Source organism: Pantherophis guttatus, chromosome 5 (assembly GCF_059756535.1).
Source record: "Pantherophis guttatus breed Tessera chromosome 5, ASM5975653v1, whole genome shotgun sequence".
Lineage (NCBI taxonomy): Eukaryota > Metazoa > Chordata > Lepidosauria > Squamata > Colubridae > Pantherophis > Pantherophis guttatus.
In genome coordinates this window covers 72,943,394-73,015,482 of record NC_142067.1, presented here as the reverse complement: position 1 = coordinate 73,015,482, position 72,089 = coordinate 72,943,394, and the positions used below count along the sequence as shown (strand labels likewise).

Here is a 72,089-nt window from a genome sequence, read left to right as displayed (position 1 = left end):
CCATACGGCTTCGGGGAATTCGAGAGGAGGAGAGACAGGATTTGAGACAGGTTTGCTCTGAAGCCTTGGCTAAGATTTTACAAGCTAATCCTGATTTGGTATTTCATAAAATAGATAAAATTTACAGAGTGAACTCTTGGGTGGCCAGACAAAGACAATTGCCTAGAGATGTGGTCATATACTTTACTGAGAGAGAAATTAGAAATGATATCCTGCAAAAATCTTTTCACACTTCTGTACAAGTGGGGGGCTCACGACTTGAAATTTTTAAAGAATTACCTCCTAAAATGCTGAAAGCTAGAAAAGAATTTGGTTTTCTTGTTAAGGAATTGAGAAATTTACAGATACCCTTCCGGTGGGACGCACCAGCTGGGATAATTTTTAGATATAAGGGAGAAGGATATCGGTTGAATACCGTGGAGAAGGCACAACACTTTTACAGTACTATTCTTAAGGAAAGAACACCATCTCCACGTACATCTACAGTTTTGGAGATTAAGGAGAGTGAAGAGAGGCAATTGAAAGAACAGTCTAAACAGGAATTAGAAAATGTGCAAGGTGCAGAAGGAGGCTTTCTGAGTGAGCCCTTGTTGGATTCTTCTCCAATTTTGGATTTGATTCAGTTGACAGAAGTTAAAGATCAACGTATAACTAGAGCCCAATCCAAGCTACTTAAACAAAAGCAACAACAACAACAGGAAAGACAAGACAAGAAGGCAGTTAAGAGTACCGTACAAGAGAGTGGAGCTATGGGAGGAGCGAGATCGAAGCTCTTGGATGAACTTCAAATATTTTGCTCTGTGCTCCAGAAAGAGGCTGATGACCTTTAAGTGTCTATCTTGGAATGTCAATGGGTTGAATTCAGCACAGAAAAGGAAGAAATTATTTACATATTTGAAACAATTTAATAATGATATAATATGTTTACAAGAAACGCATATCACAACTCAAGATCAAAAATATTTGATAAACTCAAAACTAGGAGCACATTATATATCTTCAACTTCGCAGAAAAAGAATGGTGTGGTTATTTATGTAAATAAAAAATTAACAGCGAAAGTTATAGAAGCAGATCAAGATGGTAGGTTTGTAGCAATTGAATTGCTCACAGCAAATGGTCAAATTCTTTTGATTGGAATTTATGCTCCCAACCAACAACAGAAGAAGCTTTTGTGGATTATTATACTAAACTATATGCCAAAGAAGAGGTGCAGAATGGACTTATAGAAAAATATTTAAAGGATAAGAGAGTTACAAAAATTACTGATCAACAAAAGGAAAGAATGAATTATCCTATAACAGAGGAGGAGATAACAGCAGCAATTAAACAGTTAAAAACAGCCAAAGCTCCTGGCACGGATGGTTTGACCGCAGTGTATTACAAAACTTTACAAGCTGAAATGGTGGGACAACTTAGAGACTTATTTTGCAATATTCAACAAGGGGGCAAAATACCCCCATCTTGGACAACTGCTTATATATCTTTGATACCAAAAGAACAAGTTGGTCCTAAAAAACCAGAGAACTACAGACCAATATCTCTTTTGAACACAGACTATAAAATTTATGCGAAGGTATTAGCCAACAGGTTGATGCCAGTAATGCAAAAGGTGATTCATGCGGACCAAGCGGGATTTATTGAGGGCAGATATATGAAGGACAATGTAAGGCAAGTAATAGACTTATTGGAATATCTTGACAAGAATAAACAGATTTCTGCAGTGCTGGTTTTTTTGGATGCGGAGAAGGCCTTTGATAGAGTGGATTGGAATTTTCTACTAAAGACTTTAAAAAAGATGGGCTTTGGGGACCAATTTATACAGGCGATCTCAGCAATTTATCAAGAGCAAAAAGCACAGATTATTATTAATGGAAGTTTGACGACAGAGTTTAAAATTGAAAAAGGAACAAGACAGGGATGTCCGTTGTCCCCACTTTTATTTATTTTAACATTGGAAGTCTTGCTAAATACAATACGGGACTCAAAAATTTTGAAAGGCATAATGATAAGGCAAGAGGATTATAGAATAAAGGCATTTGCAGATGATCTGGTGGTTACCCTATCACAACCAATGGAATCAACAATCCTGATGAACGACATTATACAAGACTATGGTAGAGTTTCAGGTTTTAGAGTGAATTCAAAAAAGACTAAAATGATAGTCAAAAATATGACACAAGATCGCAAACATGAGCTTGAAAGGAGGGCAGGTTTTGAAATTGTACCTAAGGTAAAATATCTTGGAGTTCAGGTTGCAGAATCAAACATGAAATTGTTTCAAAATAACTATGAGGTGTTGTGGCGAGAGGTTCAGAAAGACATGGAGACTTGGAAAAAGCTGCAACTGTCTTTACTTGGAAGAATAGCAGCAGTTAAGATGAACATTTTGCCAAGATTTCTGTTTTTGTTTCAAATGATTCCGGTGCTTAAAAGTGATAAACAACTGAAAGTTTGGCAAACTGGACTTAATAAGTTTGTCTGGAACGACAAAAAGCCGAGAGTGAAATTGAAAATTATGCAAGATGTTCCAGAAAGAGGAGGCCTTAAACTTCCAAACCTACAGTTATATTATGATGCAGCAGCTTTAACTTTAACAAGTGATTGGTTTGGAAGTAAAAAGGCTGGAATATTGAATGCAGAAAGTTTTGATCTTGAATTTGGATGGCATGCTTACCTATTTTATGATGACAAAGTTGATAAAGTATTTAAAAGTCATATACTTAGAGACTTTTTGATGAGAGTTTGGAAGAAGCACCGACTCAAATGGGATTATAAAATACCGCTATGGCTGGATCTTGGTCATACCTTGTGGAATACAAATATAATGTCACTCGGGGGGTTTTTATACAAAGAGGTTCTTTTTACAGATGCGGGCAGATGGCAGCTGAAGACATTGCAGACACTGTTGGACGAAGGGATTAATTTAACCTGGTTACAATATAATCAATTACAATTGAGATGGAAAGAGGACCAAAAAACTGGTATTATGTTGCATGAGGAAGAATTGGTTAGACATATAAGAGAGAAAGGTCCAATGCATATTAAAAGGCTTTACAATGTTTTGCTAGAAAGGGATTCAGAAACGGAATTAGTTAAAGATTGTATGATTAAGTGGGCACAAAATTTTGAAGAACCAGTGATGTTGGAAACATGGGAAAAAATTTGGGTTCAGAATGTTAAATTTACACAGTCGCAGAATTTGAGGGAAAATTTTTATAAAATGTTTTATAGATGGCATTTAGATCCTAAAAAGTTGTCATGTATGTACCCTAATGTTCAGCCAAAATGTTGGAGATGCGAATGTTTGGATGCTACGTATTATCATGTTTGGTGGACCTGTAGGAAAGTTAAGGCTTTTTGGATAAAAATATGGTGGGTCATGCAGAATGTTTTGAAGAAAAAAATTCATTTTTCTCCACAATTGTTTTTATTGGGTATAGTTAAGGGTTTCACACGGGGTGAAATAAAATTAATATTGTATATGATAACAGCAGCAAGATTGTTGATAGGTAAATATTGGAAGAATGAAGCTTTGCCTACTATCGAGGAATGGACTTTGAAGATGGCCAGTTTTGCAGAGATGGCGAAGATTTCAGCATATTTAAAAGATTGTTCACAAGAGACTTATGAATGGGAATGGAAAAGGTGGATAGAATATGTTCAGAACAAATACCAAACTAGAAAGTACCAAATAGCTTTTATTTGAAAACAATGTATTAGAAATATCTTAATGTAAAGAGATAAAGAGGGAAAATTATATAGGGGGAGGGATGGGTTCAGGTATATATATCAGTGTTATTAGTTATGAGTACATAATAGGGAAGTCTGGGGGGGAGGGTTAGGGAGGGTTAGGGAGGACGGGAAGTTTGGGGAGGGAGGTGGGGGGGTGAAAAAAGGGGTGAAAATGTAATTGTAAAACTTTTGCAATAAAAAAAAAAAAAAAGAGGATAGATTATCTAGGCTATAGAATATCAGAGAGCGGGGTAGAGATGGATCCCAGAAAAGTCCAGGCAGTGCTTGAATGGCAGGCCCCTAGAACCAGAAAGCAATTGCAGAGCTTTCTAGGCTTTGCAAACTTCTATCGGCAGTTCATTCCCAGATTTGCTGAAATAGCCCTACCACTAACGGATCTGTTATGGACCAAACTGGCCACGGCTAAACCAAAGCCGGGACAAGCGTTGACGTGGTCGTCAGTGTGTCAAATGGCTTTCGAGCAGTTAAAAACACTCTTTGCTCAAGAACCAGTACTCAAGCATCCAGACCCAATGCAGGCATTCGTAGTCCAGGCAGATGCTAGCGACGTGGCTGTAGGAGCAGTACTCCTACAAAGAACACAGCAGGGAGGGTTACAACCTTGTGCCTATACGTCTAAAAAGTTAACCACGACAGAGCGGGCATGGGCGATCTGGGGAAAAGAGGCATTCGCGGTCTGTTGGGCGTTGATGACATGGCGACATCTCTTGGAGGGGGCGTCTCATCCTTTTGAGGTATGGACGGACCATAAAAACTTAGAAGCCTTGCAAACGCCCAGGCGACTATCTCCCAAACAGATAAGGTGGGCACAATATTTTCAGCGTTTCTCTTTCCGGTTGCGGTATGTTCCTGCTGGGAAAAACTTCCTGGCTGATGCGCTGTCGCGGATGCCACAGTATAATAGCAAGCGAGAGGAAGTGATAGAACCTCTAATTGCACCTTCCCAAATCCTATTAAGACTTACAGAAGTAGATGGTCACTTACGTACCGAGTTTAAAACAGCTTTACAACAGGATCAATGGGTAATCCAAAACCCCTCTATGGTTAGCTATAATGATGGAATAGCGTGGAGGGAGAATAGAATATATGTTCCAGAACGTTTACAGAACGTAGTGTTATGCAGGTGCCATGATGCCAAGTCAGCAGGCCATTTTGGGTATTTAAAAACTCTACACCTTGTGAGGAGGCAATTCTGGTGGCCACGAATGCGTAAGGACATAGAAACATACGTAAAAGGTTGCACAACCTGTGCAACCGCCAAACCCTGGTCTGGACGACCGTTAGGACTATTACAGACAGTCGCGAATCCTAGCAGGCCTTGGGAAGCGATCGCTATGGATTTCATAGTCGATCTCCCCCCTAGCCATGGCCACACTGTAATTTGGACGGTGGTAGATCTGTTTTCGAAACAGGCCCACTTTGTGCCATGTAAAAGCATACCATCCGCGCGACAATTAACCGAACTCTTTTTACAACATATCTATCGTCTCCATGGAGCACCTAAGAGGATTATATCCGACCGCGGTGTTCAATTCACCTCTAAGTTTTGGAGACGATTTGTCCGTTTAATTGGGTCCTCTCAAGGGTTAAGTTCAGCATTCCACCCGAGCACTAATGGGGCGGCTGAACGGGCCAATGCCATGGTCAAAAGATATATCAGATGCTACGTTTCTTACCAGCAGACGAATTGGTCAGGACTCCTGCCTTTCGCCGAAGTGGCATATAACAACATAGCTCACCGCAGTACTGGGTTCTCCCCTTTCCAAGTAATATATGGTCGAGAGTTTTCAGCCATTCCAGAGTTAGATCCCCCTATGACAGACGGTGAAACGCCACGCGGTTGGGCCGATAAAATTAATCATGTATGGCCAAGTGTAAAAACAGCATTACAAAAGGCAGCAGACGAGTACAAAAAATATGCAGACAAGAAAAGAGCTGATCCAAAACCATTCCGGATAGGAGACAAAGTATACTTATCTACGAAATACCTTAAACTCCGACTGCCCAGTAAAAAATTAGGACCTAAATATATAGGACCATTTCCCATAACACAAGTCATCAATCCCGTAACCGTAGCTCTTAAACTTCCCCCTCTGTTTAGTAGGATACATCCCGTATTCCATAGCAGTTTGGTGAAACCGGTGACGATAGAAAGGCCAGGTACCTCGACTACTCCACCGGGTCCCGTGCATACCAACCAATATGAGATAGATAGAATATTGGACTCCAGGGTTCGTAGGGGGATGTTACAATATCTTGTGCGGTGGAAAGGATACCCTGTAACACAGGCCTCATGGGTGGCAGCACCCGATGTTCACGCTGCCCGATTGATACAACGGTTCCATCGGAAATACCCAGACAAACCTAATGTAGGATCGTAACAGTGACTAACATTTGTATGCTTTCTATTTATAGGTGAGCTCCTGGTAGGGGGGGCCGCCTGTCGAGTCCTACCGGAGCTCGCCATCAATGGGGTTGTGGGAGAAAAAGGAGTGGAGATAAGCAGCCGCAGCGAACACATAAACAGTTCCTGGATAGCAGCATTCAGGGCGATGATTGATGACGTTGCCGGGCCTCTCCGATTCTGCTGTCCTCGCTGCTCTGGTGCTCGCAGCTGTTACTGTTAAGGGAGTGGGGGGTGCTTGATTGATAATCACTGGATGTATGTTTAAGGGGCTGAGTTTTTGTTAAATAGCACTGTGGTGTGATTACACCCAGCGCTGACTTTGAACCAAAACACCGACTTGTACTTTACTTTTGACTGCAAGCTTATCATTGCCAAAGTAAACCCTGATTCTCTGTGCGTTACTGGTGATTATTTCCTATCGCAGTTCTGAACGAACGACAAGCCGAGAATAAAATACAATCATTTGAGATACAATTTAAATATGATTAAAATTATATTATAATGTCACCCCTGCATCTACCCAATCAGTCTTAAAACTACTATTAAAATTACATTATTAGATCAAATGGTCTTTCCTACAATCTACCACATTCTGCTGCACCAACTTTGTCCTTTTTTCCATCAACTTTACCACAAATTTGGCAATCCATTTCACCAACTGCAAATTAGAACCTAACAGACAATGTTGCAAGAAGTGCTCTTTAGACTTAGGGGTGCTGGTATAAAAGATTCTGCCCAGTTGATGTTCCCTCAAATCTGAGTATAGGGGGCAATCAAAAATTACATGGGACGTTGTTTCAACTTCCCCCGTCCCACATAAACAGACTCTTTCTCTTACAGGGATACCTACCTACCCCAAAGCATGTTTGTTTGAAGTTGGTCTAATCTCAATTTGGTAAAAAATCTCCTTATGACGGGAAATAAAGGCACAGTTAAATATTTTTCTATTTTAAAAATTTGTTTATTGGCTGATAACCAGGGGCAAACTTTTACCTGTGCAATATCCGATTGGGCACTTATGTCCTTAAATCTCTGTGCAATCCAATTTCGGATCTGCCTATGATCGTACTGCTGCCAATTTAAAGGAATACCAGAGCTAGATACCTGCTTCAGAACTCTTGATAACCAATTATTTTTATTACTTGAGATAATCTGCTCCATTAGTGCTAATTTTGGTAACCTCCCTTCCTCCATCTCCATTATTCTTAGCCAATAATAAACAGTCTTCAACAAGGCCCTAGTGCCAATCGCATGGACTCCCGTTTCTGCCCTTACTACACATGCTGGGATTCCAGGGGACACTGCCAAAATTCTCCTCAGAAACTTATTTTGAGGAGTTTCCAGCCCAGGCAACTTAACCGACCCCCATATTTCTGCCCCATAGGTAAATACTGGTTCGATTTTTGCCTGGAAGACCTTTAGCACTGGGATTAATGAAGATGGAGTTTTCTCTAAAATAAGTTTGTTTAATTGAGCCATCCGAGCCATGGCCTTCTGAGCTCCGGCTTTTACCTGCTTATTCCATTTGCCATTTGTCTGAAATACTAGCCCTAAATAGGTAAATGACTGAACTTGTTCTATTCTTCTGTCATTTAAAACCCATCTCCTCATATTTTGTTGCCTGCTAAATATCATTACCTTTGATTTCTCTATGTTAATTGTCAAGCAATTTTTTATACAATATGCTGACAACCTCCTGAGTGACCTTCATAGCCCCACCTGCGAGGCTGACAGCAAAATTATATAATCGGCATATAACAAGCAATTGACCTGTCTTGTTCCTATACTAGGCCCATGGAGTGATGTATCTTCCAAACATTTTGGAAGGTCATTTAAATATAAATTGAAAAGTGTTGGGGCTAAGATGCAACCTTGTCTGACACCCTTCTTTATTGGGATTGCATTTGTTACCGATCCTGTCCTATTCACTCGAACTCTTACTTGGGTTTCCGTGTATAACAATCTAATTAGATATAACAATTTCTTTTCAATTCCTATGGCCTCTAATTTATCCCATAAAATTTGTCTATCAATTGTGTCGAAGGCTGCCTTCAAGTCTATGAATGCCATATACAGTGTTTTTTTCCAAAATTTAAACTTTGTTATTAGATGGTCCAGCACAAAACAATTATCCATAGTAGATCTTGCGCTCCTGAAACCTGACTGTTCTTCAGCTAGAATGTTATTTCTCATTATCCAGTTCTCTAATTTATGAAGCAAATGCTTAGCATAAATTTTTGCTCAAATATCGATTAGACTAATTAATTGGAAATTATCTGGGTTATCTCTAGAGCCTTTTTTATGTAAGGGGATAATTATTGATGAACGCCAACTGGCAGGAATTTGCCCTGTTCTATTGATAAAAGTAAAGAGACCCGCCAGGACAGGCGCCCACCAGGCTATGTTATCTTTAAATAATGATGCCGGGAGTGCATCCTGTCCTAGAGCTTTGTTTGTCTTCAGGGAGGAGATTAAACTCCTCATCTCCATGATTGACACTTCTTCCCACTGGGGTAAGGCTTCATATTCCGGTATCAAGCTCAGAGAGGATATAGCCTCATCAGAGCTTTCTGTTACTGCTGGAGTGGCCAAATGCTTCTCCCAACTTTCTGCACTAATGTTTGGGTCACTTATTGGTTTTCTATCTCTAATAATTTTTGAGACCTCCAACCAGAATAGTGTGGGTGAAGCCAGCTTTGCTGCCTGTTCTAGGCCAGCCCATAAGTTGTCAATATAGGAAGCCTTTTTTCTCTTCAATAGCTGCTTATATTTCTGCCTTATGGTAATATACTCCTTCTGTAATTCCATGTTTGGGCTGATTAAGTATCTCCTAAGTGATTTCCTAAGCTGTTTTTTTCTTTTCCTTACAGTCGTTATCAAACCATGTTGAGTAACTAGAATCAGACTGGCCCATTGGCTTGGTAGTCATGGAAAAATGCTTCAATTTATAGCATATTTCCGCAAAATATACTATAAGCTCTTGTTCACCCGTGCTGTTTGAGCATATATGCACTAAGGCTTCCATACATGGTGAATTCATGAATTCAGTCACTGCTTTGCTATCAACCCTCTTCCATGTTAGTCTTCTCTCATGGGCTATTTCTAAATTGAAGCCTATTTGTTGAATTGTTTGATTCCTCTTCCTTAAGTCGGAAGGGATTGCCAGGGATGTCTCAATCGGAAGATGATCACTTTCTGGCCTTGGTAACATCAAGACCGAAGTTGCCCCGATACTAAGCTGTGAGAAACACAAAAATAATCAATAGAACTACATGCCTTAGGGCCAAAAAAAGTTATGGGGTACCTTCTAACCTCCGAATACTGGCCTACAATTTGAAGGTTACAGTTGTATACCATTGTTATAAATTTCCCCCCATCTTTGTTCTTTTTCCTATCTTGGGAGACCCATGATTGTTGGTTATGTAAATATCCATCTGGAATTGTACCATTTTCAATAAAAGGTTCCAACGAGGGACCCACATGCGCGTTAAAGTCTCCTGCCAAACTTAGAGGTGTTTTTATAAATTTTTTATGTATATCTAATATTTTTACCTCTAGAGCCTCCCACAAATCGCCCATTGCTGGATTAACATACACATTTACAAATACCATTGACTTCCCTTCATATGCCAAATGGATTGCTTGAAAAAATAAAGGGCCGGAATCTGAGCATATCTCATTTCCCTTCCATCCTAGTTCGGCTTTTACCAAGATGCCCAATCCTCCTGAGGCTCTTCCCTTTTTAGCTACTCTCTTTGCTGGCAGCTGCCAAATATTAAACCCAGGGAGCTCAATGGGGGTCTCATCGCTGCTAACCCAAGTCTCCTGCAAGGCAATTACATGGTACCTGTTTAACAATTTAATACAGTCGTCTGTGCACCAACTTCCTCTCCATCCTGCCACATTCCAAGAGAGGAAATGTACTCTTGAAGGAAGTGATTGCTCGCTATTTCCTAGTCAGGCTTCTTGAATAATCTCTCCCACCCATCCTCCCTCATTTACACACACATCCATTTAATCGCCTGAGGTCCATAGAAGTCTGTTTGGGCATCATTGCACTGCCTGTTACTTTCGGGCTTGCAGGTCCATGGGCTCTATTAATCTCTGCCTCCACGATAAATGATTTTACATGAGGCACCGCATTTATGTCGTTTCTTGGTATCATCTTTGCCACTAAGGGGGACTGGGGGATTCCTTCCTGGGTGCCTTCCATCTCCAATGTTTGTCCCACAACCCTTTGCATTATCAAATCTGCTGTCTCTGGGCATCAGGCTTCCTGGGCTTATAGGCTGCTGACTCTCCGGAATTGCGTCATGCCTTGAAGGGGGTAGAACAATCGACGCCAAAGGAGCGGCAGAGGAAATGGTCTGCTTCAGCAGCTTCCTCGTCTCTTTAAGTTTTTTAAGTACTTCTTGCTGTTTCGTTAGTGAAAGTGAGGAAAAAGTTTCCAAACAGGCAGAATCAAATGTCTTATCTTGCACCAAGCCAATTGAAGGAAGTTTCACATCAGCTGGATCCAAAACCCTAACCGACATTTCCTCTGTAACACTAAATCTCCTCCCTGCCTCGGCCAGCCTGCTTTCCCTATTCAGTCTACTTTCCCAATCAGCTGTCACATGCACTGCCACGCTCTCCCTAGGGGCTCTCTGGATCAGCGGGCTGACCTCACTAGAAAAAACTCAGGTAGGTAAAATTGCCAAGGAAATAATATATAATAATGATCAATAATAATGATAAAAAGCCAAGAATCCTCTCATTCTCATAAGCAGGCTTGGAAAGAGCTGTTGTTTGAACTTAAAAAGAATTCTGAAATAATTATCACGTTGTGGAAGATATTCATATGCTGCCAAATCTATTGCCCCCTTGTCACTCCAAGTAAACTGAGACAAAGAGGTCACTATCCGTCTTTTTGAAGACCATCTACCCGCATTTATCTCAGAATTATATATACTCAATACAATCTGCTCCTTCAACAATCGCCTGTTTCCCCCCACCACCACTCCTGTACCCTGGGATTTCAGGCCCAACCAGCTCACCATCTCTTTTTTTTCCTCCACGCTTACAGTCAATATGCTGTCCGCTTGCTCTTTCCCTCGGTTGCACCATTGATGGTATCTGGCCAGGTCGTTCTGTCTGGCAGCGAGTTGAACATACCTGCGGCTTTTTCATCTGTGCCACAGCAATAAAATTAATCACAGAGTCCAACTTTAAACGCACCTCTGCAAACTGGTCAAAAATGGCCAAGACTGTCTGAGAAGTGAGCATACTGTGCCGGCTAATAAAATCCCTTGTACTATCACTTAGCTGGTTTTCAAGTCCTAAAGCTAATTCACTGTGGTTGTAAAACTCCGACTCTAGGCCCTTATCCCGGCCTGGAGCTGATTCACTTAAAGTTGCTGAGTCATTTGTCATCTGATTACATGGAGGGGTTCGCAAGCCTCTTAACTGGTTTCTTGACTGGCTCTCCTCAGCCTGCAGTTCCCATTCCAGGGGAGAATCCCCAAACAATGCCAAAGCTTCACAGCTATCCGGCAGGGAAAGGGGGGAGGATGCACGACCCACTGTTGATTGTATAGGCTGACAAAATCTGTCAATTTTCTGTTGTTTTTGTGGATTGGTTCCACCTTCCTTACTGTTTGGTGAGCACTGTGCCATCTTTCTTTTCTTCCCCTTGGGAGAGGCCATCTGAATTCCAGTTATACACAGTTGCAAAGGTTCTTCCATGGGGCAAATTAGTCGCTGCATGAAGGAGCCACAGTCAGGATCTTAGGTTGTCTGTGCATTGGATAGCTGCCATGGATAGCTGGTTTGCTTAGTAGGGAAGGCTTTCCTCTCATTCACTAAATACTTTACTAGCTGGAGTAAAAAGCTGAGGTAAAAGCTGGAGTAAAAAAATGAACCTTTCAAATAGTAAAATTGAGACTTTTTAAATTTAAAAGTTAGAAGTTAAAAATTAAAATTGATTTAAAATAGAGTGTTTTTTATTTAAAAAATAAAAATAGAGAGTAAAAAGTAAAAAGGAGAACAAAGTTAAAAGTTAAAAATTGATTTAAAAGTCGAAAGAGTATTTTAAAAAAAGGATAAAAATAGAGAGTAAAAAAGAGAGCAGACTCAAAGCTGCTACTCACTCACTCCCCACCCATCTAGAGTGATTTTATTGGTAGATAAGGGGGTGCTGGATGTAACTCCTCTGCTGCAGTGAGCAGGGGGAGGTGCTCCCTCCCTGTAGTATATCATTCATTGTGTCCATTAGTGCTGAAGAAGTTCATCCTTGAAGCACTTATAATATTGGCTTGTGAGACCATCTGGGCTTTGCCTGGCCTCATTTTTTTAATAGCTTCTGATATCTCAAAAGCAGTTATCAGATTGTTCATAAGTTGTCTCTGGGTTTGTGATAGTTTAGGTAACTGTTGTCTTAAAAGGTATTCATCCATTTTTAACATATCAATCTCCTATATTTTATGCAAATTTGAATAAAAGGATTTTGTAATGAGTTCATTGTCTGTTATTATATTATTGCCTTCGCAAATTTCTCTAATCATTGCCTTTTCTCTTTCTTTTCTTAATTTATATGCCAACCATTTGCCTGGTTTATTTCCAAATTCAAAATGCCTTTGTTTTGCATAGTTCAATTTTGTTTCTATTTCCTGTACAGTTAACGTAGATCATTGTTGCAGTAACTATTTAATACAACATAAAATTTGAGGATCCCTAGGTGTCTTTTGCAGCTGAATTTCTTTCTGTTTAATTTTGTCCAATATCCTTTGCATCTTTTCCTGGGACTTTTTCTTCTCTAAGTGATTATACCATATAAAACAGCCTCTCATAATCACTTTACTATCCTCCCATACTGTCATTAAGCTTGTCCCCAAATTATTCTCAAAGTATTCCTGTAGTTTCTTTTTACAGTCTTTTACAAACTTTTCCTTTTGTAAAATAGCTTCATTTAAACTCCATCTGAAATGTGAGCTCTTTCCTCTTAAAGCCAAAAGCACAGGATTATGGTCAGAGAAAGATTTAGGCAGAATATCCACGTTCAGAATTACATTTGCAAGATTTTTAGATATCAATATCATGTCAATCCTTGAAAAAGATTTATATCTTTCAGAAAAGAATGTATATTCTCTGGCATCTCCATTTTTATATCTCCATGAATCTATTAATAATAATTATCCATCATCTCAAAGAAAGTCTTAGTTAATTTACCCTGTGGGGGTAAATTAAGAGCATGTAGTACAGTGGACTACAGCACTGTTATTAACATCTGCTGCTTGCAATTACTGCAAGTTCAAATCTCACCAGGCTCAAGGTTGACTCAGCCTTCCATCCTTTCAAAGGTAGGTGAAATGAGGATCCAGATTGTGGGGGCAATAAAGTGACTTTGTATAAATATACAAAAGTATGAAGGCTATTGCTTAACGCATTGTAAGCCGCCCTGAGTCTCCGGAGAAGGGCGGCATATAAATTAAAGCAAAAAAACAAAAAAAACAAAAACAAAACTCCTTTGATGGATGTTCTATCCAAAGCTGGTGTATTCACTCCATTCCAATCCTCCAACATAAGCCAGTTTCCATATGAGAGAGGCAATAACTGATCGATTAAATAATTTAAAAATGTGCATCTATCATCATTTTGCTTATACTTGCCACCACTATTGATTTTATTCCATTAAGTTCAATTTCCACTGCTACAAATCCACCATATTCATCTGCTATAAGTAACTTTGGTTTGAATTAGGATTTTATATATAAAACAACTTCATTCATCTTTTTTACACCAGCTGATATAAATTCATCTCCTAGTCATTTATAAATCAAATATTTCTTGTCTTGTTTCTTAATATGTGTCAGGTATGCCTCCTTTGAGTACTCAAGAAAGAAAAACTCTGATTCTATTTTCATAGAGAAAGATACTTTTACTGAGTATGAACTGAATGCAACCAAAGAAAAGCAAGGTCTGAGGCAATAGGCATGAAAATCACATATAGAAAGCATCCTTAAAACCCTCCCCCCAATGGTCCAGTCAGGATTATCCAATCCACATCCCCCCAAGGGATCATGTGGGGTGCAGCTTCCGATGTCTCCATCCTCTTGGTATGCCAGGAAGGTTGACTTTGACTGGTTATCCGCGCGCCTCCCAGCAGCAGAGAAATGCTGAGGAAAACAATTTACTCCACTAGCTCACTTCCCCCCTCCCAACTATCCAGACAGCTCTCCCCTCCCCCATTCAGACTGAGCTAATGGGAAGTGTTTCCAGGCCACCAAGTACTGCACCTTACCTTGATTTTTCCTAGAATCCAATATCTCTTTGACCTCAAAATGCTGTTCCCCTTCAATGAATATGGGGTCAGGAGGAGGTTCTTGGTGCGGACGCAGGGGGGATGTATGCTCAGGTTTCAGCAAACTAACATGAAACACAGGATGAATTCTCTGCAAGGTTTTTGGCAACTCTAATTGCACCGTAACTGGGTTAACTATGCGTAAAATAGGGAAAGGACCCACATATTTGGGCCCAAGACTTTTCGACTTTTGGGTAATTTGCAAGTACTTGGTGGAAAGGAAAACCCTATCTCCTACTTTGTAATCCCTACCCTGAATTCTTTTCTTTTCAGCTTGGTTTTTATGAGTTCGGTGAGCCTCGTCCAGGATCTTATGTGTTACAGTCCAGGTACCACGTAGCTGTTCAATCCAGTCAGCCAAGGAAGGTATCTGTGGATTTTCCTGAGGCAACTCTGGGATGGGCACAAAGTCTTGGCCTGAGGCTACCTTAAATGGGGTAAAACCAGTACTGCTGTGTATAGAGTTATTATAGGCGACCTCCGCAAATGGCAACAAGTCCGCCCAGTTATCTTGCTGATAATTTATGTAGCATCTAAGGTATTGTTCCAACTCTGAGTTAGTTCTTTCACAAGCCCCATTGGTCTGAGGGTTGTGGGCAGAGCTTAATCCCTGGGTGGAGCCTTATAACCCCAGGAACTCCTTCCAGAAGTGGGAGGTGCACTGAACCCCTCTGTCTGAGATTATTCACTCTGGAGCCCCGTGTAATCTATACACATGCTGGACAAACAGTTTAGCCAGAGTTTTAGCCAAAGGGATCTTGGGACATGGGATAAAATGCACTTGCTTAGAAAACAAATCAGTGACCACCCAAATGACCATATTTCCTCCACTTTGGGGCAACTCAACAATAAAATCCATGGATATCTCTTTCCATGGGGCTCCCGGCCTGGCTACACTCTGAAGTAACCCAGGGGGTTTCCCAGCAGGCTTCTTTGCTGACGCACATATAGGGCAGCTCACCACGTAGGCTTCTATGTCTTTCTTCAGTGCCGGCCACCAGAATTGTTGTTTAACTAAATGCAATGTCTTCACGAATCCAAAATGCCCAGCGATTTTAGCATCATGGGTGTATTGTAATACTGCCCCCCTCAGGCTGGCAGGGATATACAGCTTTGCTCCCACCCAGGTGAGACCCTCACGAAGTGTACACTCATTGGAGTGGGCTAAAAACCACTCAACAGTTTTTAATGCTTCTTTTAATTGCTTGCTCAAGTCATCGGACAAGGTTAGGTCCCCTTTCGGCTGGGCTCTGGCAACCACTGGAGCTGCCAGCTGTTTCGAGGGGATAACCGGATTAATCACTTCCGCTCGAACACTATTGTATTGAGGCAGTCTCGAGAGAGCATCTGCCATAAAGTTCTTTCCTCCAGGAAGGTAGCGCAAAGAGAAATTAAATCAGTTAAAATGTTGGGCCCACTGGACTTGCTTAGGTGACAATTTTTGGGGTGTTTTTAAGGCCTCTAAGTTTTTGTGATCAGTCCACCCCTCAAAAGGGTGTTTCACCCCTTCCAGGAAATGCCTCCATGTTAACAGCGCCCAACGAACAGCAAAAGCCTCCTTCTCCCAGATGGCCCATCTCTTCTCGGTCTCAGATAATTTCTGAGAGGTATAGGCACAGGGTTGCAAATTCCCCTCGGCATTGGCTTGAAGTAACACTGCCCTGATGGCCACATTATTGGTGTTGGCCTGAACGACAAACGGGGACTCCATGTCAGGATGTTTAAGGACGGTTCGGTGGCAAACAGTCATTTCAGTTTTTCAAAAGCCATCTGACATTCCATAGTCCACTCAAGAGGCCAGGAGGGTTTTGGCTTCACCTCTCCTTTTGTTTTCAGGAGGTTAGTAATTGGTAAGGCAATTTTTGCGAATGAGGGGATGAACTGCCAATAGAAGTTAGCAAATCCCAGGAAGCTTTGTAGTTGTTTGCGGGTATGTGGGGGAGCCCATTCCAATACTGCCCGGACCTTTTCTGGGTCCATTTCTGTCCCCTCATGTGAGATGTGGTATCCCAGATAGTCAATTTTAATCTGGTGGAATTCGTATTTTGACAACTTGGCATACAGCTCAGCAGCTCTAAGTTTTTTCAGGACTGCTCTCACCAGTTTTACGTGGTTGTCCATGGTCTCGGTGTAAATAAGAATGTCACCCAGATAGACCAGGACCCCCTTGTAAAGGTGCTCTTGCAGTACTTCATTGATCAGTTGCATGAACACTGCAGGGGCTCCTTGTAGTCCGAAAGGGAGCACCCTAAACTGGAAACATCCCAGCGGGCAGTTGAAAGCAGTTTTCCATTCATCACCTTCCTTAATCTGAACTCTATAATACGCCTCCCACAAATCCAGTTTAGTAAAAATCTTCCCTTTGGCCAGGTGGGCCAGCATGTCCTTCATGAGGGGCAGTGGGTAGACATTTTCCACGCAGATAGCATTTAAATTTTTATAATCAACCACCAGACAAAAAGACCCATTCTTCTTCTTCCGGAATAGCAACAGGGCGGCTACATGCAGCCTAGCCAGTTAGATGAAGCAGCATTTTAGGTTTTTATCAATGAAGTCTTGTAGCTCCCCCAACTCCCGGGGGATCATGGGGTAGATCTTTGGTTTAGGGAGTTTTACCCCAGGAAGGATTTCTATACTACAGTCTGTAGGCCGGTGAGGGGGCAGCACATCTGACGCCTTCTCACTAAACACCTCCCGTAGGTCCCGGTACTTTTTTGGGATCTTTTCCTCCCCCACAATGTGTTCCATTGTGGCCGCCGCCAACTCACTCGCCACTTTGACCACACAATAGGGGCTCCCCCCTCTCTTTCTTTGGTGGCTAGAGCGGATGCGCAACATGCCCGTCCTCCAATTTATGCACGGGTTCCATTTTCAGAGCCAGGGCAGCCTGAGTAGGAGGAGTCGTTCCATGCCAGGGGCCACAATAAAGTTCAGAGTTTCTTGGTGATCCCCCATCCTCATCTCAATCGGTTCAGTTACAAAATGGGCTGCCCGCCCCCCCGCTACTGACCCATCTAGCTGACAGAATGCGATGGGCCTTTTCATCATTTTTAGTCTTAGACCCATCTTTTCCACAATCTCAGGGCTGATGACATACCTTGTGCATCCCGAATCTAGAAGGGCTAGCATCTTCCCATGGGCCCCGGTGGATGGTACCTTTAGTTCCACTGGGATAGTCATGGGTCCCCCACTCTGACTTACCAGGAGGTCCTTGTTGGAATCAGTTTTGGTTTCGCTGTCATCGGCAGGGGTTGAAGTTACCAACTCACCCTGTTGCAGGAGAGTGAACTCAACAACTTCCACCCCTTTTAGGGCGGTCTCACAGGTTTTTGCGGGTTTGTCAGCTCTCTTCCCTCCACTAGGGGTCACCTTGGATCCAGGCTTAGAGAAACACTCAGCCACTCAGTGCCCCTCCTTTCCACATCTGAAGCATGCGGTGGACTTTGGCTTGGAGCCTGTGGGTCCCCTTGTGGCCTTTGGAGCCTCCAGGTGCATCCACCGCGGTAGCGATCTCTGGCCAAGTTGATCTCCACATCAGCAGCCAGCACGTACCAACTTTTCAAATCCCTAGGGGCCACTCAGGAGCAGCAATCCTTGTAGACATCCTCATTGAGGCCATCCTTATAGCTTTCCAGCAGGGATACTACTGACCACCCTCTCATGTAGTACACCAGCTCACAGAACTCCTGGGTGTACTCCGCCACCAATCTCTGCCCCTGATGTATGGACTTCATTCTGATTCTCGTTTTCGCTCAGCTAATGGGTCCTGAAAGCATGTTCTGAGGGCTGCCATGAACTGGTCATAATTTCTCATCAGAGGGGAAACTTCATTTTGGAGTCCCACCATTCACTCAGCTGCCACCCCCTCCAGGGCCCTGGTAATGCACCTCACACATGCGGCATCTGAGGAGAAATCCTCCCCCCAGTCTTTCATGTGGTTCCACATTTGGGTTAAGAAGAATCCCAGTCGTTTTGGATCTCCCCTGTATCTTACTGATAGCAAGGGAATTTGGGGCTTTTTTCACCTCTGTGGCAATGCCTGCCTAGCAGGGGGCCCCTGGATTGCAGCAGCTGCTTGAGTTCCAGAGGCCTGAACTGTCTTTTCCCGGGCTTGGGCTCTCTCTATGCAAGCAGCAGCCTCAGTTTCACCCCTGGGGCGTTCAGCCTCCCCCCCAGGCAGGCAACCCATGGGCAGGCAACCCATACCTTTCATGGGCTCTTCGACTCTCACAAGCCTCTCTCAGTAGTTGCAAAGCCTGGGTCATCAGGAGATTTTCTTTCTGTTCTTCCTGCCAGGCAGCATCTCTGCGTCTGGTAGTTGTTATTCCTTGGGGGGACTTCTCCAGCTCCGGCAACCTCCCCACACCCAGCGACCATTTGACTCTCTCCGGCTTTTCCTCAAGCTGTAAATCAGCCATCCACTCTGAAGCCTCCCAGCTGGGGTGTGACTGGGAGGTAGTGGAACCAGCAGCTCCCATGTTCTCCTGGTTGCTGTCTTGGTCAGACATTCTTTGCTCAGCCCCCATGGTAGTTCTCCAGGATGGCTGTTAATTGCAGACCTTGCTTAATGTCAGGTATGCCTCCTTTCAGTACTCAAGAAAGAAAAACTCTGACTCTATTTTCATAGAGAAAGGTACTTTTACTAGTATGAACTGAATGCAACCAAAGAAAAGCAAGGTCTGAGGCAATAGGCACAAAAATTACATATAGAAAGCATCCTTAAAACCTTCCCCCCAATGGTCCAGTCAGGATTATCCAATCCACATCCCCCAAGGGATCATGTGGGGTGCAGCTTCCGATGGCTCCATCCTCCTGGTATGCCAGGACAGTTGACCTTGACTGGTTATCCGCGCGCCTCCCAGCTGCAGAGAAACGCTGAGGAAAACTTTCTCCAATTTACTCCACCAGCTCACTTTCCCCCTCCCAACTATCGAGACAGCTCCCCCTCCCCCCATTTCAATGGTAGCTATAGCAAGCAAGCAATATAAAAACAGAGGCTGACATTATGTGTTTCTTGAAGATAGACTATATTGAAATTAAGTTTCCTCAAATAGTGAAATAATTTTTTTACACTTAGATGGGATATTTGCTCCATTAGTATTCCACATGATAGACTTAATCTCCATCTTTAAGTACCATAATAGATTTCTGTACAACGATCTTGTCCACATCTTTCTTTTTACTTCTTTCTGTCACGTTTTCTTATTCAATGCTTTTGGGTCTTGCTCACCCACTGACATCTTTTCTATTCCCATTTCTCCACATGGATCTGGAATTAATTTATATCAGATTGAAAAATCCTTAGCTTTCTCTATGGAATTCAGCCTAAATATTTGCTCATGTAAATAAGTATCACCCTTTCCAATTTATCCCAATGGAATAAAATTTTTCTCTGCTTCAGGATATCAGTAAGGATATCAAAATTCTGACCGGAATTTCCTTCAGAACAATAATATCTATATTTTCCATTTTCAGCCTGTGTTTAAAATGGTAATCCAAAACCTGATCCCTTGTTATTCTTCTTGCAAAATGAACTAGAACATCCCTTGGTAACTTTCTCGTAGTAGCAAATCTGGAGTTTTTTCTGTATGTATTATCAAGATCAAATTCTATTTCATTTTCCTCTTGATTAATTAACTGGACCAAAGCCTTTACCATTTAAATCTGATATCATCATCTAGTTGTTCAGGTATTCCATGAAATCTTAATTGAAATTCTTTAATTTGAGCTTCCAGAATTGTTATCTCATCCAGTTCAGCTTCACATAAAGCGTTTGTATTCTCCAATCCATTCTCCATACAATCTACTCTGGCTTTCACCTTGTGAGTGAATCAAACTTGGTTTGCAGCTTTAATCTGACATTTTGGATGTGATCTTGCATAACATGTACTCATCGATAAATGGCTTTAAAAGTTCTATGTCTCCTGATAAATGTTCTAATTTCTCTGTCTTCTCTGTCTTCTTTCTTGTGGCCATCTCTTTGGGTTTAAAACTGGAAAAATTAAAAATTATAAGTTACAGATTTATAGGCTTTAAACCTATATTTCATTGGGTTTAATAACACTAAGATTATTCTTAAGGAGAATCAGCAATATTATAGACTTTTGGCTCCCTCTTGTGGTGAATCAGCACTATTATCTGAAAAGGCCTGAAAAAACCCAGTTTTTTACAGCATATGACCACAAATGACCAATCAAAAGTTGTTAAAAACGAAACTGTTCACTCCTCCTCACAGCTGTTTCCACACTTCATACAAAAGGTTCTTCTTTAAACTCGGAAAGCCAAATCTGTCAAGTCAGTTAATAATATAAAATTCACTGAAAAGCTTAAGCTCAAAATTACAAAAATAGTTTCAGAAATAGTTTCCACATGCTTTAGTTTTAATGCTTTAGTTTCAGACTGTATCAGACTTCTTATTCCACCTCAGCTATCTCAGCTCCTCTCTCTCATCATCTCTCACAAAGCCTCAAAAATGATGGAAATTCCACAAAAAAGAAAAAAGCAGACTGCAACTAGAGAAAGTTTCAGCATGAAAGGTAAATATGCAAAAAACCCTAGTGTCTAAGAAGCGGTGGCATCTTTTATTGTTCATTAGAACAGCTGATTCTTCCACAGTGAACTTGCTTGGTTACCCTGCCCCAGCCAGGGACTCACCTGATTACTTCTTCCTTTTCTTCAAGAAACAGTCTGAGAGTGCCTGGCTTCCCAGAGAAGCAAAGGGGTCAATTTCCAAAACCTCTCCCTATCCCAGAAAGGGTGATACTTACCATGAGCAAAGATTTAGGCTAAATTCCATAGAGAAAGCTAAGGATTTTTCAGATATAAATTAATTCCAGATCCATATTGAAAAATGGGTATAGAAAAGAAGTCAGTGGGCAAAGGGGTCAATTTCCAAAACCTCCCCCTATCCCAGAGGGGTTTCTTCTGGCTCAGAAAGCACTCTAAGCCTTGAACTGTGGAGAGTCTGTAGGAGAGCTAAAAGTTGCCTTGCCATCAAAGGTGAGGATCCTGCTGGAAGTTGTCACTGTTATACATTTCTCTAGGTCAGCGGTTCTCAACCTGGGGGTCGTGACCCCTTTGGGGGTCGAATGGCCATTTCACAGGGGTCACCAAAGCCCTCTCTCACCCTCCCACGCCTTCACTCACCCTCACTCTCTGCTCTGTTGGATCGCCGGCCGTTCGTTTACCCCGCCCACTCCCAATCTATTGCTGCCTCCTGAGTCCCAGTTGATGGCTAGAGGAAAAAAAACTGTTTAAATTCTTGCTGTGGGGCTTCAAAGGGCCACCCTATAGCCAGTGGTGGGATTCTGCGTTTGTTAAATTGCTGGCTTGCCCCGCCCCTCTGCACCACTATTTATTGCCAATAAATAGTGGTGGGCGAGGGGCGGGCGAGCCAGCAATTTAACAAATGGTTCGGTGTTTTTTTGTAATTTTATTGGCCCACGGAGCTTCAGCATAGGCTAATTAGCCCTTGATTAGATCGGCTCCTGACTCTCAGTTGATTTGCTCTCAGCTGTTTTGCGGAGGGCTCTGCTGCTTGTTTGCAAAGAGTGCTGGAGCAATTTTTTTCCCCCTAGCTATGCTGAAACAGGAAACTGAAAGTAAAGCAGGCTGTTGGCTTTGCTGTTGCTGCAACATTAGAAAATTAGGCAGGCAGATTTCTTTTCTTTTTCCTCACCAAAAAAGTAGGTGCAAACAATGGGAAATTTGGGGGAAAAGAGGAGAGTTCAAGATTTTAAAACACAAAAGAAAAAAAGCTCTATTTAACTAGGGATTTGTAATAATTGAGATACTATTAATTGTATATTGTGTTGAAAGCAGAAATGGTTAAGTTGTGGTTTGGAGGAATATATGGGGGAAATTATTTGGTTTATTATTATTGGTAAATATAATTAATTGATTTGTAAGAAATTGGATTGCATGGAAATAATTGGAATATTCATGTTCATATTGATTAATATACAAAAAAGGTAGTTATATAACTAATTGATTTATATTAAAATGTTGAATTTATATTAAACAACTGTAATATTACATAATTAACCAATGTGAGGATGGATATAAAAATAGATGACAATGGGAAAGGGTATAATATAGAATAGAAGGGAAAAATTGAATTTGATTAAGATTAGAGATGAGGATGAAGGGTAGTATTGGTTTTTTTTACAAAAATAGATGAGGAATAAATATGGCAAAAAGGAAATATAGAAATTGTAAATTTAATTGAAATGACTAAACACTGTTTAAATTTGTGAACCAGCCAAATACTCTGTTCAAAGTGTTGGAAGAAATCTCCTTCTAGGTTCTGCTCCAAGTGGGGAAAAAGACACTGGAAACATGGAGACTGCTTGGAAAGATGGTTTAATGGTGGACAGGATCACATGGCTTGAGTTCCTGAACAGAAAAGGGCAGATACAGTAAATCCTCGGGTTTTTATGCTCTCTCTGGCTCTGCATTTCTTGGGGCCCTGAAAGAGTATCCTGATTGGTTGTCAGACTCCCAGGGGGTGGAGGTCTTAGCTAGCCTTGCTGGCTGATGGTCACATGTGCTTCCCAGGTCACATGTGGTGAGTTTCTGTTGCTAGATGGGTAGAGGGCTAATCCTATTTTTATTGGATCTTTGGCAATTCCTACTATGGCTCTGCCTGAAGGAGGTAGATCTTTGTTATGTAGAATAGACTGGCCCAGGTCTTAATGGTCCATTGACAAAGGGTGGGGGCAGGAAGATGGGAGCTGCTTCAAAACATGCTTATCTCAGGGAAATATAATATTCTGCCTTTTTCATATTTCCAAAATATTTCACTCTTCCAGGAAAGGGGTGGGTGCTAACTTCCTACAGAAGAAAATACGTTGTATGTTTGTATGTGTGTTTCTAATTATTGCTATTTATTCATATTTGTTCTCTTTTATTCTTTAAAGTTTAACAATTCATTCTTTATCTTAATATATTTATATTTGTTTGGGGTTGGCTTTCTTCCCTTTCATCTTTTTTATTGTACAGCAATCTTTCTCCTCAAACCTACCACCTCTCTCTTTTCTTTCCTTCTTACTTTCTCTTCCTCCCCCTCTTCTTCTCCTCCCTACTTCCTCTTCCTTTTTCCTTCTCCTCCTCTCTTCCTCCCTCTCTTACCCTCACTCCTACTCTAATTTCCCTTCCCTTCCTTCATCCCTCTCTATTGCTGTATCCTTTTATGCACATGGACTACTCAGAGGGCTGAAAAAGTTATTTCTGACTGGTCCTTGCACTTTTGACCAGTCCTCGAACTTAAGACTGTCCTCACATTTTACGTTTTTGCCCTATCTTGTCACCATGGTGAAGAGAAGCAGTTGTGAAATGAGTGACATGGTTGTTAAGAATGCTACAATGGCATAAATGATGACCAGTCATAAGTGCGAAGACCGGTCAAAAGTGCGAGGACCTGTCAGAAATCACTTTTTTCAGCCCTCTGGGTAGTCCTTTTGTGCATATGGACTACTCAGAGAGCTGAAAAAGTTATTTTTTACTGGTCCTCGCACTTTTGACCAGAACTCGAATTTACGACTATCCTCACATTTTACGTTTTTTGCCCTATTTTATCACCATGGTGAAAAGAAGCAGTTGTGAAATGAGTGACATGGTTGTTAAGAATGCTGCACGGGCATAAATGTGACGATGGTCATAAGTGTGAAGACCAGTCAAAAGTGCGAGGACCTGTCAGAAATGACTTTTTTCAGCCCTCTGAGTAGTCCCTATACACATAGCCATGGCCACGTGGTCACATGACCAGCTAGCCATGCCCACCCAGTCACATGACCTCCAAGCCATGCCCACAAAATAAGCCACACCCACAGAACCAGTAGTAAAAAAATTTAGAACCCACCCCTGGTTGGGGGTCACCACAACATGAGGAACTGTATTAAAGGGTCGCGGCATTAGGAAGGTTGAGAACCACTGCTCTAGGTCAAATTCCATTGTTATATCTAACCTAAGAATTCTTATACTTTTTCAGTAGTTTTGATTGTAATATCTTCTTTCTTTCATATGTGCTAACTTGCTTGCATCTGATCTTAGCATGCTGATCTTATTTTCCAACCTGATCTTCCATTTTGATAGTGCACTATTTGGGTTTTTTCTTGTTCGTTGATTTTGCTTTCAAGATGTTCAGTTATAGCTAAAGCTGTGCTGTATATTAGTCTGTTCATTCCTTGCAGTAAAGTGCTGCTTATATTTGATATTACAATATCATCTTTTAACATATGTGCTGGCTGTTTCCTTGGAACAAGTTTCAACTCAAACAATCTTATTCTGTTGTTTTTGTGATGTTCTAGATCATGGGTCCTCAAACTATGGCCTGGGGGCTGTATGTGGGCCGCTGAAGCAATTAATCCAACCCATGGAGCACCACAAGGTTGCCCCGTCCACATCGGCACACCCACCCTTCGGCAGAGCGCAGGACTTGACTTCCAGAGCCCTGCGGGCTGGAACCTGTTAGAATCTCCGCAGAGGTTTCCCCGAAAGGTTGAATTTCCCGGGTGAGAAATCGTCCCAGGCACGATGAATCAATTGATGAGAGAAGCGAGCTGCGTGAAAACAGGATTCTTTTTATTATGTTTCAGGAAGACGGATCCGGCAAGCGCACGAACCAGCGTTCCTGGGTGAGCTGACATCGTTACAAGGTAAGCATGCATTCTTATACTTTTTGATACAAAGGAAGTTCTTTGTTTCTTTTGTTACTTTTGTGGGTCTTCCCTTTGTGTGTGTGTTCTTGGATTGCCCTGTTTTCTTATTCTAGTTTTTCCCTACTTGAAACTGGGTGGTGTCTGGGCTACCTGGTCTCATGTTCTTTTGTTTCTTTCTGTTCTTATTATTTGCTCCTTGCCTTAAGCTGATCACGTTGTTATCAAGTAAGCCCTTACCCCCGGCTTGACTCTTATCAGATTGCTTGGGCTATTGATTAAATCTTTTCCTTTTGCTAATCCTCTGCCATTCCTTTTGTTTTGCTCTCCTAGTTTCTGCTGTCTTGATAGTTCCTTTTCTGGCATGTCCTGAGTCTTTTGTGTGTGTCATTTCCCTATGTCCTCTTTTGTTCCTAAATGGCCCTGATGTTCATGTGTTCTATTTTGGGAAGGTCATTTCCCTATGCCTGTGGCCTTTTGCCTTTCTAAGTTTGTTTGTACCTTACTGATCCTGGCACTGTCTTGGTGGTGTTCCCTTCCTACAATCCCCCATTTTTTGTTGTTGTTGTTGTGTGTGTGTGTGTGTGTGTGTGTGCATGCCAGTGTTAAATAGATGTTTCTTCATCCTCCTTTTCTTTGGCAGGATCTAGGTCTGAATAAATTTGATACTCGTGGTCAATTTGGACCATCATGAGGGCTGTTTGATTATGTCCTGCCTTTCTCTGGGGGAGATCTGGCTTACATGCCCTTATGCAGCTAAGGCAGGGAGGGATGCAATGACAGAGACAACACAAAAGGCCTCCCAGTACACAGATAGTGACCGCACCTGTTAGGGCGATTTTGAGCCAAGAGAAGTCTGGTAACCAAGAAAAAAGCCAAGAAAGATCTATGGATGGCTGGCTATGGCCAATGTTTTGTGCCAGTTCCTCTAGGTGGTTGACTTCTGTGTCTACAATTTTTGAGTTTTGTTCCAAGTCAAAACAGCACAACCCTTTAAATTCTTCGCAGCCATGATGGTGTTTTAGTAATAAATAATCAATCGCTGCGCGATTCTCAAGGGTGGCCTCCCTGACTTGTCTCAATTCTCTGTTTAGGGCATCCAATGCGTGGGAAGTCGAATTTAAACTTTTTGCTAGGGTACATGCCAAGCTATTTAGGTTTCTGGAATTTCGGACTGCTAGTCCTGGCACTCCCATTAGCGAAACAGCCAATGAAACATATTCTGCTTTAGTGAGTAAACTTACTTGAGAGTCACAGTCTGCCTCTAGGGAGTAAAAAGCTCTCCTGTGTCGTCTCTGTAGGGATGGCATTAGCATGGTCAGTTTCCCTAAGGTGCATGGCCCTCCTGTTGAGTTGGCTGGCAGATATGAATAGGCTTGAAGTCCACATAATATGAACCAGCCATGAGGCAGCCTTAGATAACTGTAAGAAAAGGGAATCTGCTCTGTCTTATTGCATGTCAATTCTGTATTATTTAAATTGAGGCAGTTCCCTTTTGTTGATTCGTGGCACCCATAGACTTCAAAGCACCAAGGTGAAGCCGAGACAGCAGTTATGTGGAGAGTGTACATGTCTAGGTTTTTCGACGTGGAGATGTTTCCCCACTCGTAAATGGTTGAATATGGGTGTGTGATGGGAAAGTGTTTAAGCCATGTGTGGTTAATTAAGGCCTGCGGTCCCATTGCTACCCCCATTAAGCATGTTTTTAGAATATCTTTCACTGAGTTTCCTCCTGTTAGGCAGAATTCTGTAGTGTTCAATATTTCCCTCGCTAGATACTCCCATATGTTGCCTTTGTCTGGGATGAGGTTTGGTTCTAAGAATGTAGTTACCTGGTTTACAATCAATAATATACAATAGAGATTACATATGATGCTTACAATCAGTTTCCGTTTCCCCATTGTACAGTTTGATTCCCCCCCCTTTTTTTTTTGAAACAATTATAAAAAGAAAAAACAAAAGAAGAAAAGAAAAAAAAAAGGTTAGTAGATATATCCCGGTGGTCCGGAAAAAGTGTCAATAAATGGTGTTAGTGGTCGGGTTCGTTGTTTTCAAAAAATGCTTGCAAGGTCCATTCGTCTGTGTCCGGATTTTTCGTCAGTTTTATTGGAGGGATTGCTGGGCTATGGTCCACCACTGCAGGCTTGGCGTGTGTCCAGTGTAGCCAACAGTCTTTTTCCGCGATCCGGATGGCCGTCTGGGTAGTCAGTAGAACTTGGTACGGTCCTGTCCACCTGGGTTGTAATGGTGAAGTTCTCGTGAAGGACTTTATCCACACCCAATCACCTGGCTCGAACGGATGTAAGTTCTCCTCCAGGGGCAGCGTTTGCGTCAAGGCACTCTGTGTCCACAGCTCCTGTAATCTTTTGTGCAAAGCTGAAAGGTAGGAAGAAAGGACCATATCCCCCCTGTCTAGGCTGAGGGATTCTGGGTCGAGACCGTGTAGTGTGTCGGGTGGGCGGCCAAACAAAATTTCAAAAGGAGAGATTCCCATATCCCGTCTAGGTCGTGTTCTTATATAAAATAGGGCGATGGGCAGGACTTGGGGCCAAGAAAGGTGTGTTTCCTGGCAAAGTTTAGCTAGCAATGTTTTTATCTCGCGATTCGCACGTTCTGTCCCGGAACACGAACGTGGAGAATAAGGACAATGGAGGTTCTGGGTTATGCCCAGAGCTTGGTAAACATTTTCAAGGACCTGCGCAATAAAGTGTTTTCCCCTATCTGTGTCTAGTATTTGTGGTACTCCAAATCTGGGTACAATGTCTTTAATGAGATGTCTAGCTGTCTCCAAGGCTGTAGCATGGCGACAGGGAAAAGCCTCAATCCAGTGTGTCAGCTGATCCCTACAGACGAGAGCATATTGATATCCATTAGCCTTGGGCAGTTGGATATAATCCAATTGTATAGCTTCAAATGGTCGCTGCGCCCATGGTCTGCCTCCCTCATAGATTGCCTTTCTAGATGTGCTGTTGTTGGCTTGGCATGTCTGGCAACTGCTCTGGTTGCCTCTGTGTATATACCTGGTGCATGCCATACTCTCCTAGCAGCATCCACTATAGCCTGGGTCCCACAGTGACCTTTTGCATGTAGCCTCTGACAGATTAATCGTATAAGGCGTCGCGGGGCAATGGGTCTGCCGTCCGGGACTCTCCAAAACCCGTCTGAAAACGTTGCCCCTAATTTATCCTCCCACATCTGTGTTTCCCCCTGTTCCAAGAAGTCCCTATACTGAATCTCAGGATCAACTCTCATAGCTGGGACAGTGATGTTGCGAGGAAAAGGTTCTGTAGCTACCCATTTGGCAGTTGCATCAGCATAATGGTTTCCTTTTGTGACCGCGGAGTCATCCGTTTGGTGGGCCTTACAATGGATGACTGCGATGGCTCTTGGTAACTGGATGGCTAGTAATAATTGGGATACTTGGGTGGCATTCGCGATTCGTTTCCCTGCTGATGTAAGGAATCCCCTCTGTTTCCATAAGGCTCCGGTAGCGTGGCAGACTCCAAATGCGTATTTGGAGTCTGTATATATGTTAACAGATAGGCCCCTAGCTGCTTCACAAGCTTTTGTTAGAGCTATGAGTTCAGCAGCCTGGGCGCTAAGGGAAGGGGAGAGTGGTTCTGCCCAAATGATCTCATAGAGGGATACTACTGCAGCCCCAGCGGCTCTGTTCCCTTCATGGATAAAAGAGGAGCCATCAGTAAAAACTTCCAAATCCGGGTTTTGCAAAGGGGTGTCTGTTAGGTCCGGGCGGGGTAGTTCTGCGTCTTGTATTAAGTGGAGGCAGTCATGCAATGGATCATCTGTTTGATCCGTGGGTAGCAAGGTAGCGGGATTTAAGGTGCTACATCTCTCAAATGTTATGTGGTCGGAAGTAAACAATTCAGCCTCGTATTGCGCTAAGCGTTGTTGCGTGAAGGCTTGGGTCTGGGATTTGAGGAGAATGGCGAAAACCTCATGAGGTACCTTTAACGTTAGAGGTCGCCCCAGAACTAGGCCCCTAGTTCTCTTTACTATTTCAACAGTTGCTGCTACTGCTCGTAAGCATGGCAGTGTCCCTTGGGCCACTGGATCTAGTTTAACAGAATAATATGCTATTGGTCTATGTCCTGGACCGAAACGCTGGGTCAGGACCCCAGACGCGATGCCTAATTTTTCGTGGATGAATAAGGTGAAAGGCTTATTGTAATCAGGAAGACCTAGCGTGGGAGCTGAAGCCAGTGTCTTTTTAATTGTTAAGAAGTTCTGTTCTAGGGATTTTGTCCATGTTACGGGGTCTGGCATGTCCTGTCTTGTTAGTTGTATTAAGGGGTTCGCCAGTTCCCCAAAAGATGGGATCCAGGGGCGGCAGAATCCCAGGACTCCCAAAAGCGCCCTGACCTGCCTTTTAGTTCGAGGGCTCTTCATTGACAGGATGGTTTCTACCCGGCTTGGAGCCAATTTCCTTACTCCGGGACCAATAATGTATCCTAAGTATGTTACCTCCTGTTTCAGATATTGTAGTTTTGAGGGGGAGGCTTTGTGTCCCTTCTCTGCTAGTGATTTTAAGAGATGAAAAGTGTCAGTCCTGCATGACTGTTCGCTCTTTGAGGCCAGTAAGAGATCGTCCACGTATTGGATTAAGGTGGATCCTTCTGGCAGAGTGACGGAGGATAAGTCTCCCTTTAGGATCTGGGAAAATAGAGTGGGAGATTCTGTGTAGCCCTGAGGCAGGTGGGTCCAGGTATACTGCTGGTCTTCCCAAGTGAAGGCAAAAAGGTATTGGGAAGCGTGATCCACGGGAATACTAAAAAAAGCGGAACACAAGTCTATGACAGTAAAATGTGTAGCCGAAGCCGGCACTTCCGTAATTATTGTGGCGGGATTCGGTACGATTGGCGCTCGGGGTATCACGTGATTGTTAATGAGGCGAAGATCGTGAACAAAACGGTAAACTGGGTTGCCGTCCTTGTCTACCTTGGGTTTCTTTACCGGGAATATCGGGGTATTACACGGAGAAGTGCACTTGCGCAGAACTCCTTGTTCCAAGTAGGCTTTTATTAATTTGCGTATGGGTTCAATGGCTTCAGTGGGGATTTTATACTGTGGCATACAGGGGGGTGGTCCCGGCTTCACTCGAATCGTGACTGGTGTGGCTCCTTTAAGGAGTCCTACTTCCGTAGCATCCCATCCCCATAAAGAGGATGGTAGGGTGGCCAAATCCGTGTGTAATGTTGTGTACTGGGTGGCTAGTAGGAAAGTTTTTAGCCCTTTAGGAATATCTAGGGCTAGTCCCTCTTTTCCACACCTGATGGTTGCTCCTAGTTTACATAGGAGGTCTCTTCCGAGGAGAGAGACTGGAGATTGAGGACATATGGTGAATGAGTGTTTCAATGAGAAAGGACCTATTTCTACGGTTACATCGTTTGTAAATTGTACCGGAATCACTTTTCCTCCTACTCCCATTATGTTATCCTGAGCTCCAGGTTTTATTGAGTCCCTGTGTGGTGGTTTTACAATCAAAGAAGCGGTAGCTCCGGTATCCACCAGGCAGTCATATTCTCTCCCCCCTATGAGGAGGGAAATCATGGGTTCTCCTTCCGGACCGTTCCTTAAGGGAATGGCTAGTCCTTGGAAGGTGGCGGCGAACTCTCCCTCATTTGTCCCTAGTCACAAAAGCCTTGAGTCTCTGTTCTCTTCCCTTTCCCAGCGAGTGTTGTTTGGATTGGGTTGTTCATTGCGATAGAATGGATTGTTTCGCGGCATGGGTGCGGTTGGTGTTTCCCTGTAGCAGTTGTTTCCTTGCACATTTTGATTAAAAGCACCATCTCTTTGTCTAAAATCCCTGGGTGGTCCTGGGTTTCGGTAGCGGGCAGAGGGTTGGGTACAGTTCCGGATTGAATGTCCTAATTCCCCACATCTAAAACAGTGGTGGCATCTATATGGTGGGCTCCCTTCCCTTTCACACCTCGTGCATCGCGGTCCATTATCGGAAAACCGTTTCTGGTTTGCCCGTAGTTATTGTGTATGGCCGCGAATATTTGCAGTTCCTCTGCCCTTTCCGTTTTCCTCCTTCTCTCTTTCTCTATTTCCTTAAGTTTGTCTCTTTGGTCATAAACGAAATTCGCAATCCTGCGCAATTCTGAGATGTCTAATGTGGACCAGTTAGAAACTATTTTGTGGAAATGTTCTTTAATATCTCGGGCGGATTGGTCAACAAAGGCCGAGGCTAAAATCCTCTGGTCCTTCTGGCAGTTCACATCCAGGTGGGCATAAGTTGTGGCTGCCTCTATAAGCCTGACCCAGAAGGCGTCGGGATTCTCTTGGTCCCTCTGGGTAACTCGCTGGAATTCTGACCAATTTAAGGGCTTTTTCCCGATTTCTTCCAAGGCTTCCATTAAGTTTTGCTTTGCCCTGGTGTAGGTGTCCCAATGATTAGTATCGTTATAGTCCCAGTCTGGGCGTTCAATGGGCCAGGCGACCTTGGGCCGGGCAGCCTGGCCTGGGACCCTTATGATTGGTCTTTTATCAATCTGGTCCGTTTTCTCAAAAAGGCTTAGTAATTCATCTTTGGTCAGAAAAACTTGCAGTAGTTGATTCATGTCCCCCCATGACGGATTGTGACTATCTATGATTGCTTTAAGGGTCCTGATTACAGTTTGGGGGTCTGCCCTGAAGGTTGGGGCTTCTTTCTTCCAAATTACTAAGTCTGAGGCTGAGAAGGGTGTGTGTGTTAAAATGTATTCAGGTTGGCCCCTCTGTCTCCCTGCTATGGGTCTACTCATTAAGGGGGCCATTATTTTCACCTCTCTCTCGTTCTCTATCTTAGGTGGGTTGTCTTCTGTCAAGGGTTCCTTACTTTTAGCTACTTCAGCCCAGCAATACCAGTAGGGTATATGGCTGGGCTTTATTCTTGGTCTAAGTGCTCTCAGGGTTTTTACATCGAAAGTACCGCTATGGGGCCAAATTTGTTTCCCGGTCTCGTCTCTAAGCAAAGCCCATTTCTGACACAATTTTCCTAACTTCTTTCTATCCATGCCCCTCAATACGGGCACCCGCCTGGCGTCCCAGGCCGCGAGCACTTCTTCCACAGGGGTCCCCGCCACCCGCGAACTATCGCTACCCATGACCCTTTCCTTTTCTCCGGAAGGATCACTTCGACTTAGCCGGGTGGCACGCCGTCAGTTTTCAGAGAAAAAGCTCTGGGAAGGACTTCGATTCCCTTACGAAGTATGGGCCCCTTCCTCTTAGGGAATCGCCGTAGTTTTTCGGATCCAAAAAGGGGATCCGGGAGGACCTGCTGACCCCAGCAGGTGGTACTGGCACCTCCTCTCACACACACACGCTCGCCACGTGTCTGGGCTGGACAAAACCGGGTTTCCCTTTCACAGTTTATTAAACCCCCCCCCTCTTTCACACACTTAACTTTCGCTCGGCTTTTCTTTCCCTTAGGCAGAAAGTCCTACGTTCGGCTTTCCCCCCTTGCTTTCTCTATTCTACCGGTCACGGCTCGGTGGAGCTAGCAGTAGGTAGAGGTGCGGCTAGAGATTGCTCGAAGAGGTAGGATCAGGCTGCCGTTCAGGTGAAATCCCACATACACACACTCACTCACGCACTCCCACACTCCCCCTTATTTCAGGGATTTTTATTATAATTTAGAGCGGTACTCACCTGTTTTCCAGCAGCTCGTTGAGGCTAAGCTCAAAAATCTCCCTTTACTACCTTCTTCCTCCCAGGCAGGGTCCGTAGATTTTCCCTGGACAAAAGTGGTCCGTGCCGGCTGGGTTCAATCTCCAGGCCCCGTCCGGTCGGCTGGGTTCATTGGGAGTCCCTTCGTGGTCGCCAATTGTTAGAATCTCCGCAGAGGTTTCCCCGAAAGGTTGAATTTCCCGGGTGAGAAATCGTCCCAGGCACGATGAATCAATTGATGAGAGAAGCGAGCTGTGTGAAAACAGGATTCTTTTTATTATGTTTCAGGAAGACGGATCCGGCAAGCGCACGAACCAGCGTTCCTGGGTGAGCTGACATCGTTGCAAGGTAAGCATGCATTCTTATACTTTTTGATACAAAGGAAGTTCTTTGTTTCTTTTGTTACTTTTGTGGGTCTTCCCTTTGTGTGTGTGTTCTTGGATTGCCCTGTTTTCTTATTCTAGTTTTTCCCTACTTGAAACTGGGTGGTGTCTGGGCTATCTGGTCTCATGTTCTTTTGTTTCTTTCTGTTCTTATTATTTGCTCCTTGCCTTAAACTGATCACGTTGTTATCAAGTAAGCCCTTACCCCCGGCTTGACTCTTATCAGATTGCTTGGGCTATTGATTAAATCTTTTCCTTTTGCTAATCCTCTGCCATTCCTTTTGTTTTGCTCTCCTGGTTTCTGCTGTCTTGATAGTTCCTTTTCTGGCATGTCCTGAGTCTTTTGTGTGTGTCATTTCCCTATGTCCTCTTTTGTTCCTAAATGGCCCTGATGTTCATGTGTTCTATTTTGGGAAGGTCATTTCCCTATGCCTGTGGCCTTTTGCCTTTCTAAGTTTGTTTGTACCTTACTGATCCTGGCACTGTCTTGGTGGTGTTCCCTTCCTACAAACCAAAAGGTAAGCTCAACAATTTTAGCCTCAGAATGCTTTTGGAAGTGGGGTGGTGGTGAAAGGAGGCCAAAAAACAGGCAAAAATGGCCTGTTTCTGGCCAAAAAACAAAACAAACTGTTTTTGCCTGGTTTTAGCCTGCAGAATGCTTCTGGAGGTGGAGGGGGGGGTTTAAAGGAGGCCAAAAACCAGGCATAAATGGCCCGTTTTGGGCCAAAAAATTAGCCGTTTTTTGGTCTCCTTTCACCCCCCCCCCACCTCCAGAAGCATTCTGCAGGCCAAAAAACCAGGCAAAAACAGCTTGTTTTTGGGTCAAAAAGGGCTGTTTTTGCCTGGTTTTTTTTGGCCTCCTTTCACTCCCCCACCTCCAGAAGCATTCTGCAGGCCAAAACCAGGCAAAAATGGCTCATTTTTTCGCCAAAACGGACTGTTTTTGCCTGTTTTTTGGCCTCCTTTCACCACCACCCCACCTCCAGAAGCATTCTGCAGGCCAAAACCAGGCAAAAGGGCTCATTTTTGGGGGGGGTGAAAGGAGGCCAAAATACATTCTATTACATTATCCTCTCTCTCTGTATGTGTGTGTGTGTGTGTGTGTGTGTGTGTGTCTGTCTGTCTGTCTGTCTATCTGTCTATCTGTCTATCTGTCTATCTATCTATCTATCTATCTATCTATCTATCTATCTATCTATCTATCTGACATATTAATTTTAATTTATGCTCCCCTCTCATGACTACACCTACATTATTTTAGATTAACAAACTAGAATACATAATTATTTACAAATATATTAAACAGTTACAGAATAATTGGATAAAATATATTTCAAGTTAGCTGTTAAAGAAGTTTTGGGTGTTGTGTAAAGTTACTTTGAAAAGGTAGCTATTTAAAATTACTTCATAACTCTCAACTTTCTAGCTTTTGGAATAGCCTTCCTTCTTCCCCCCCTTGCTTCTTTCTTCCTTCAATTTATAATATACAGTTAGATGAATGGTAATGAATGCATTTTTAGAAGACCTGGAGAGATAAATTGGGGGTAGATCATCAGAGAAGCAGGGGTGAAATCTAAAATTTTTTGCTACGGGTTCTGGGGGTGTGGCTTAATTAGTGGGCGGGGCTTGGTGGTAAGGTGACTGGAAGGGCATGGCTTGTTGGTCAGGTGGGCGTGGCCAAGTCAATGTCACTTCTTTGCCCTTTTTTAACCTACAAAACACAATACAACACAACTGGCTCACCCACAATATAAAAGCAGCTGTGCTAGACCCAAAATGGTCCCTGCAACAAGCAGGAACCTCACACAGCCACAAAAAGCCCAAAAAACCAACTTTCACACTTCACACACACAAAATTCCACATACAGCTTTGTGAGATTTTGTGTGATTGTGTAGTTAGAGTGAAACACTACAGAAACACACTAAATCTCAGAAAGCTGCACAAATATTATTTTATTTTATCTTTATATAAAAGCAGCTAAATTTAAAACTTCCTAAACTTTAAATTGCTAGGTCTAAAAAAAGAACAACTAAAAAAAACCCCAATTAACTTTTTTTTTTATTAAAAAGTTTTACAGAAGGTTTACATATTCTCCCCTTCCCTACCACCCCCACCCTCTCCCCTCCCTTACCCCCACCACCCCTCCCCCCATCCCTTCCTCTTCCCATCCGCCCACCTCCCCCCCTCTTCCCAGAACAAATTACAGGGTATAACATTCAACAAACATAATCCATCCTAATCTAAGTAATTATAACATTCAGCATCTCTTATTCCTTCAATTCCCTAATTACCCTGCTAACTTAATTACCTAAAAACACACCAAATATCTACTTCTTTATTCATAACCTATCTGCAACTTCTTATTCCAGTGTTTGCTTTGGATATAATCTATCCATCTTCTCCAATCCCTTAAGTATCTTTCATTTGAATGTTCCTTCAAGTACGCCGTGATTTTTGCCATCTCTGCTAGGTTTGTTACTTTCATTGTCCATTCTTGGATTGTGGGTAGATCTTGCTTCTTCCAATATTGTGCCACCAACAATCTTGCTGCAGTTATTAAATTCAAAATAAAATTAGTCTCTATAACCATACAATCCGTAACTATACCCAGCAGAAACAACTGTGGTGGAAATTTTAACCTCTTTTTAAGAATGTTTTGTAAAATCCACCAAATTTTTATCCAGAACGCTTTAATCTTTTTACATGTCCACCAAATATGGAAGTATGTAGCATCCTCACATTCACATCTCCAACATTTTGATTGTACATTCGGGTACATACAAGATAGTATTTTTGGATCTAGATGCCACCTATAAAACATTTTATAAAAGTTCTCCCTTAAGTTTTGCACTTGTGTAAATTTCACATTTCTTACCCATATTTTTTCCCATGTTTCCATCATTATTGGTTGTTCAAAATTCTGCGCCCATTTTATCATACAATCTTTAACTAGCTCTGTTTCCGATAGAGATAGACATCTCTATCAATATATTATACAATCTTTTTATATGCATTGAACTTTGGTCTCTAGTTTGTTTTATTAAATTTTCATCGCTTTGTATAATACCAATTTTCTGATCTTTTCTCCATCTGGCTTTAAGTTGTACATACTGAAACCAAGTTTGAATTATTTTCTCCTCTTTCAACACATTCAAAGGTTTTAATTTTAATATACCTCCCTCCATATTAAGAATATCTGTATATGTAATTACATCTTGTCTGCTTTCTATACTCGTGTTCTCTATTGCGTGCCTGGGTACTGTCCATATAGGTATCTTTTCATTTAATTTATGTTGATATTTCTTCCAGACACGCAGTAAAGCATTACTCAATATATGACTCTTAAATGCTCTATCCACCTTTTTATCATACACTAAGTAAGCATGCCAACCGTAAACCAAATCATGCCCTTCAATGTTCAGAATCCTTCCATTTGTTAAATTAATCCAATCACTAATTGCTGATAAGACAGATGCTTCATAATATAATTTTAAATTGGGCATTTTCAGCCCCCCTCTTTCTCGTATATCCTGCATTATTTTCAATTTTATCCTTGGTTTCTTACCTTGCCATACAAACTTATTAATATCTTTCTGCCATTCTTCCAGGTTGGCATTCTTTTTTAGTATTGGTATCATTTGAAAGAGGAATAAAAACTTAGGTAAAACATTCATTTTTATAACTGCTATTCTACCTAACAAGGACAATTGTAATTTTTTCCATTTATCCATTTCAATTTGTATTTTATGCCATAACAACTCATAATTATATTTATACAATTTCCCATTAGAAGGTGCAATATGAACACCTAGGTATTTAACTTTTTTAACTATTTCACATCCCATTACCCTTTATAGCTCCTCTTTTTGATTTATTGTCATGTTTTTAACTATCATCTTTGTTTTTCCAACATTTATTTTAAACCCAGACACTTGACCATACTGTTTAATTACATCCATCAGAACCTATGCTGATTCCACTGGTTGAGTTAAGGTCACAACCAAATCGTCTGCAAATGCCCGTACCTTATATTCATAATCTCTAACTTTAATTCCCTCTATCTCATCTATATTACGTATTCTATTCAACAACAGTTCTAAAGTTAATATAAATAATAATGGCGATAAGGGGCATCCCTGCCTAGAACCTTTTTCAATTTTGAAAGTTTCTGTTAAACTGCCATTAACAATTATCTGAGCTGTCTGTTCTTGATATATTGCTTTTATAGATTGCATAAAGCAATTCCCAAATTGCATCCTGCGAATTACTCTCAATAAAAATTGCCAATCCAATCGATCAAAAGCTTTTTCCGCATCTAAAAATATAAGCACCGCAGGGATTTGGTTGTTCCTTTCCAAATATTTGACAATTTGCAGTAGGACTCAATTCAACCATAAAATGTAACTTTTGACACAGAGCTCAGATTTGCAAAAGAAACACATATTCATGTTCCCCATGTTCTGAAAAGCCAAAATCACATTCAATTTTCAAATGGAAGCTTTCCCTGAGGAGTTAGACCAAGCTGTATCTCAGAATTGTCAGTAGGGCTCAATTCAGCCAGAAAAGGTAACTTTTGAGACAGAGCTCAGATTTGCAGAAGAAAAACATATTCATGTTCCCCACAGTCTGAAAAGCCCAAAAACACATTCAATTTGAAAGTACGAGCTTTCCCTAAGGAATTAGACCAAAGCGTATCTCAGAATTGTCAGTAGGGCTCAATTCAGCCAGAAAAGGTAACTTTTGAGACAGAGCTCAGATTTGCAGAAGAAAAACGTATTCATGTTCCCCACAGTCTGAGGGCTCAATTCAGCCAGAAAAGGTAACTTTTGAGACAGAGCTTAGATTTGCAGAAGAAACACATATTCATGATCCCCATGGTCTGAAAAGCGCAAGAACGCATTCAATTTTCAAGTACGAGCTTTCCCTGAGGAGTTAGACCAAAGCGTATCTCAGAATTGGCAGTTGGGCTCAATTCAGCCAGAAAACGTAACTTTTGACACAGAGCTGAGATTTGCAAAAGAAACACATATTCCCTTTTCCCCACGGTCTGAAAAGCCAAAAACACATTCAATTTTCAAATGGAAGCTTTCCCTGAGGAATTAGACCAAGCTGTATGTCACAATTTGCAGTAGGACTCAATTCAGCCATAAAATGTAACTTTTGACACAGAGCTCAGATTTGCAAAAGAAACACATATTCATGTTCCCCACGGTCTGAAAACCCAAAAACACATTCAATTTTCAAATGGAAGCTTTCCCTGAGGAGTTAGACCAAAGCGTATCTCAGAATTGGCAGTTGGGCTCAATTCAACCAGAAAACGTAACTTTTGACACAGAGCTCAGATTTGCAGAAGAAACACATATTCATGATCCCCATGGTCTGAAAAACGCAAAAATGCATTCAATTTTCTTTCTTTCTTTTTTCTTTTTTTAGAAATTTTTTATTTTAAATTACTAACATTACAAACAACATATACAATATTTCACCCTGTGCTATACATAAGAAAGGAAGATTTGGTTCTTCGGATATATCCTCATGATCGCCAAAATCCACATTCTCGGGGTACAGGTACCGAAGCATCCAATTTTCCCAGCGCATAGTCCACAAATGGTTTCCAAATTTTCCAGAAAATATCTTCTTTATAGTCACCATTTCTAATTTTAATATCACATGTCATTTTATCATTTAAAGCTAATTTCCACATTTCACAATACCATTCTTCTATTCTAAAATTCACATCTAATTTCCAATATCTGGCTATTATAATTCTACCCACTATAATCATAATTCTAATCAATTCCTTCTCATATTTTGTTGGTTCTATTTCCTTAATTATCAACAGTAATATAGTTTCTGGTCTCAATATTATTGCTTTCCCCATCATTTCAAATATCATTTCCTCCAATTGTTGCCAAAACTTTTTAACTTTATCACATTTGTACCACATATGTTCATAAGTCCCTAATTCCATATCACATCTCCAACATTGTTTACTAATTTTTTTATCCATCAGTGACAATCTTAGTGGAGTCAAATACCATTTCCAAACAACCTTATAATTATGCTCTTTAATCCTTACAGATAAAGTCTTCATAATTCTACTCTTCCAATTCACGTTCCAATCTAAATCTGATATTTTAATATTAAGTTCTTTTTCCCAATTCATCTTCATCACCCTTTGTGGTTTTCCATCAAAATTTATAATCTTATATATCTTACTAACGAGTCCCTTTAGCCCAATTTCATCTTTCATAATTTGGAATACTAAATATTCAAATTCAGTTTTACTTCTACTTATCGAACAATTGTCCCTTACCTTCTTAGTCCATTTTTCTATCTGTATTTTTTCAAACCAGCTTAAACCCAATTTTTCAATGATTTCTTTTTTCCTCCTTTCATTTTCTGAAGTTTTTAACCAATCTATTATAGTTTGTATATTTTCATCTTCCATTACCCTATCACGACTTATATTAGTTTTAATCTGCCAATTTTCAATTGTCTTCCCTAAGAAAATTATATCTGGAATTAAAATTTTAACAAATTTGTTCCAAATTTTACTCAGTCCCTTTAACCAATAGCTATTAATTACACATTTTGATTTTGCTTTATCTAAAAACCATGTTGAGCCAAATCTCTTGATGTCCTTTAATTCTAAATCTCTCCAATGACTATCTTCACCTTTAAATATTTTTACCACAGTCCGAATAGCAAAAGCCCAATAATAATTGAGTAGTTTGGGGATTCCTAATCCACCTTCCTTTTGATTTTGATACCACATTTTCTTCACTAATCTAGGTCTTTTCCCACCATTACAAAATTTATCCAATTTCTTCTGATATCCTTCAATATCTTTCTCTGTCAAGTTTAACGGTAACATCTCAAATAAAAAATTAAACTTTGGCAACAACATCATCTTACACATTGCAATTCTACCAAACCAAGACAACTTTATCATTTTATATTTATCTATCTTTTTCTCAATTTCATTCATCACCACATCATAATTTAATTTTTTCATTTCTTTAACTTTGAGTGAAAGTGTTATGCCCAAATATTTCAATGTTTTTTTAATCCTTATCCCAAGTTGTTCTTGCATATTCTCCCACTCCTTACCATTATTATTCATTAATAATTCAGATTTTGACCAATTTATTTTCAAACCTGTCATTTCCTCAAATTCTTCCAAATGCTTATGTATCTTTTTCAAATCTTTCTCTATATCTTTCAAAATAATCAAAGTATCATCCGCATACAGATTTATCTTATATCCCTTATACCCTTCCAATTCTTCATCTTTTTCTATCATTTTAGTCAAAATTTCCATAACTAATAAAAATAATGTTGGAGACAGGGGACATCCTTGTCTTGTACCCGCTTCCAATCTTATCTCTTCTGTCAGCCTTCCATTCACCTTCACTCTTGCACTACTTTTTTGATACAGTTTTGAAATAACATGTATAAACTTATTACCAAAACCTAGTACCTCAACAATTGTTTTAATAGTTTCCCATTGTACAGAGTCAAAAGCTTTGAAAATATCTAATGATATTATACCTATTTTATCAGCATTATATTCAGCAACATCTATAATATTTAATACTCTTCTGACAATATCACTCATGTATCTACCCTTCACAAAACTTACTTGGTTATAACTTATATATCTATCTATAAATCTACTTAATCTATTATTTATAATGGCAGTAAATATCTTTGCATCTTGATTAATTAAAGAGATGGGCCGATAGGACTCAATCCTTTCTAAGTCTTTATCTGGTTTAGGGATTATAGATATCACCATTCTGTTCCATGACAACGGAACTTCTCCACCATGTAAAATTCCGTTAAATAGTTTTTGCAATTTTGGTATTATTATTTCCTTAAATCCTTTATAAAACTCAGCAGGTAATCCATCTTCACCTGGAGCTTTCCCTAATTTTATTTTTGGTATTACTCCATTAATCTCGTCTTGTGTTATATCTTCTTCCATTAAATCTTTATATGTTTGGTCAATTTTCACAACATGTTTTTCTAAATAGCTTCTCAGTTTTCCCCGATCAATTAATTTTTTTGAATATAAATTTTGAAAAAAGTTCCTGACCACTTCACATTTTTCTAATTTTTTATAGTGTCTTATACCCTTATTATCTATCAAGGCTCCAATTTCTCTCTTCTCTCTTTTATTTTTCGCCATCCTTGCCAATAACTTAGAGTTTTTATTGCTAAATTCAAAAAAATTCCTATTTAAATATCTCATATTCATTTTACCAATTCTATGTCTTCTTCTATCAATTTATTTTTTAGCAAATTGATGCATTCAATTTTCAAGTACGAGCTTTCCCTGAGAAGTTAGACCAAAGCCTTTCTCAGAATTGGCATTAGGGCTCAATTCAGCCAGAAAGAATAACTTTTGACACAAGGTCAGATTTGAAGAAGAAACACATATTCATGATCCCCATGGTCTGAAAAGTGCAAAAACACATTCAATTTTCAAGTACGAGCTTTCCCTGAGGAATTAGACCAAAGCATATCTCAGAATTGGCAGTTGGGCTCAATTCAGCCAGAAAACGTAACTTTTGACACAGAGCTGAGATTTGCAAAAGAAACACATATTCCCTTTTCCCCACAGTCTGAAAAGCCAAAAACACATTCAATTTTCAAATGGAAGCTTTCCCTGAGGAATTAGACCAAGCTGTATCTCACAATTTGCAGTAGGACTCAATTCAGCCATAAAATGTAACTTTTGACCCAGAGCTCAGATTTCTGAAGAAACACATATTCATGATCCCCACTGTCTGAAAAGCACAAAAACGCAATCAATTTTTAATTACGAGCTTTCCCTGAGGAGTTAGACCAAAGTGTATATCAGGATTGGCAGTAGGGCTCAATTCAGCCAGAAAATGTAACTTTTGACACAGAGCTCAGATTAGCAAAAGAAGGACATATTCATGTTCCCCACGGTCCAAAAAGCACAAAACACATTCAATTTTCAAGTACCAGCTTTCCCTGAGGAGTTAGACCAAAGAAGGACAAGAAGTAACAGGAAAGAAAGGACAGGACAAATTTTAAAAAAATGGATCGGAATTTAAAAATTATATCATTAAACATAAATGGACTTAATTCGCCAGCTAAAAGACACCAAATTTTTAGGAAAATAATTAAACAAAAAATGGATATAGTATGGCTACAAGAATCATATAAAAAAACAGTACAAAAAATATCTACAATTTATTTATTTATTTATTTATTTATTTATTTATTTATTTATTTATTTATTTATTAGATTTCTATACCGCCCTACTCCCGAAGGACTCAGGGCGGTGCACAGCCAAACAATAAAAACACATACAATACAAAATTTAAAAAATAGAATAAAATCAAATTAAATAATTTTGGCCCCGACAAATTTAAAACCCCAAACTTTTAAAACCAATTTAAAATTGAATATATAAATACTAAATGATATTTAAAATTCTAAAAATCTTTTATAAAAGAGGGGGGAAATTAGGCCAGGCCAGCCTGGTGAAATAGTAAGGTCTTTAAGGTGCGGCGGAAGGTGCGCAGATCCAGGATCCTCCATATCTCTGGGGGGAGCTCGTTCCAGATAGTAGGTGCCCCCACAGAGAAGGCTCTCCCCCTGGGGGCCGCCAGTTGGCATTGTTTGGCTGACGGCACCTGGAGGAGCCCCTCTCTATGGGAGCGTACCGGCCGGTGGGAGGCTATTGGTGGTAGTAGGCGGTCCCGCAAGTAAGCCATGGAGCGCTTTAAAGGTGGTAACCAAAACCTTGAAGCGCACCCGGAAGACCACCGGGAGCCAGTGCAGCTCGCGCAGGAGAGGTGTTACATGGAACGCCATGTCGCTCCCATTACCACCCGCGCGGCCGCACTCTGCACCAGTTGGAGCCTCCGGGTGCTCCTCAAGGGGAGCCCCATGTAGAGAGCATTGCAATAGTCCAGGCAGGACTATTTTTTACATTTTACAATGTAAAAAATTAGGGAAAATATTTGTTTCGTTAGCAGAGGAAAAAAAAGGGGGAATAGTAGTATATATTAAGGAAGAGATAGAAAGTAATTTGAAATAAAGAGACCAGATAGGAAGAATTTTGATGATTGAAGTAAAAGTTAAATATAAAAATGTATTATTAATGGTTATTTATGCACCAAATAGCGGACAAAAAGAATTTTATCAAAAAGTGCATGAAAAAATATTAGAGTAAAATATGGAGAATGTATGTTTGATTGGCAATTTTAACGCAATTGTGGATATAAAAAAAGACTATAGGAGCAACCAGAATAATAAAAAGAAGAAAAATTTACTACCTAAAACATTTACAAATTTAACAGAAGAATTGAATTTGGTAGACATTTGGAGATATCATAACCCAGAGGAGAAAAAATACACATACTATTCTAATCCCCATAAATCTTGGTCCCGAATAGACATGACATGGATCACTAAAACATTGATACAGGAAATAGAAGCAGTAGAAATAGTTTTAAATGATTGGGCAGACCATAACCCAGTAGTATTGGAATGGAAAGGGCAACGAAGGAATAGAAGTTGGTGGATGATGAACATACAGATATTGAAAGAAAAGGATTATATTGAAAAAAATGGAAAAAGAACCAAAGTGATTTTTTAAGGATAATAATAAATCTCAGACATCCCTCCAGAATCTATGGGATACCACAAAAGCCTTTATTAGAGGATTGACAATAGCATATAATGCCAAAAGAAAAAAGGAGAAGGAAAAAAAAATAGTAAAATACAAGATGAGATTAAAAAATGGGAGAAGAAATTACAAGACAAACCGGGAGATGAGCAAATAAGAGGTAATTGGATGTCAGCTAAATATAAATTGAATTTATTAGACCAAGAAAAATATGTCAATACATTGAAATTTATAAAGCAAAACCACTTTGAGCATGTGAATAAACCTGGGAGATGGTTGGCATATAGATTAAGGAAAGAGAGAGAGAGAAAAGAATAATCCATCAACTACAAGATAAGGAAGGTAAATTACAACAGGGATTAGACAAGAAAAAAGAAACAGCAACCCAATTTTTTCAAGAATTGTATAAGCAGGATGAGGTAGCAATAGAAGATATAATTCAATACTTAAATGGGGAGGGTATGCCGACAATAACAGAAGAAGAACAAGAGATATTAAATAGAGACATTACAATAGAAGAATTAAATGAAACAATCAAGAAACAGAAAAACAACAAAACACCGGGGACAGACGGATTACCAATAGAACTTTACAAAGGATTGGGTGTATCATTAAATTGGATTCTGTTGGAAATTTATAATGAGGCATTAAAAGAGGCAAGGCTACCAGACTTGTGGAGGGAAGCATATATCACCCTAATCCCAAAAGAAGGAGCAGATGCAACACAGATAAAAAATTACAGACCGATTTCCCTACTAAATTCTGATTATAAAATTTTTATGAACATTATGGCAAATAGAGTAAAAAAAATATTGAACTGCAGAATACATTCAGATCAGAACGGATTCCTACCAACAAGACAAATAAAAAATAACCTAAGAACTGTAATTAACGTAATTGAATATTATGAGGTGCATCCAGAGAAACAGGTAGCACTGACATTCCTGGATGCACAAAAAGCTTTTGATCGGGTCAATTGGCAATTTATGATACAACAAATAAAAAATATGAAATTCAGGGAGAAATTTGAGAAAATGATAGCTTCAATATACACAAAACAAAGAGCGAGTATATTAGTTAACGGGGACCTTACAAATTCTTTTGAAATAAATAGGGGAGTACGGCAAGGATGTCTGCTTTCACTGCTACTTTTTATTTTAACTCTGGAAAATTTACTCATAAGAATTAGATCAAATAAACATATAAAAGGATTAAAAGTAAAAGGAGAAGAATACACGGTCCAAGCATTTGCCGATGACCTTGTATTCTTCGCAGAAGATCCACTAGAAACAGAATTAGTACTAATAAAGGAGATAGAGAAAGTCGGTAAAGTAGCAGGTTTAAAAATTAACAAAGATAAGACTAAAATGTTAACCAAAAATTTAACAGATAAACAAATAGGAGAATTAGAAAATCAATCAGGACTACAGACAGTTAAAAAGGTGAAATATTTAGGCATCAACTTGACAGTTAGAAATGTGGCAATAAGGGACAACAACTATGGAGTGTTAGTACAACAAGTTAAAAATGATTTAGAAAAATGGGGGAAATTAAAATTATCATTGTTGGAAAGAATTGTGGCGATAAAGATGAACATACTGCCAAGACTCCTCTATTTATTTCAAACCATTCCAGTAAAATTAGAGAAGGTTTTTTTTACAAACCTGAATAAAATAACCTCAAAATTTGTATGGGAGGGGAAAAAGCCAAGGATAAAATTAAATATCCTACAGGACGATAAAACCAGAGGAGGATTCGGATTACCGGCATGGGAAAAATATTACAAAGTGGCAAGCTTACCATGGTTCAGAGAATGGGTTAGGTTGGAAAACCAAAGAATTTTAAAATTAGAAGGACACGATCTATGGAAGGGGTGGCATGCCTTCATATGGAAAGTGGGAAACATAACATATAAACATTTTAAAAATCACATAATAAGAGACTTACTAATTGGCACTTGCCAAGAAATTAAAAATAAACATTATATGAAAATTCCCAGTTGGATATCTATATTGGAGGTGACAATACACCCCAACAAATTGACAGTACAGAAAATAATAAGATATAAAGAACTATTAGACCCCCGGGGATTATTAAAAACCCGACAAGAGCTTAGAGACCAAGGTATTGAAATGGACTGGTGGCCCTACTTGTAAATACAAACAAGATATAAAAAAGATCAAGAAGAAGGAGGAATAGAGTTAAACCCCAACTGATTAGATAAACTATTTGAATCCAAAGAAGAAAAATTAATTTCAAAAATTTATAAATATCTATTAGAATTCGATTTGGCAGAAGATATAGTAAAAGGGCAAATGATAGCCTGGGCGAGAAATATTGGAAATAATATACAGTTAGAAGATTGGGAAAGGGTGTGGGAAATCAACCAGAGCATGACAAAGTCTGTAGTATATAAGGAAAACCAATACAAAATGTGGTTCAGGTAGTATCTGGCCCCGTCGACATTGGTGAAAATGTACCCCAACCTTAGTCCAATCTGCTGGAAATGTAAACAGGTACATGGGACTTTCTTCCACGTCTGGTGGCTTTGCCCCAAAACAAAAAAAAAAATACTGGGAAAAAATTAAAACTTGGCTAATGGAAATAACGGCAGAAGAAATAGAACTTAAGCCAGAAATCTTTTTATTGGGTATGATTAGAGAAAATATTAAGAAAGAATTGAAATATTTAATATTGCATGTAATCATGGCAGCCAGGCTGGCATTCACTCAGCTTTGGAAAACGGACCAAATTCCAACAGAACAATTAGTAATTCAAAAAATTTACAATTGCGTTGAAATGGACAGGCTAACACTGGAATTAAAGGATAAGGTAGACTCGAAATATTATATGGTATGGAACAAATGGCATGAATGGATAAATCAAAAACAAAGTTCCTAAGATAACAAAATTAACAACTAGACACCATCAATAACGTATAGAGATATATTTATATTGTAATTTGTATTATTATATTGTGTGTATTTTCTATTTTTCTTTTTTTCCTTTCCTTTTCTTCTTTTCCTTTTTTCTTTCTTTTGTGTGTCTTTCTCTTTTTTATGTCTTTCTCTTTCTCTTCAGTTCTTAATGTTCTTTTATCTCTCTTTATTTCATATTTTATATTGTATGTAGTGAATGTGACATTTTATATTTTTATACCTAATAAAGATCATTAAAAAAAAAAAAAGATGAAGTGTTTTCAGAAAGCCGAAATGTCCCGCCGGCCTGGAATTGTGACAACGCCAGAGGACGGACGTTCGAAGGCTCACTGGAATATACAGTCTATCTCCTTTCCAAGCTAACCCATTACGAATGGTCACTAAGATCTGATTCTGTGTCACCCATTGATCTTGTTGTATCGCTGTCTGTAATTCGGTCATGAAGGAGGCATCCGACCAGATTATTGCTGATACGTCATGTGACACCTGACTGGGTGGTATGAGGGCTTCCACTATCTCCTCCCATTTGCTATTATACTGCGGCATATGCGATAAGGCGTCAGCGAGGAAATTTTTCCCAGCTGGGACATATTTTAGACGGAATGAGAACCTGTGGAAATATTGTGCCCATTGCACTTGCTTGGAGGACAATCATCGTGGTGTTTGCAGTGCTTCCAGGTTCTTATGATCCATCCACACCTCAAAGGGGTGTGATGCCCCCTTGAGGAGGTGACACCACGTCATCAATGCCCATCACACAGCAAATGCCTCTTTCTCCCAAATTGCCCAACCCTGTTCTGTGGGGCTCAATTTGTGGGAGGTATAGGCACCTGGTTGTAAGTAACCTTGTTCATCTTTCTGCAGAAGGACCGCCCCCACAGCCATTTCACTAGCATCTGCCTGAAAGATGACTGCTTTTGTGGGATCGGAATGCGTGAGAACTGGTTCTCTGGTAAACAGGTATTTCAACTGCTCAACTGCCTTTTGACATGTTGTTGTCCAACTCAATAACTGACCAGGCCTTGGTCTCGATGTGGATGGCTTAGTACTTAAAAGGTCTGTTAAAGGCAGGCTTATCCTGGCAAATGCAGGGATAAATTGTCGGTAGAAATTAGAAAATCCCAGGAAGCTTTGGAGTTGTTTTCTTGTCTTCGGGGCTTGCTAATCCACAATCGCCTGGATTTTGCATGGATCCATCTCCATGCCATCTCCTGATATCCTATAACCCAGATAATCTATCTTTGATTTGTGAAACTCGCACTTCGAGAGTTTCACAAAGAGTTTGGCCGCTAACAGCTTCTTCAATGCTTGACTTACCAAATTGACATGTTCCTCCATATCCCGGGTATATATTAAGATATTGTCCAGGTAAACAAGGACCCCCCGGTACAGATGTTCATGCAGGACTTCATTAATCAGCTGCATGAACACTGCAGGGGCGCCCTGGAGACTGAAAGGCATAACCTGAAACTGAAAGCTGCCAAGGGGACAGTGAAATGTGGTCTTCCACTCGTCCCCCAGTTTGATACGAACCCGATAGAATGCCTCACATAAATCAAGTTTCGTAAAGACTCGATCAGTTGACAATGTGGCCAAAAGATCTTTCATTAAAGGGAGCGGGTACAAGTGTTCCACACAGACTTCGTTAAGATCCCGGAAGTCAACGCACAAGCGTAACCCCCCCATCCTTCTTTTCTCAGAACAGTACAGGGGCTGCCAAGCGGGACCTACTAGGCTTGATGACCCCCTCGCTAAATTCTTATCGATATACCATCTCAATTCATCTAGTCCTGTTTGCGTCATTGAGTACATTCATGGCTTCGGCAATTTAACCCCAGGCACTAATTCAATGGCACAGTCCGTTGAACCTCACATTCCTCCTCACTGAAAACAGCTGCGAGGTCTTCATAAATGCTAGGGAAGCCCTGCATTGGATGAGGAACCACCAAGGCACAACCACTTTCCCTACCCCTGTTGTTGTCCCTTGTAGGTGGAGTATTCTCCGAAGCGGGTAGATCTGGACCAAGTGTTAATCTTAGTTTCCGGTATCCCTTCCCACCAGATGTTAGGCTGCCATTTATCAAGCCACGCTAGCCCCAATATTATCGGTTCAATCATCTGCTTGATCACAATAAAACAGATAGCCTCTCGGTGATCTCCTATCTCCAGGTATAGCCTCTCCATCACATGGGTGGCTGGCACTCGCCCCAATAATGATCAATCCATCTGCTTGAACGTAACCGGGTTCTTTAGCCACCTCACCTGCAGTCCTAGAGCATCTACCACAGCCTGACAGACAAGACACCAGGTACACCCGGAATCTACCAAAGCCCCATACTGGTAGAGCAAGGGTTTCTCAATACCACTGGTATCATGAAAGGACAAATGGGGTCGCTCACCATTGGGTCTTCCGGGTCCTCATCATCACTGTCTCCAGACACCACCAGAAACTTCCCCCCAGACAGAGTCAACACAGCTTCTCTGGCCTGGGTATCCATAGCCACCTTGGAGCCCTGGGCCACCTGTGGCCGCTCTGGTGGTTGCCTTGGCTGTCTTCTCATTGTAATTCCAGAGGGAGGTTTTTGGGGCTGTGTTCGTGGTGATGGCATGGGGCATTCAGCCGCCCTGTGGCCGACCTGACTACATCTATAGCAGCGAAACACTGGCCTCCTAGGACCATTTATTGGCTCCAAACCATGCCTGGTCTGGAGTCTCTGATGGGTTGAGGTTTCTCTGGAGGTTTTTCCGTCACGGGTTTCCTCTGTCCAGGAGTTCCTTCCATTCGGGGCCGGAATTCTCGGAGGCCTATATTCAGCTCTATTGCTGCCCGGAACCAAACAGCTAATCGCGGAGCTAAGTCCCTGTATATACAAGCCTGCCACAGCTCCCGGTCCAATCCCATGCGAAACTGTTGGATTAGTATTCGTTCTGGCCAATCCACCAAATGACTCGCAATGTTAATGTTAATGTTAATTTTATTTATATACCACCCTTCTCCCGAAGGACTCGGGGCAGTGTACAGCCAATTTAAAAACATAAATATACAGACATTATCATTAAAAGTAATTAAAATCAATTAAACAGTTTTGGCCAAAATTTTAAACCCCAAGTTAAAACTCCAATTTAAAAACCACTTAAATAGACAGCCCCACCTGTCAGAACAGTAGGGTCTTGAGGGCACAGCGAAATCTTTCAAAAAGTTTGTACATAGTCCTTAGCGGGAGCACCTCTTTGTTTGAGTGCAACCAGGTCACCCTCTGCCACTTGCACACTAAACTCATCCTCAAAAGTGGATCTAAGGGCCTCCAAAAACTTCCCTATGTCTATCAGTTCCCTAGCATGGTTGCTATGCAGGCTGGCCACCCAATCGGAAGCATCTCCGGTTAGCACTGCCATGATGACACAACCATGGCCCACTGGGAGGTGTCAGCGTTCCAAATTATGATCTCTTTCAGCGCTGACATGAAATCACAGAAAGACTTGCTTTAATGCTGAGATGAACTTTCACCTAGTTCCTGGCTCTTCAGCAGATAGCGTTACTTGGGCAACAGAGGGAGGGGGGAAATTCCTGTGAAAAGAAAGTGCATGGGATGAAGAGATGGATCTGGATGGTGGCCAATGAGACATTGGGGTTGAAGAACGGAAAGGGAGGGGTTTGGAAGGAGGTGCCAATCTTGGCTGCAACAGAGTTCAGGCATGTCGTTTTTTCTATTCTTAAATAAAAGAGATTCATTAGAGACTTTGCATTTGAGAATGAAGTTTATTTAAGATAGCAACGAAACCTGACAGACAGCCAAGATTCCTCCAAAGCCAGGCTGGCTGACTCTAAATCACCCCGTTCCCTCCCAGACGTGTGGTCGGACTGGAGATTGTCCCCTGACATTATGGCTGAAGCCAAGCTCTCGGAGGAAAGCCTTCAAGCAACGAGTGGAGGAGAAGTGGTCGTGATCCCAGCCAGTTTGGAAAGTACGAAGGCTCAACTCTCCCTGCCTTCCCCCTCAGCAAAACTTCAAACAAACAAGCGTGAGCCAGATAAGTACCCGGGGACTGTGCCAGAAGCCTCCGAGGCTGAATTTCCCTTTCCAAACGCGAAAGACAAAGGGAAACCCCTAAGTGAATTGGGCAGGGCATCCTGGCTATGGGAATGGGAACAAACCAGAAAACAAACTAAGCGCCAAGAAATTCTAAAGAAGCCACTTGAAAGCCCCATAGATGAGTTGAAAGAGAAATTTGACCATGCCACCCTTCAGGGGGAGGGGCCATCCTGCAGACCCAAAGAAAAGAGAGAACCAGTCTGGGCTGTTGATTCAAGAGGCCGTAGGCTAAGGCGCAGCCCTTCCCCCCTCCACAGCAGGAGGAGGAGGAGCCCAACGATGCATCCATGGGTCCCCCCCTCCCAGCAAGCAGCGAAGCCTAGATGATGCAGCACCTCCCTACCCCAGGATGAGAGACGAGGCAGAGGACTATCAACACCAAGGCCGGCCCTACAGAGCTCAGCACAGAGAGGAGAGGGTAGAGAGAGACAAACCACCCCAGTTCAGAGGGAAGTTCGATGGTGACCCAGACAACCTCGCCCAATTCCTCGATTCAGCTGAGATATACATAGAGCATTTTGGACACCTCTATCCTTTCCCCAGAGCCCTAGTGAATGCTATCTCGGAAGGGCTGGAGGGAGAAGCAAAGAGGTGGTCAGCATCCCTCTACAAAAACAGGGCCCCCCAGCTGCAAGATGCGGATGGGTTCTTGCAACTATTGAGAGCCCGTTATGAGGAGGAAGAGGAGGACCCCTATGTGGAAGACGAGCTAAGAAACCTAATGCAGAAGGGGAAGCCTATCAGAGAGCATATCCATGAATTCAGGAGAGTTATTGGGACACTGCCTCCCCTACCAGAGCGATTGCTGGTGTACTTTTTTAGAACAAGCCTAGATAAGAGAATTTCCCAAGTGACTGCTTATCGGGACATCCCAAACCAACTCTCTGAATGGTTCCGGGTAGCGATAAAAGTCGACAGGGGGCTGCGGGCAAACAACACGTCGAACCCACCAGATGGAAAGGAGAGGGGCCGGCCAGGCCAGGGGCCATTCAACAGACGAGAAACCCCAACATCACAGCCCACCCAGAGGCCATCTGCCCAACGGAGCCCACTGAAATGCTACAGATGTGGGGGAAGCGGCCACATAGCAGCAAGATATGGAACCCCTAGGCTGGGACCAGCTCCACTGCCCAAAGCACTACCGGAACGAGGGCTCAAGCACGCCACCCACGTACCACGGGAAGCTCCCCAAATCCCGGAGTTTTTCGCTCACCTGACCGAAACCAGAGGAATCCCAGAAGAGGGAGATCAGTCCCCCGAACCCTATGACACGGAGGACGAAGGCGAGGACGACCCGATGGTGAGTGGACCCGTCCATCCTTTTCTTTTCCCCATACGCCTAACAGCCCCCAAAACAGGGGCCCAAGAGACTTTCCAAGCCCTAATAGACTCTGGTAGCACACGGTGCCTAATCAACTTACCCACAGTTCTAAAATTGGGAATCCGAGCTAAAAAGCTCAAACAACCAATTCGCTTTGAGCAAGTTGATGGGTCCCTAGCGGGGGGGGGCGTACGCCACACACTTGACTGAACCCGTGAGACTAGAACTAGCAGATCACTGGGAGACGATCCGCTTCATAATAGCCCCCAAGATGACAGAACCAGTCATATTGGGACTCTCGTGGCCGGACAAATGGGGCCCAATCATTTGGTGGCAAGAGGGGACCCACAGGCTGAGAATAGCAAAGGGCCCCCAACCCCTGCCGCCCCGACCAGAAGAATTCCCTCCCATGCTGAGACCCCAAAGCAGCCCGCCACTGCAGAAGAAAACACCACCAACACAAGGGTCCTTCCCAGAAGGTACAGCAAAGCAATTTGCAGCCTCACCCACCACCGCTTGTAATGCAGATCAGATCCCAGGGGAGTACCAAGACCTTGCAGAGGTATTCAGCAAGGCCGAGTGTGACATTCTGCCCCCCCACCATGAGACCGATTGTGCCATCGAGATTATCCCGGGAGCGAAACTACCCAAACCTAAAATGTATGCCATGACGCCCCGTGAAATGCAGGAAATGCGGGACTACATAGACAAGAACTTACGAAGGGGATTTATTGAGCCAGTAAAACCAAGGGTAGCGGCGCCGGTCCTGTTTAAAGAGAAAAAGGACAGCTCTATGAGACTGGTAGACGATTTTCGAACTATCAACGCCATTTGCGTACACAACTTATACCCCCTCCCCCTCATGAAGGACATGTTAGCCCACCTAGCTAAAGGAAAAGTTTTCACCAAACTAGACCTTCGAGAAGCTTATTACCGAGTACGCATCAAGGCAGGAGATGAATGGAAAACAGCATTCAACTGCCTCCTGGGTAGTTTCCAGTTCAAGGTAATGCCCTTTGGATTGCAAGGCGCCCCGGCAGTGTTCATGCAGTTGATAAATGAAGTCCTACATGAGCACCTATACAAAGGGGTTCTCGTCTACCTGGACGATATTCTCATCTACACAGAGACCATAGACGAACACATACCCCTCGTCCGCCAAGTACTGAAAAAACTGCTGAGGGCGAACCTGTATGTCAAACTGTCAAAATGCGATTTCCATCAATCACGGCTAGACTACCTAGGCTACCGAGTATCAAACGAGGGGATAGAAATGGACCCAGCCAAGGTCCAATCAGTTCTACAATGGCAGTCCCCTTGCACCCACAGATAACTGCAAAGCTTCCTAGGCTTCGCGAACTTTTACAGACAATTCATCCCCTTGTTCGCGAAAATTGCCAAACCTTTGATGGACCTCCTAAAGACAGGAAGCCCAGTGATGAAACCCTGCCCAGGACAACCCCTGCAGTGGGACCTGACCTGCCAACAGGCATTTGAGACGCTAAAGGGAATGTTTGCGAAAGAACCTGTCTTAAAACACCCTGATCCTGAACAACCTTTCGTCATCCAAGCAGACGCAAGTGATGTGGCAGTAGGAGCCGTGTTACTCCAAAAGAACAGTCAAGGTGATCTACAACCCTGCGCCTACACCTCCCGCAAACTCACCGACACAGAGAGATGATGGGCGGCGTGGGAGAAAGAAGCGTTCACAGTAAGATGGGCATTGTTGACCTGGCGGCACCTACTAGAGGGAGGCCAGAAACCGTTTGAAGTCTGGACTGATCATAAAACCCTGGAGGCCCTAAAAACCCCACAGAAACTGTCGCCCAGGAAAGTCCGGTGGGCTCAATACTTCAATCGCTTCAATTTCGAGCTTAAGCACATCCCAGGAGGGAGGAATTTCCTGGCTGACGCCCTCTCCCGAATGCCCCAATACAACAGTGAGCGGGAGCAAGTAGTGAATGCCATCATCCCCTCCACCCAAGCAGCAGCTCAAGTGATCACCAGACGGCAACAACGTGACCAGCAGGGCCAACTTGCAAGTGACTTAACTGCAAAATTAAAAAATGAAACACTGACAGACCCCTGGTTCCGAGACAATCAACATCTCTTGACAAAAAGAGATGACCTAGCATGGAAAGGGACAAAGCTCTATGTCCCACAGACTTTACGCACCCTGATCCTCAAGAGGAGTCATGATGTTAAACCCGTAGGACACTTCGGGTTCCTAAAGACTCTGCACTTAGTACGAAGGCAGTTCTGGTGGTCCCACATGAGAAAGGATGTGGACAGTTATGTAAAAAGCTGCACCATTTGTGCCACGATGAAAACAAGACCAGGTTGCCTGCCTGGACTGTTGCAACCAGTAGCTGAGCCAACAAGACCATGGGAGGAGATTGCGATGGACTTCATAGCAGACCTACCGAGGAGCAGTGGGAATACAGTGATCTGGACTGTAATAGACTTATTCTCCAAACAGGCACACTTCATTCCTTGTAGCGGACTGCCCTCGGTCCGCCAGTTATCCAAACTGTTCCTGAAACACATCTACCACCTGCATGGAGTCCCCAGGAGAATCATCTCTGACCGAGGGGTCCAGTTCACAGCAAAGTTCTGGAGGGAGTTTCTACGATCCATAGGGTCATCCCAAGGGCTCAGCTCAGCATTTCACCTGAGCACCAATGGGGGGGGGGGCAGAAAGACTGAATGCTATGATAGAACAGTATTTAAGATGCTACGTTGACTACCAGCAGTCCAATTGGGCAGACCTCCTATCTTTTGCAGAGGTTGCATATAATAATGCTGTCCACAGCAGCACGGGGCTAACCCCGTTCAAAGTAGTGAGTGGCATGGACTTTGTCCCCATGCCAGAGTACCCGAGGGAGCCCCCTTCCTCAGTCAGCTTGACCGACTGGATGGAAATGTTGAGAGAAACTTGGGAGAATGTCAAGAGGGCGTTGGCCAAGGCGGCTCAATCTTATAAGAAACAAGCAGACAAGCACCGAACTCCCCAAAGACCATTTCAGTTGGGAGAGAAAGTCTACCTTTCCACCAAGTACTTGAGACTTAGACTCCCAAGTAAGAAATTAGGCCTGAAATTTATAGGACCATTCCCTATAGTAAAAATAATCAACCCCGTTACAGTACAACTACAGTTGCCACGACTCTTGGGGAAGATTCACCCCGTTTTTCACAGTAGCCTTCTGAAACCTGTAGTGGGGTCTACCTTAAGGCTGACGCCACGTGCGCCCCCTGGGCCCCTGGTTGTTGGGGGCCAAACTCACTACAAAGTGCAGCAAATTCTTGACTCAAGATTGCACAGGGGGCGCCTCCAATACTTAATTAAATGGAAGGGCTACCTGTTGTCAGAGGCTTCCTGGGTGAAGAGTTCAAACATCCAAGCTGACCACCTTATAGCAAAATTCCATGCAGACCACCCGGGAAAGCTGGGATGGGGGGGTTCGCAGCAAAGAAGGGGATAATGATACTTATCTTGTTGTGTTTTTCCTATGGGGCAGGTTACGTCGGAGAAGTGAAGGGAGAGGGGCCAGATGTCAGCGTTCCAAATTATGATCTCTTTCAGCGCTGACATGAAATCACAGAAAGACTTGCTTTAATGCTGAGATGAACTTTCAGCTAGTTCCTGGCTCTTCAGCAGATAGCGTTACTTGGGCAACAGAGGGAGGGGGGAAATTCCTGTGAAAAGAAAGTGCATGGGATGAAGAGATGGATCTGGATGGTGGCCTATGAGACATTGGGGTTGAAGAACAGAAAGGGAGGGGTTTGGAAGGAGGTGCCAATCTTGGCTGCAACAGAGTTCAGGCATGTCGTTTTTTCTATTCTTAAATAAAAGAGATTCATTAGAGACTTTGCATTTGAGAATGAAGTTTATTTAAGATAGCAACGAAACCTGACAACCTGATACCAACGCCCATACTGGTCCAAATGGCTTATCACTTGGCTTAAGAATAAGGCCACATGGTCTGGGCTCCCATCAAATGTGGCTTGCAATGTGGGAGGGGCCCAGGTTGTTTGCGAGACCCACATCCCCAGTACCGGAGCCCATGCCTGTGGTGGCTCAGGTGTTCTACTTGCCCCAGCACCTCTCCTCTCTCCGGGACTCCTCCTCTCTGTACAGGGTCGGTCCATCACTAACCGTTGGGTTTGTTTTGCAGGAGCTGTCTCCTTCCTCTGGGGTTGGTGCTCTGCTCCCCGTACAACCTTTTCTCCCAGGGAAGACCCCTGGTCCCATGACACTGCATGGTCTTCCACCCAACTTGGTTCTTTCTCTCTCTGTAATTTGGGACTAGTGAGGTGGAACTGGACCTCCAAACTAGATATCCCAGTGTCCTGCCAGGACAGGCCTTGCAAAGGTTCCAGTCTCGTAGCCCACGGTTGCCAAGAGGGGGTGTCTCGGAAACTAGCCTCCCAAAAGTGGTCCCGAATGGTGTCCATGGTGCTAGGACTTGTAGTAGCATAGCCCCACTCCCCCTCTTCTTTGTCCGTCCAGCATCTCTCCCTCCATCCCTGGAAAGATGGCTCTACAGGAGGGGGGGTTGGCAACTTTGGTCCAGCGAAGGTGGAGCTATGCCACCACTCCCCAGCAGATGACTGTCCAGAGTGGCCCCTCTGCATCTGGGCACCCTCCTCCTCTTGACAAGCCTCAACTCGAGTCTGCCGTATCTTCAGCCGCACCGCTGGTTGTGCTGTGGTTTCCTGCTGCGTCTCCTCCTCTACGAGCACCTCCTCCATAGCAGCATCGATCACCAGCTCCCTCTCAAGCGCCCCGGCACTGTCCCCTCTGCCATGCTCCAAGCCTTCAGCCAATGAGACTAGTGACGCAACAGGAACAGATGAAGGTAGAGTAGAGGGTAGCGCTGACTTTCGCTCGGCTCTATCTCCCATCCGGTCCATGTAGCGACAACAAGAACCATAAACCAAAGAAGGTTTGCAATGTTTTAATTTGGTCTATGCAGCAACTCAGCCAGAAGTACAGAATAAGCCGGAACCCGGGGTTAAAGTCAGCGCTACACGCAGTCACCATGCAGCGCTATTTAAATGCTCCACACCTTACAAACTAGCATCTGGCGTATAACCCACAACCCCCCCATCAGCTGTTTGGCAGTTTTGTTGATCCCGGCCGTCAATGCTGTCAGTACTTTCCTGACATCATAAGGTGGCGCCGACGACTCGGTTCCTGAGGGAAGTGCTGAGCTCACCAAGGCTGTATGCTGCTTATTGCTGGACCATGCCATCAACCACATAGAGCTTCCTCCACTGTCCCAGATGTACAGACAGTCATCACCAGGGCTCTGACTTCCCCAGCCCCCCAGCGATGGCGAGACCCAGCTGGGGCTCGACAATAAGATGTGCTGTCCCCACATTGGCCTACTGACTGTAGTATAGAAATCCTTATGGGGGTGAAGCTCCCTAAACCAAAAATATACCCCATGAGTCCCTACGAGCTGGGGGGGAGCTACAAGACTGTATTGATAAAAACCTAAAATGCAGCTTCATCCAACCGGCTAGGCCATGAATAGCCACCCCAGTGCTATTCCAGGAGAAGAAAGATGGGTCTCTCCATCTGTGCGTTGACTATAAGAATTTAAACACCATTTGTGTGGAAAATGTCTACCCCCTACCCCTCATGAAAGACATGCTAGCCCACCTGGTCAAGGGGAAGATTGCTTCTAAATTGGATTTACAGGAGGCTTATTATAGAGTTTGGATTAAGGAAGGTGACAAATGGAAAACAGCCTTCAATTGCCCACTGGGATATTTCCAGTTTAGGGTGCTCCCTTTCGGATTACAAGGGCCCCCCGCAGTATTTATGCAACTGATCAATGAAGTGCTGCATGAGCACCTCTACAAGGGGGTCCTGATCTACCTAAATGACATTCTTATTTACATAGAAACCATGGACGACCACGTAAAGCTGGTGAGAGCTGTCCTGAAAAAACTTAGAGCTGCTGAGCTGTATGCTAAATTGTCAAAATGTGAATTCCACCAGACTAAAATTGACTATTTGGGGTATCACATCTCACATGAGGGGATAGAAATGGACCCAGAGAAAGTTTGGGCAGTCCTGGAATGGGAGCCTCCACGTACCCGCAAACAACTACAAGTTTCCTGGGATTTGCTAACTTCTATTGACAGTTTATCCCCTTGTTCATGAAGATTGCCTTACCGATTACTAACTTCCTGAAAACAAAGGGTGAAGTGAAGCCAAAACCTTCCTGGCCTCTCGAGTGGACTATGAAATGTCAGGCAGATTTTGAAAAACTGAAATGATTGTTTGCTGATGATCTGGTCCTTAAACACCCTGACATGGAGGCCCTGTTTGTCGTCCAGGCCAACGCCAATGATGTGGCCATTGGGGCAGTGTTACTCCAAGCCAATGCTGAGGGAAATCTACAACCCTGTGCCTATACATCTCAGATATTATCTGAAACTGAGAGGATCTGGGAGAAGGAGGCTTTTGCTGTTCATTGGGTGCTACTAACATAGAGGCACTTCCTGGAAGGAGCAAAGCACCCTTTTGAGGTGTGGACTGATCACAAAAACTTAGAAGCCCTAAAGACGCCCCGGAAATTGTCACCCAAGGAAGTCCGCTGGGCCCAAACTTTAACTGCTTTAATTTCTCTCTACGCTACTTTCCTGGGGGGAAGAACTTTATGGCAGATGTTCTCTTGAGACTACCTCAATACAATAGTGCTTGGGCAGAAGTGGTTTGCCCAGTTGTCCCTTCAAAACAGCTGGTGGCTCCAGTAGTTACCAGAGCCCAGGTGAAAGGGGACCTAACCTTGTCTGGCGACTTGAGTGAGCAGTTAAAAAAAGCCTTGAAAACTTATGAGTGGTTTTTAGCCCACTCCAATGAGTATACACTTTGTGAGGGTCTCGCCTGGGGGGAGTGAAGCTGTATGTTCCCACCCACCTGAGGTGTTACAACATGCCCATGATGCTAAAATCACTGGGCATTTTGGATTCATAAAGACATTGCATTTAGTTAAATGACAATTCTGGTGGCTGGCTCTAAAGAAAGACATAGAAGCCTACGTGGCGAGCTGCCCTGTATGTGCATCAGTGAAGAAACTGCCTGGGAAACCCCCTGGGTTACTTCAGAGTTTAGCCAGACCAGGAACCCCATGGAAGGAGATATCCTTCGGCTAAAACTCTGGCTAAACTGTTTGTCCAGCATGTGTATAGATTACATGGAGTTCCGGAGTGAATAATCTTGGACAGAGGGGTTCAGTTCACCTCCCACTTCTGGAAGGAGTTCCAGGGGTTGTTAGGCTCCGCCCAAGGGTTAAGCTCCACCCACCATCCTCAGACCAATGGGGCTTGTGAAAGAACTAACTCGGTATTGGAACAATACCTTAGATGTTACATAAATTATCAGCAAGATAACTGGGTGGACCTGTTGCCTTTTGCAGAGGTCGCCTATAATAACTCTATACACAGCAGTACTGGTTTTACCCCGTTCAAGGTGGTCTCGGGTCAAGACTTTGTACCATCCCAGTTGCCTCAGGACAAACCACAAATACCTTCATTGGCTGATTGGATTGAACAGCTATGCGGTACCTGGACTGTAACACGTAAGGCCCTGGATGAGGCTCACCTCATCCCATCACCGAGCCCATAAGACACAACCTGATAAGAAAAGAATCCGGGGTAGGGATTACAAAGTAGGAGATAGAGTTTTCCTTTCCACCAAGTACCTGCAAACTACCCAAAAGTCAAAAAAACTTGGGCCTAAATATGTGGGTCCTTTTCCTATTGTACACATTGTAAACCCAGTTACAGTGCAGTTAGAATTACCTAAAACCTTGCGGAGGATTCATCCTGTGCTTCATGTTAGTTTATTGAAACCTGAGCACATGTCCCCCCTGCGTCCAGACCAAGAACCTCCTCCTGTCCCCATACTCATCGAAGGAAAACAGCATTTTGAGATTAAGGAGATATTGGCTTTGAGGAAACATTGAGGGAAGGTGCAGTACTTGGTGGCTTGGAAACATTTCCCATCAGCTCAATCTGAATGGGTAAATGAGTGAGATGTTAGAGCTCTGAGGCAGCTGCAATTGTTTCATTCCAAATATCCTGATAAACTGTAGTTATGAGGCTGTACATATGTTACCAGTTTATGTGATTTTCTGTTTCCCTTTATTCTGTTCTCTTTCTAGGACTAACATCTCTTCTGCAGGAGGGCCGAATGTCAGCTTCCCCTTTGATATTGCTTGCTTGCTACGGTTGCAAGCAATGGGGGGAAGGGGGAACTGTCTTGGTAGTTGAATGATGGGAAGCGAGCTGGTGAAGATGTCTCGTAACAGGGAGTGAATTTCCCTCAGCGCTTTCTCTGCAGCTAGGAGGTGTGGTGATAACCAGTCAAGGTCAACCGTCCTGGCATACCAGAAGGATGGAGACATCGGAAGCTGTACCCCACATGACACCTTGTGGGGAATGCGGATTGGTCAATCCTGACTGGTCCCTTGGGGGGAGGGTTTTGGGGATGCTTTCTGTATGTGATTTTCACACCTATTGCCTCAGACCTTGTTTTTCTTTGGTTGCATTCAGTTCATACTGTCAGATCCCGAAAAGTGATACTGTCATTCAATTGGAGGAAGGGGTAGACTTGGATTCAATTTGGCCTGTGTCAACAGATATTTTACAACATATATATACATATATACATATATACATATATACATATATACATATATACATATATACATATATACATATATACATACACATACACATACACATACACACACACACACACACACACACACACACACACACACACACACACACACATATATATATATGTAGGTCTTTGGTTATTCGGGTCTTCTCCCACATAAAATTGGAAGTGTCTTGGCGACGTTTCGACGAAGTCTCATTCGTCATCTTCAGGCTGGTGTTCTCGGCTTCGTGCTTCCAGGAGCAAAGAAGCCGAGAACACCAGCCTGAAGATGACGAATGAGACTTCGTCGAAACGTCGCCAAGACACAAGTTTCTGGGCTTTTTGTTTCTTGCTAACAGACAGCAAAGTCTGCTGCCCTTTGGGAGACTCAGATAGCTATTTCTGCCTTTTAAGGCGTCATCAGTGAGCCACACCCTCTTCTCAGGTATCCTCCCTGTAAAGGTACAATGTTTCTTTTTCTTTCTTTTTCGTAGGCTTTTATGTGCATATTCTTTCTAGCCAGGTTTTACCTACGTAAGCTTTGATCTTATGCAGCCCTGGTTCTGTGAAATCTCATTCACAAGTTTCTGGGCTTTTTGTTTCTTGCTAACAGACAGCAAAGTCTGCTGCCCTTTGGGAGACTCAGATAGCTATTTCTGCCTTTTAAGGCATCATCAGTGAGCCACACCCTCTTCTCAGGTATCCTCCCTGTAAAGGTACAATGTTTCTTTTTCTTTCTTTTTCGTAGGCTTTTATGTGCATATTCTTTCTAGCCAGGTTTTACCTACGTAAGCTTTGATGTTATAAAAGCCTACGAAAAAGAAAGAAAAAGAAACATTGTACCTTTACAGGGAGGATACCTGAGAAGAGGGTGTGGCTCACTGATGATGCCTTAAAAGGCAGAAATAGCTATCTGAGTCTCCCAAAGGGCAGCAGACTTTGCTGTCTGTTAGCAAGAAACAAAAAGCCCAGAAACTTGTGAATGAGATTTCACAGAACCAGGGCTGCATAAGATCAAAGCTTACGTAGGTAAAACCTGGCTAGAAAGAATATGCATATATATATATATATTTTCTTACTTCTTCGTAGGGTTTATGTGTGTTTTTCTTCTAGCCAGGTTTTCCCTATGTAGCCAAGGTTTTTTTTGTAGCTCCAGCTCAGTAGAATCACATCTACTCGGTTCTGGGCTTTTTTCCTTTCTAACACCTAGGAAGCTCTAACTGCTTAGAATTAGAGCTTGCTAGGTGTTAGAAAGGAAAAAAGCCCAGAATCGAGTTGATGGAGCTACAAAAAAAAAACCTTGGCTACGTAGGGAAAACCTGGCTAGAAGAAAAACATACACACACACACACACACACACACACACACACACACACACATATATACACATACACATACATACACACACACACACACACACACACATATATATATTTGATTTATATGTCGCCCTTCTCCGGAGACTCAGGGCAGCTTATCCTGGCACCAAAGAGGCCTGAGATTCCCTTTACCTGGAGGAATTTATATGATAGCCATGTGTGTTGCCTCACTTTAAAGTATAATGGTGGGTTCTCAGAGGAAATAGTAAACAGCTTCAAACGTGTATTGGCTAAAATCTGCATTCTGATTTAAAGGGAGGGGTCTCTACTGCTTTAATCCTACTTGTCTTGCCTAAGGATATTCAGATCGTGCTTTAGCTGGATGGCTTTCACTTCTGCTTAATAAAAGAATCCTTTTGAACAACCACGTTTCAAGAGTTCGTACTTTCTTAAGTTGGAAGGAGAGGCAATCCTTACAGAAAGCAAGATCTGCAAAATGGTCAACACAGAGAAGCAATCTTTGCTCTATGGAGGGGACCTTGCAAATCATGTCTGGACAAAGCAGAGAGAGGGAGAAACTGATTGCTGGGGACAGACAGCAACCGCCACCCAGTTCGGATACCTGTTTCGTCCACCCCATCAGAGAGGATGAGGTAACCCTGGAGAATCCTGAAAAGCCCCGCTGGTCAATTGGCATCGGGAAGAAAGATGGCTGGGATGAGAGAACCAGAGGAATCACCCTCAACCGTGGCAACCAAAAACCGGGGTGGAAACTGGAAATAGAAGCCCTTGCTAACCAGGGTGGACTGACCGAAGCACCACTGAGGGAGGACTATCTGAAGAGGCATATAATCCAATTGGTGATGGAAACTTTGGAAAATCTGAACATCCGAAGGGAGCCAGGACAACAACCAAAGAGTGCTGAAAGGGCAGCAGTTGCGGATGATGCCACGGGAGGCACCCCCCGTTCTGGAGCCTGCCTATCGAGCAGGGGGTGCAGCAGCAGTGGGAGAAGACCCAGCAAACCCTCCCCCCCAGGCAGCACGAACACCGGCACCCATTCTCAACCAGCCCCGGGCCCCGCAACTGGAAAGAGAAACTCTCCCCCTTGGGGTGAAGTGTTCTGTCCCTGTACCAAGCACACACCCAACCAGCCAGCCGAGGGTTAAATAAACTTTTCAAACACACAACGTCAGTGATAAGGAACTTGGCAGCAACTCCGTGGCTGCCTGCCAAGGGCTTTTACTCCAATAACACAGACAAAAATACACACAGTTCGTAATTGAATCCACAGCAAAATAGGTGTTCTGTCCGAAGGTGCAAAGTGCTTCGCCAGAGATTAGCTTTGTCCGTCACAGAGTTGGAATGGCCACCACACTCCCTTTTATAGCCTGTGGGGTGTGGTCCAGTGACTCAGCTAATCTCTGGCACGCCTTCCCTTCTGCTGCGCACGCTTCTCCCTGTGCCTCTGGCGAGGGTCCAGCCAGCACTTATTTTCCTCGTCGCTGTCCACCTGTGGCTGCGGGGACGTGCTTGGCTCTGAGCCTATCATTTGGCCTTCGGTGTCCTCTGGAGGCATTGCCAGAGAGGAGGGTCCTGGAGAGGGAGGACTGGCCATCTCCTCTCCTTCATTTTGGGAGCCTTCTTCCTCCGATAAGATAGGCTCGGAGGACGGAGCCACAACACTATCCCCCACCGCAGGACCCTTCCCCCGGGTCTGACAGTCGGAATGTGGTCGGGACGGGAACTGATCATGAAAGGCCCGTACCAGGTCAGGGGCCTGAACGAAAGAAGCGTCCACCCAGCTGAAATCCTCGGGCCCATACCCCTTCCAGGCGATGAGGTATTGGAAGCGCCCCTTCAGCCAACGGGAGTCCCGGATGCTGTCCACCTCGTATGTTGAGGTGTCATCTTCATTGGCTGCAGCTGGGGGGGGCAGGCATTGTCGGGCATCGGAGATGGCTCGCTGGGGCTTCAGGGACCAGGAGGGACCGATGGAAAACAGGGTGGAGTCGCATAGAGTGTGGCAGAGTCAACTGGTAGGCCACCGAGTTGATGACCGCCTCGACTGGGAAGGGACCAATAAAACGGTGGTCGAGCTTCTTTACCGGCCGGTCCGTGGGGAGGTGTTTCGTGGACAGCCATACCCAGTCTCCCACTTCCAGCGGTGGCATCGCCCATCGAGAGTGGTCGGCAACTCGCTTGTAGTCCTCCTTTGCCCGGATCAGCTGCCGCCGCACCAGCTGATGCACTGCTTGCAGTTCCAAGAGGAAGTCCTGGGGCTTGGGAACAGGGGAGTCCGAGATGGCCAGTGGGAAAAACCGTGGGTGGTATCCTGCATTGGCATGGAACGGGGTCATCTGGGTGGAGGTGTGTTGGGAGTTGTTAAAGGCGAACTCCGCCAGGGGAAGGTACTCGGCCCAGTTGTCCTGCTGCTGGTTGACGAAACAGCGGAGGTACTGTTCAAGGATGCCGATGACCTTCTCCATTCCCCCGTCAGTCTCCGGATGGTGCGACGATGACAGGCACACCTGCACCTCCAACGCGGCCATCAGGCTTTGTCAGAAGCGGGCCGTGAATTGGGCCCCACGGTCTGAAACCACCCGGTCCGGCAGGCCGTGGAGGCGGAAGATGTGTTGCAAGAACAGGCGGGCTGTGGTGCAGGCTGATAGCAGTCCACAGCACGGGATAAAATGTGCCATCTTCGTGAGCGCATCCACCACCACGAGGACGGTCGTGAACGTAGCGGACAGTGGCAGGTCTGTCAGGAAGTCCATGGAGATGGCTCCCCATGGTCTCTCTGGTGTCGGCAGTGGCTGGAGGAGTCCAGGAGGTGGGCCAGAGGTGGCTTTGGCCTGTTGGCACGTCACACAGGACGTCACGTACACGTGCATGTTGTGCCATACCCGAGGCCACCAAAAAGTCCGTGTCACCAGATTCAGCGTCTTAAAGAACCCGAAATGTCCTGCCGCGGGGTTGTCATGGCACTGGTTCATGATGAGGGCTCGGAGCGGACTCGTGGGCACGTACAACCAGCCCCGGTGCTTCAACAAGCCCTCCTCCAAAGTCCATGGGGATGCGGGGACGACTTCCCCTTTCCGCTGCTGCAACCAGTCATCCCGACGCTGCGCTTCCAGAACCTGAGCCCGCAAGTCCGTCGGTTCCTGGACCGCGGAAAGGATTCCACTGGCAGCACCATCCGTGGGGGAAGGGAGTCCTTAGGGCAAAAGTACTCCGGCTTGTGGGATAGAGCATCTGCTCTCTGGTTGTGGCCGCTCGGGATATAAGTCACGTGGAAGTTGAACCGGGCGAAAAACAACGACCACCGGATCTGCCACTGGTTCAACTTCCTGGCCGTGGTGAGGTGTTCCAGGTTCCGATGGTCCGTCTGCACCTCCACCTGGTGTCGGACCCCCTCGAGGTGATGCCGCCAAGCCTCAAACTCTGCCTTGATAGCCAGCAACTCTTTTTTCCAGATGGTGTAATTGCGCTCGGAAGGATTGAGTTTCCGGGAGTAATAAGCTCAGGGAAAAAGAGTGCCACCATCCACCGGGGCCTGTAGCAGCACCGCCCCAATCGCCACATTGGACGCATCTGTCTCGACCACCAATGGACGATGTGGATTGGGGTGCCTCAGGACAGGTTCCATGATGAAGGTCTGTTTCAGGACCTCGAAGGCCTGTTGCTGCGGGGGACCCCACTGGAACGGAACCTTCTTTGGAAGGAGCTGGGTCAGCGGCAAGGTCAGGGTGGCGAAGCCCAGGATGAAAGTTCAGTAGTAGTTGGCGAACCCCAGCAGATGCTGGATGTCCTTCACCCGATGAGGGGGTTCCCAACTATGCAAGGCCTCTACCTTGCGCGGGTCCATGGCAATGCCTTCAGGGGAGATGATGTGCCCAAGGAACTCTATGGAAGTCTGGAAGAAGTAACATTTCTCCAACTTTGCATAGAGTTGGTGCTCCCGCAGGCACTGTAGGACCTGGCGAACATGCTGGAGGTGGCTTTCCTGAGTCCGGGAATAGATCAAAATGTCATCCAGGTATATAACCACAAACCGGTCCAACATGTCCCGGAAAATGTCGTTCATTAGATGCTGGAAAACTGTGGGGGCGTTGGTCAGTCCAAACGGCATGACGGTGTACTCGAAGTGGCCGTATCGGGTGCCAAACACCGTCTTCCACTCTTCCCCCTCTCACACGCACACCAGATTGTAGGCCCCTCGGAGATCAAGCTTAGTGAAGATCGAGGCCTCCCGCAACCTCTCCATCAGCTCCGGGATGAGCGGCGGGGGTAACGATTCCGCACGGTGATTGCATTTAACCGCCGGGAGTCACAGCACAAGCGTAAGCCCGCCGTCTTCTTCTTCACAAAGAGGACCGGGGCCGAGAGAGGGGAGGACGAAGGCTGGATGAACCCTCGGGCCAAGTTTTTGTCTAGGAAGTCCCGTAGGGCGGCCAACTCGGGCTCCGACATGGAATACAGGCGTCCCGTGGGCAGTGGCGCATTGGAGATCAGGTCCACCGGGCAGTCATAGGGTCGATGCGGGGGTAAGTGGTCCGCCTCCTTTTCGCTGAACACGTTGGCGAAGGGCGTCAGCTCAGGAGGCAAAGAGACGGCAGGGGTGGAGACATCCTGGCCAGCACAGGTGTGGTGGATGTGGTCGACACACTGCAGGCTCGGGAAGGAGATGGCGTTCCTTGTCCAGGCCACCTGCGGATCGTGGGCCCGAAGCCAGGCCATCCCCAAGACCAGCGGGAAATTCAGGTCCGCCGTCACATAAAATTGGATCGCTTCCTCGTGGGCCCCAATGGTGAGGCGCAAAGGCTGAGTCATGAACTTAATGGGCCCTGCTACAAGTTCCCACCCATCAATAGTCTCGACCCTCAACGGAGGGTCCACTGGAACCAAGGGAACCTTAAAATGGGCCACAAAGGCCTGGTCCATGAAGTTCGTCATGGCCCCCGAGTCCACCAGCGCATGCGCTTGAAGCCCCTCCGACCGGTTGGCCAACAAAACCCAGGTGTCCAGAATCAGGTGCCGAGGGGGCTCACAGTCCACAGCCGCCGACTCCGGCAGGGCATGGCTATGTGCCTGACCCAGGGTTTCCCCTAGGCCAGGCCTGCCCCGTTTCTCAGCTGGTCACGCCCAGATTCCGGAACAGGCTTGAGCGACCCACTGCTCTTCCTGGGGCAGGAGGCGGCAAAATGTCCAGCCTCCCCGCAATAGAGGCACAATCCCCCCTGGCATGTCCGCATTCGCTCCTGGGCTGTCAGGTGAGGTCGAGCCACTCCCAGCTCCATGGGCTCCTCCACAGTTGCCACGAAATGCGGGGTGATCTGGGACGCTGTCAGTGTGGGACACGGGGGTGCAGAAATGGTTGGGGGTTCCTGGATGGGCCGGCGGGTCTTGCGCCATTGGAAGCGGGTGTCGATGCGCAAACACTGTGTTACGAGGGTGTCGAGGGTCTGAGGCGCCTCCACCCAAACCAGATCGTCCTGCAGTTCATCGGAGAGACCATCCTGGAAAGCGTCCCTTAACGCTGCATCTTTCCAGTCAGAGTCCTGGCCCAGAAGCCGAAATTCAGCCACATATTCCTGCAGGGGGTGCTTCCCTTGACGGAGGTCCTTGAGGTGCCTGGCTGCTGTCTGAGTCTTCAGGGGGTCCTCGTACATCACCCTCAGATGTTGCCAAAAGCCCTGATAATCTGCCAACAAGGGGCTATTCTGCAGCAATAGGGGTGTGGCCCATTGGGCGGCATTGCCAGAGAGGATGTTAATTACGAATGCCACCCGAGCCCGGTCGTCCGGAAAGTCCTCCGGCCTCATAGCCATAAACAATTGGCATTGTCCCATGAAGGCCAGGAACATCTGCTGCCCAGAGAACTTATCTGGCACATTGATAGGGCATTTCTGACGGGGAGGAGGAGGAGGTGGAGGGGCAGCTGCAGGAGCATTTCCCAAAGCCAGCTGCGCAGTTAGCTGGCTGAGTTGCTGCTGCAGGAGCTGATTATCATCTTGTAATTGTTGTATTATTTGCTACAGCTGTGGATCCATCTCGGTTAGAGATGGGTTAACGTTTGGGGTGACGGACAAGATGTTCTGTCCCCGTACCAAGCACACACCCAACCAGCCAGCCGAGGGTTAAATAAACTTTTCAAACACACAACGTCAGTGATAAGGAACTTGGCAGCAACTCTGTGGCTGCCTGCCAAGGGCTTTTACTCCGATAACACAGACAAAAATACACACAGTTCGTAATTGAATCGACAGCAAAATAGGTGTTCTGTCCGAAGGTGCAAAGTGCTTTGCCAGAGATTAGCTTTGTCCGTCACAGAGTCGGAATGGCCACCACACTCCCTTTTATAGCCTGTGGGGTGTGGTCCAGTGACTCAGCTAATCTCTGGCACGCCTTCCCTTCTGCTGCGCACGCTTCTCCCTGCGCCTCTGGTGAGGGTCCAGCCAGCACTTATTTTCCTCGTCGTTGTCCACCTGCGGCTGCGGGGACATGCTTGGCTCTGAGCCTAACGTTTGGCCTTCGGTGTCCTCCGGAGGCATTACCAGAGAGGAGGGTCCTGGAGAGGGAGGCCTGGCCGCCTCCTCTCCTTCATGTTCGGAGCTTTCTTCCTCCGATAAGATAGGCTCGGAGGACCCAGCCACCACATGAAGTTTGATGGGAATCCGCAACAATTAGGATTCTTTGTGGCACATGTGCTAACCTACATGCAAGAGTATGGGCGTGATTTCCAAACCCAAGGATCCCGAGTGCGAGTTATGACCCTAGCCCTAGAGGGTGCCGTGACCAGATGGATGGTGACCCTACATAATGCCAACGTACCAGAACTGCGGGATTTCAACTGTTTCATGATGGCCCTGCAACGTCGGTTCAAGGACCCACTGGCAGATCGCAAAGCATGCGACTGCATTAAGGTGGTGAAGCAGGGGCGACAGCCAGTAGTAGAGTATACTGAAGAATTCTGGGACCTCGTGTGTCGTGTGCACTGGAGATATTTTGGTGAGCTGTTTCAAAGACGGGTGAGTGATGATCTATACAATGCCTGCATGGCCAGAGGTGCACCAAATATCAGGTGTGCTTCCTTCAAAGTCCAGGAAAAAATGAGCCAAACTCCATTATTATAGAGTAATGTTCTTTTACTGGAAAATGAAATGAATGCTACCAAGGAAAAGCTGAAACTAAAGCAATAGGCACGAAAGTTGCATATAGAAAGCATCCCCTCCCACTGTCCATCATCAATCACCCAATCCAAAGGTCTCCCAGAGGTCAGGTGGAAGCACGTCTGGCATCGTCATCAATCAGGAACGCGATGACGGTTGACCCGATAGCCACTTCGGAGATTAGGTTTCGTTTCTTCAAAATCCTCCAGCACACTTCCCCCCCACGGTCTCTAATTCTCTCCCACCCATTTCTTATGGCAGCCAAAGCAGTAAAGTCGGAGGCTGACACCGAATGACCTACATGAATGGTATGTCACTGCCGAAGAAGCTGAGATCGATATGGCCAGAAATCAGTATCAAGCGGGGCAAGCATGGAAGAAATCCCCACCCCAATGGAAGCAAGAGCCCCTCAAACCACAAACCTCATTCTCTCCAAGATCTTCAGCCTGTTTCAAGTGTGGAAAAGAGGGGCACCAAGCTGCAGATTGTCATTTACAAACACCCGCCCGGAACCACCCACCAGGGGAGGGCCCTGCAAAACCGGGTTGGCGTGGGAAGGAGACTGCCCTGAGGAGCAGGCAGATCACAGAAGTTCCATCCCCTCCCCTCTTTGGGGAGGAAACCCTGGCATCTGAACAGGAGGAATCACACTCATTCGGAAGTGATCCAGATGATGAACCACTGGTAAGCAAACCAATTAAACCGCTTACCCTCCCCTTAAGACTATTGTGATACACAGGAAATATCTGTCACCCGGAAAATAATTGACAGAGAGTTGAAAGACAAGACAAGAAAAAGTTTATTTCTTTGCAAAGGTCCCTCTCAAATTGAGAGAGCAAATTTAGGGTCTTTCTTACCATCTTTTATACAATTTCAGGTTACATCGTACAGGATACAAGCCAGGATACAAGCATGTCCCTTGAGTACAATTTCAGACTTTATATAACAAGTTAAACACATGTTTTCCCCTTTGTGGAAAGTCCCCACAATTCCAGTATATAAAAATACCCCACTTAAAAATATTGCTTATACGTGTAATATGTAATATCAGCATATGCGTACTTCCCCTTTTTAATGAGGGCAAGATGACCTGAAAGCATATTTCCTGCCAGATAAACACATTCTCAAGAACACAGGAATTACACAGTTCCTTTCTCATGTTCTTAAATGTCAGCTAAATTATATAATCAGGTTTTACAGAGTAAAATAAAGCCTTGACATGATTTCAAAATGGCGTAACTTAGGCTATACTTTTTTACAGGAATAATCCTAATTTCTTTATTTCTCACAACTATTTATCCCAAACCAAGACAGGGAGATAAGTATCCACTCTAGTGGATTCAGGGTGCACCCGTTGTTTGATCAGCCCAACCTTAGTAGGGAGGTTAGGGATTAACGTAAGAAAGCTGAAAAACCCTATTGTTTTCTGCCAACTAGATGGGTCAATAGCAGGAGGGGAGCCAGCTTCTTTGGTCACCGAGCCTCTACATATAGGCATTGGAAGCCATGAGGAAAGGCTTACATTTATAGTGGCACCTGGCATGGAATGGTTCTGGGCCTTGCATGGCTGAAAAAATGGAACCCAAAAATCAATTGGAAACAAGGCATCATAAAATTTCAGAGGAATGTGACTTTTGCTGAGTATCCACATAAAGGAATTGAGGAGACAGAGAATCAAGAAACAGCCATGCCTGGTCACGCCACACCAACTGAGAGCATACCCATGGAATACAAGGATTTAGCTGAGGTTCTTAGCAAAAAAGCCTCAGATGAGCTCCCCCCCCCCCCCACTGCACCACTGACTGTGGAATAGAAATCTTATCCGGTGCGAAACTCCCTAAACCCAAGATATACAGCATGTCACCAAGGGAGTTGGAAGAGCTGAGAACATTTATTAAGAAAAACCTAGCAAGGGGTTTCATCGAGCCAGCCCGACCAAAAATTGCAGCTCCAGTGCTCTTTAGAGAGAAAAAAGATGGCTCAAAACATCTCTGCATTGATTTTAGAAATCTGAATACAATCAGTGTGGAGAACATGTATCCTCTCCCCCTTATGAAAGATATGCTAGCACACCTCGCTAAAGGGAAAAAATTTTCAAAGATGGACTTAAGGGAGGCTTACTACCATGTCAGAATTAAAGAGGGGGATGAGTGGAAAACGGCATTTAACACCCCCCTCAGCTGCTACCAATTCAAGGTGCTCCCCTTTGGGTTGCAAGGAGCTCCTGCAGTGTTTATGCAGTTAATAAATGAAGTGCTGCATCAGCATTTATATAAGGGGGTTCTAGTCTATTTGGACAACATTTTAATCTATAATGAGACCAAAGCAGAACATGTAAAACTAGTCAGGGCAGTTTTAAACAAACTCCGCTCTGCCAAACTTTATGCCAAACTTTCCAAATGTGAATTCCACCAAGAGAAGATTGACTATTTGGGATACCACATTTCTCACCAGGGGGTTGAGATGGATCCTCTAAAAGTGCAGGCTGTATTTGATTGGGACCCTCCACGCACACGTAAACAGTTACAGAGCTTCCTGGGTTTTGCCAACTTTAACCGCCAGTTTATACCTGCTCAGATTGCCCTCCCCATCACCAAGCTCTTAAAAACAAAGGGGGAGGACAATCCTAAACCAAAGCAACCATTGAACTGGACTATGGAATGCCAGGCGGCATTTGAAAAC

The 72,089-nt window shown here is 43.8% G+C and overlaps 1 long non-coding RNA gene across 3 annotated transcripts; it reads left to right on the top strand.

The window, feature by feature from the left end:
• The first annotated feature begins 24,805 nt into the window (after positions 1–24,805).
• On the top strand, positions 24,806–61,171 carry LOC132712467 (uncharacterized). 3 transcript variants are annotated; one of them, XR_015728243.1, is made up of 4 exons: positions 24,813–25,154; positions 33,111–33,170; positions 47,683–47,778; positions 60,414–61,171. It is a non-coding gene; the product is annotated as an uncharacterized LOC132712467 (long non-coding RNA). The 3 variants fall into 3 exon arrangements; XR_015728242.1 differs by lacking the exons at positions 47,683–47,778; positions 60,414–61,171 and having other exon boundaries at positions 24,806–25,010; positions 25,095–25,154; positions 33,111–33,528; XR_015728241.1 differs by lacking the exons at positions 47,683–47,778; positions 60,414–61,171 and having other exon boundaries at positions 33,111–33,528.
• Positions 61,172–72,089: the final 10,918 nt, after the last annotated feature.